Source organism: Gobio gobio (assembly GCF_949357685.1).
Source record: "Gobio gobio genome assembly, chromosome: 24".
Lineage (NCBI taxonomy): Eukaryota > Metazoa > Chordata > Actinopteri > Cypriniformes > Gobionidae > Gobio > Gobio gobio.
Window position 1 is genome coordinate 32531496 of NC_137120.1, and position 72089 is coordinate 32603584.

General features: G+C 40.9%; 3 protein-coding genes across 3 annotated transcripts; all 3 read right to left on the reverse strand.

Annotated features, from left to right (window-relative positions):
* Window positions 1–7071: 7071 nt before the first annotated feature.
* Window positions 7072–8774, reverse strand: LOC307120524 (mast cell protease 1A-like). The gene is made up of 5 exons (XM_079807610.1): window positions 8541–8774; window positions 8311–8461; window positions 8066–8204; window positions 7414–7662; window positions 7072–7328 (listed from the first exon to the last, which is right to left on the reverse strand). Exons 1-5 carry the CDS (start codon window positions 8629–8631, stop codon window positions 7182–7184), a joined length of 777 nt encoding a protein of 258 aa, XP_079663736.1. The 5' UTR covers window positions 8632–8774; the 3' UTR covers window positions 7072–7181.
* Window positions 8775–35723: 26949 nt separating this feature from the next.
* Window positions 35724–38052, reverse strand: LOC307120191 (granzyme K-like; the record flags this gene model as incomplete). The annotated part of the gene is made up of 5 exons (XM_079807077.1): window positions 37988–38052; window positions 37769–37919; window positions 37509–37644; window positions 36053–36142; window positions 35724–35831 (listed from the first exon to the last, which is right to left on the reverse strand). The coding sequence occupies exons 1-5, from the start codon at window positions 38046–38048 to the stop codon at window positions 35724–35726; spliced, it is 546 nt and encodes a 181-aa protein (XP_079663203.1). The 5' UTR covers window positions 38049–38052.
* Window positions 38053–60119: 22067 nt separating this feature from the next.
* Window positions 60120–61910, reverse strand: LOC307120525 (mast cell protease 1-like). The gene is made up of 5 exons (XM_079807611.1): window positions 61841–61910; window positions 61582–61732; window positions 61339–61477; window positions 60435–60692; window positions 60120–60336 (listed from the first exon to the last, which is right to left on the reverse strand). The coding sequence occupies exons 1-5, from the start codon at window positions 61899–61901 to the stop codon at window positions 60190–60192; spliced, it is 756 nt and encodes a 251-aa protein (XP_079663737.1). The 5' UTR covers window positions 61902–61910; the 3' UTR covers window positions 60120–60189.
* Window positions 61911–72089: the final 10179 nt, after the last annotated feature.

The following is a 72089-nucleotide window of genomic DNA, read 5'->3' on the forward strand; positions in this document are numbered from 1 at the left end:
CGCCCACTTTAGTTACCGTTGCTATGTCTGACAAGCGACGCCACTCTCACACCACACCAAGTTCTCACGTATTGAAAAATACATTGCGGATCAGAGAAAAGACTGCGTGCTGACAGACAAGTACTTTTGATATGAAACAAAGTCTCACCTTTCAAATGTAGTCAATTTTTAGAGACATTTAAACAATAAATACCATTTTGTGACTCTTTAATGTGTCTGATAGATTGCTGTAGACTCGAGGCTCAGTTAAAGCTGCTTGTGAACCAGGGCTGGACTGGGGCTAAAATAGGGCTCGGGCGTATGACGTCATTACTTTGCGTGGCGGCCATGTTGATGGCCTCATTTGCTGCTACTCGGACTACTGCGCACTGTTTATAGACGTGCTCCCTCTCAGTCGTGTGTCTTAATTTGGCGTTATTATTGGAAACCATGGTAAACCGTTGCTGCATTGTGGGGTGTAACACTAGATCACATAATCGCCATGGGAAAAAGTTCGAAAATGGATTAACTTTCCACCTCTTTCCTGCTTGGAGACGCAACCACGGAGACCAAGTATCCGAGGTAATAAAGAGTCGTCGGCTCGCTTGGATCGCGCTTGTAAGACAAACTGTTACCTGGGGATATGGTGTTGGCTGATCGCGGCTTTGACATAAAGGACAGTGTGGGACTTATGTGTGCCGAGGTAAAGATCCCTGCTTTCACAAACGAACGCTGTCAGCTGGATGCAAGAGATGTGGGGAGCACAAGAAAAAATGCCCACCTCCGAATTCACGTGGAAAGGGTGATTGTAACCGTCCGCAACAAGTACACTATTTTGTCAGATAAAGTAACGATTCACATGGTGTTGCCAATCAAGGACGAAGACATGACATTCCTCTATAAGATTGTGTATGTATGTTGTGCTCTAACAAACATGAGCCCTAGCGTTGAAATAAAATAAATGTGCATTAAATACAGCCATAAGTGTCTGTTGCATCCATACCCACAATCTTCAAAATAAATATACTTAAATCAATATAATGTGCAAAAGCAAGAAGTGTCACACAATCGCAATAACCGTATAATGTGCAAAAGCAAGAAGTGTCACACAATCGCAATAACTGTATAATGTGCAAAAGCAAGAAGTGTCACACAATCGCAATAACTGTATAATGTGCAAAAGCAAGAAGTGTCACACAATCAGATATTTTTCAGTGTTTATTTGCAAGTAGTGCAACCCGAGAACACAGAACGATGCAGAATGCTTCAAGGTAAAAGGTTAACGTTACATAGGCTTCATGATCTGCAGCTGCTGAACCCATCCATTTGTGAACTGCAAATTTCATATGAATCCAAACCGTTAATAGTTCCAATTTTGTCCATATACCGGTCCCTGGCGTCCCTATTTAACGTATCCCGGTAAATTCCACATCCTTTTCGGGATTTTAACATAGTTTTTCTTACTCCCAACTCTGCTTCTCCTCGTTCGATTTGCTGTATGTTTACATTCGCGAGGCCATCAACATGGCCGCCACGTCCCAGAATGCAACGCAGCGCCCGAGCCCTATTCGGCCCTGGCAAACCCAGCCCATCCGGCCCATGAGTTCCTCTTGAATGTTTTAACTGGGGTTAGGGCCTTAAATTCAGCGGTTCTTCAGAGGTGCTATATAGCACCTTAGTCAAAGAACCAGTGAAGAACCGCTGAAGAACCACTGAAGCACCAAAATTGGTGCTATATAGCACTAAAAAAAGGTTCCCCTATGATTACGAGCCAAGAACCATTTTTGGTGCCATATAGAACCTTTTTTTTTTTAGAGTGTAATGACATTTTAACTGAGTTTAACTGTAGGTCAGTTTCATTTAACTGTATGGGCATGGTAGTCACAGGTAAAATCATGCTCCTCATTACCATAGGTATATGGTTTCGAAAATAAATAAATAAATAATAATAAACTATTGAATTTGGTTGTGCTAGAGTGACAAGTTTGTAGTTGTGTGTATTGCTGTTTTCCAATTTACCTCGTGATGTATTTACATGGTCGCAGCTGTTTTCAGCTGATTCACCACAGAACTTTTAATGTTCCCATATCACATGATTGCATAAAACAACATTCGGAGTCAAAGAGCCGGTTCATCACTTCATAGAGCAGCAGAAACGCAGCGCACGTTCGTCGGCGGCAGCGCTGTTGCGCGGATATTCGCCTTTTGCAGTTTCATGCGGCCAGATGTTTAAACAGCGCCTAATATGGACACAGTCTATGGAGGAGGGAAGGTCTCTCTCGCGTTGGCCTGTCAATTCAGAAGACAAACCAATGGGCCGCTGTCCCTGCATGATGGGCCAGTCCGTGGCAAAAAATTAAATAAATAAATAACCTTGTATCGGCCCCAAAGTGCGTCGGCCCACCGGGAAAATGCCCGGTATGCCAGATTACCAGTCCAGCCCTGTTGTGAACCGATCATCTCTTCCTTCTAGTTAATTTATATCATTAAAATAAACATGAATGAACATAAAAGGAATGTTGTTTTAAAGTGCTAAGACGTCAGTACACTTTGTTTTTCAAATTTAATTCCTCCTATGTTAATCTACTAACTTTCCTGACTGCTTTGTTGGACAAAACGGCGGATTATGATTAGTCAGATCGCCTGTCAATCAAACTCCCTCCACATATATACAGTATGGGCACACTTTGAGTACTACTAATAAAAGTGGTGGAGATCAGGCAAGACTATAAGAAGACTCAGGCAAAAGGTGCTATAACTGTAAAAACGCTTTAAAACCATATATTTCCTATGGTAAACTGCCTGTATAGGCTGTAAATTGACTTTTTCATCTATGATGGCAGTTGTTAAATGCTTGCTAAATAAAACTTAATGTCTTTTGATGCTTGTGTGCTTAAAGGCCTTATCTGCTTGAACCCCGATAAATGCTGCTTGCAGCTTTAATTATTATTATCATCATCATCATCATAATGCATAAAATAACACTTTAAATCACTTTTTCTAACAAAAAATTATCTAAAACTTCATAATAAAAATTCTGAGATTTTTTAAATATATATTCAAATCCATCTAAAAAAAGCATTAAATGTGTTCAAAAGAACCTAGTGAATTCTAGTGAATTCACAAGCCTCTCCATTGAGACCTCTAGTGGTTACACACATGGTTGCATGTTTTCTTTAATAATTCCAAAAGAGGGCGCTAATCTTCCTTAAAAAAAAATGTATTTGGAAGGACTTTATTTTAACCTGAAATACTGTTTTTTTTTTTAAAAAAGGGGAAAAAAGTGTATTATTTTCAATGTCAAAAATAGACCATAATACCATATCTCAAAATACAAAATAAAATAGAAAAAATATTATTGAAGAAAAATAAATTGCATTGGTTTTACTGGGGTGGAGGAAGTTTAATTTTTAGGTGTCTGGTCACTTATGAACGGTGGCCCAGTAGTGCACAACACAACGAAATTTAAAAAGCATACATAAGTTCACAACACAACAAAATAAATCCACAACACAACGGAATGTAGCCACAACACAACGAAATCAAGCCACAACACAACAAAATAACCAAAACAGAACGGAAATGCTCGCGACCACTAGGGGACTCTCGGTAAAGTTAGTTCCCTTTCGAGAGAGTCACTCGTCTTGCGTTAGGGGGGTACTCCGTATTTCCTCGAGACTGAAGTCAATTTTATCCTTAAAATTTTCCATGTAAAACGCAGTGTAGCTGCACAGTACACCTAGCAGAGCACAGGTGCGTGCTGATTGGCTGTGCTGCTGCAACTGCAGGCCCAATTAGATGCCCTCTTTGTTCCCGCCCGCAAAGCTCACCTGAATTTGCATAGCGAGCCTATAAAAGGCCCTGCCTCGCCATAGGGACTCAGTTCAAATCTTCTTCAGCGACTCTTCACTTCGCTGATCTCCGGACCTGAAGTTGCCGTCGAAGAAGCACCTTAGCAGAACCTGAGCATCTTCTGTGGACGTTGGAGCCATCTGCCTTCAGACGCCGTGTTCCAGCTACGCTATCCGGCGTTCTATATCCTTTATATCTACCACGCGAGCGTTGTTTAAAATGTCTCGTTGCGCTTCGTGCAGAAGCCCTCTGTCAAGCGGGGACCTTCACATCATCTGCCCGGCGTGTCTCGGCCGAGACCACGCCCTGTCAGCACTCTACCAGGGCGGCTGCCCAGAGTGTGACAAAATGGCACTGCAGACCCTGCGGGCTCGGCTTGCCATTTTCGAGGAAAACCCCGCTTCGCCTGCTCTCTCGTCGGCTAAGCGCAAGAAGAAGCGTCGTGACCAGAGACAGCCGGAACAGCCATGTGCTCACACGCCGGACCCCTCTCCACGTGCAGCGCACCCTCCTGTTACGTTCACACAGGAGGAACAGCGGCCATCCATTCCTATGGCCTGTTCAGTCTCCTTTGGCGGACCCCGTCAGGATCAGGAGGTGGAGACCAGCGACGCTTCCCCACCAGCTTCATCCAGTGAGTGGTCGGAGTCTGCCTCGGAGCGCTCCTCTTCGACACAGGCCGCCACTAGCGTCAGGGCAAGCGTCGACGCGGAGCTGGAGCGCGTGCTCTCGAGGGCCATGGGAGACCTCGGGCTGGAGTGGTCCCACCCTCAGGAGCCTACGAAGAGCAGACTGGATGAGTGGTTCCTCCAAGGTCGTCGCCAGTCATGCCCTCAAAGACCCGCGCCCTTCTTCCCGGAAGTTCACGAAGAGCTTACCAAAGCGTGGAAGGCGCCATTTTCTGCCCGCACCAAGTCTTCCTTCTCCCCAGCGCTCTTCACTGTGGATGGCGCGAAGGAGAAGGGGTATTAGAGCTTCCCGCCACTGGAAGAGGCCATCGCTGCCCACCTTTGATTTATTTGTGTTTTGGCTTTTTCGTTGTGTTGTGGCTTGTTTTCGTTGTGTGGGGAACTTATGTTTGCTTTTTATATTTCGTTGTGTTGTGCACTACTGGGCCACCATACTTATGACCGGGAAGACAACCAATGCAACCCTCTGTAACGTACTGCTCTGAGACAGAAGATAGATGATCCAAATGCAGCTTTATTAAAGGGAAATCCACACTCGTAGTCAACAAACAGGCAAGGGGTAATAACAAGTAATCAGTCAAATTAGGCAAACAAGACAGGAGAGACAGGAAAACGCGTAATCCAAAACCAAGAGACAAGAAACCAGGGAGAATGCTTAGAAATGCAGTATATACAACAAACAAGACCTCGCAGTGAATGACAGAGTGAACATGGTTTATATAGGCTGGGGTAATGGGGTAATGAGGTGATGAGACACAGGTGCAAAAAATGAGTGATGATGAGTCCGGGCAGTCCGGGTTGGAGTGCCCTCTGGTGGTGATCACGGGCACTCACACTGGTGAATTGTGACACCCCCAAAAGAAGAGCACCAGAGTGTTAAGTAAATTCCTATGTACAGTGGACTAGCCTACACAAAAATTCAGATACACAAAGTTAGGAACATATGTGTTTTATATCAATATTCTAATTAATATTTACAAAATATGTATGCTGTATGTAAAACTATGTAAAAAAAAAAAAAAAGTATATTTAATTGGCTACTAAATCAAAAGAGTAAACACAATTACAAGCCAACTAGCCAAGTATACTTTGAATACTTTGGATGTGGTAAAACTTGACATCCATGGGGCTAGAAGCATGATTGTGATCATGAGCTCCAACCGCAACTGTCAGCTTCTCACCTCTGTCAAGACGAGGATGAAAATAAGGGCGGCAAATAAGGGCTGTTCAAAACTGAATTTCCTATAACATTATGTATTTACCATATTATTGTATTAACATGCTTTGTTATAACGCTTCCATTGCAAAGCCACAAACAATTAGCTCAACTTTAGCTTTAGTTTATCTAAAAATGCATTTAGGGTTCAAACAATAATTGCCATACTCCCTAGAAGTTGTGGTTGGTTACTATCATAGTATGTGTCATTCTGAAAGCAGTCACACCAAGTGAAAGCATGTAGGAACTTGAATGAGGTCTGGCTTCTGTGCTGTTCACTATACCCTCTTTCACAGATGCTGAGAGAGAAATTAGTGTAGGTTGGTTAAATGAGATATAGACCAAATGTTGCTTCAGATCAAGTCATTGAGCGTAGTGATAGCAATGCTAAAAATGTAATAAATTCACATTAAAAGTGCACATAATTTAGAATAAATAATCCAATAGAAGATATGGTGGCAGGGTGATTAGCAAAAGCACAGTGATGCTGTTCTGGGAAGGTTTCTCTGGAGTGCTGAAGTTCTCTGCAGTGTCGATGATGGTATTTAATGTAAAGTGAGCAGGTTCAGCCCATTAATAATGCTCATACTTCCTCTTTCACAGCATGTTTGAGTTCTTGATGGTAGTAGAGCAATCTGCCCATGTGTGATGTAATCCATGTCTAATATTTTTTGTAATGTATGTTCTGTTATATGTGAGAAATCAGGTGTGAGCTTACTAAAACATACTACCCATCTGTGGTTAGATCTCTGAGACTTTACAGAGATTTTACGAAGCTATATTATAATTCAAATCCTGTTTTTTTTTATTATTTATTTAATTATTATTATGACCTGATTTTTTTATTTATTTAGAAAATAAAATAAAATATTATTTTATTTTTATGAAGCAGCATAATAGGTTGTTGCCAAAATTTTATTTGTGACCCTGGACCACAAAACCAGTCATAAGTCGCACGGGTATATTTGTGGCACTATCCAACAATACATTGTATGGGTCAAAATGATAAATTTTTCTTTTATGCCAAAAATCTTTAGGATATTAAATAAAGATCATGTTCCATGAAGATATTTTGTAAATTTCCTACTGTAAATATATATAAAACTTGCTAAGGACTTGATTTGGACAACTTTAAAGGTGATTTTCTCAATATTTAGATTTTTTTTTTTGCACCCTCAGATTCCAGATTTTCAAATAGTTGTATCTCGGACAAATATTGTCCTATCCTAACAAACCATACATCAATGTAAATCTTTCATAGGATGCATACATCTCAATTTCAAATTGACCCTTATGGATTTTGTGGTCCAGGGTCACATTTGGTTGTGACAATGAGAACACTTGAAGCATAATTGATGCTTGCCATGTGATATGTTTATTTTAAGAAGGTTTATGGAAGAATAAAATAAAAACCTTTCTTAGGTTACATGTAGACACTTAACATTTCAGATTTGTTCACGGAACCATTGAAGATATGCTGAAATCTTAGTATACACATTAGGAAGCTCAGGTGAATTACAGCGAAGAGCGCTACCGAAAGATGTGACACCAACTGCAGTGTCTCCACAAACCAAAGGACCTCCTGAATCCCCCTGTTAAGAAACACAGATCAACACGTCACTAGTGAAACCAGTTTGTATGTTACCATAAAGACTGTGAATTATCTTTTGCACATACGTTGCAGGATCCACCACCGCCATATGCACAGATCATCTGTGTGGCCAAGTAATTGAAAATCCATCTACGCTGACACTCTGTCTGATTTTTTATGGTTGTGTTTGCCTCCATTAGAAGATAACTCGCTGGGCCATTAGTCTTCAGTCTTCCCCAGCCGGCAACAATACAGCGAGTACCTGCTTTAATGTCTCTGTCCTTTGGTAAAGATATCAGTCTAACTTTGTTGTTCAGTTCGACTTTTTTCTTTAGCTGTAATAAAACAAATAAAAACATTTTCAATAAACAATCTTTTATAAGACTGATTTTCATTGGATCATACTGTTGTTTTTTTTGGTTAATACAGAAGTCGTAAAGGCCAAGTAGATTTTTTTTTTTTTTTTTTTTTTTTTTTTCTGCTGTGTTTGACAGCCACAAAAAAATATTTAATAACTGTTCAGGTTTTCTGTCTTTTTTGCCCCATTATTGTTTCTACACAGAGCAATAAATTAAAAATATAGGAAACATTTAAAGAGGCACTTGGCCATTTCCAAAGAAATTATTTAAATCCCTTCAGTAATTTTTAAAGCAAGAAAATGCAATAGAGATTAGTGTTTTGTGTTACTGTCCAGACCAGATTATATTTTGAACAAATAAAAATATTACAGGTTGTTACCTTCAATAACATGATGTCATTCCGAATAGGCATGGATTTATATTCTGGATGTGGGATGTAGGACATCACTTCGATGCGATCTGAACACTTGCTTTTCCTTAAGTCATGAGCACCAACAACAACCGTCAGAATATCTCTTCTGTTAAAAGAGCATATTGGACATGTGAATTTATGTATAGTTGCACTGCAGTCATTAAAAGTAAATTTTAACTTAACATTGCAGTTCACACTAAACAAGCTCTTACCTGCCCCAGCAATGTGCAGCAGTCAAGACCAAGTCATTAGAAATCAGGAATCCACCGCAGATATGGTACCCATTGTTCTGAACAGAAACCATGTACGGTCTGGAGTGGGGTTTGGCTTCTGTGCCGTTCACAATACCCACATTCACATGAGCTGAAAAAGAGAGATAGTTCTGTCAGTCAACTTATTTAGGGCATACCTATTACATATTGTTCAAAATAATCAATCTCACCAGTGAATGTCAGGTATGGCAGCAGAGAGGTCAGCAGGAGCAGAGAGATGACGATGGTCATGATGAAAGAAGATATTAAGTGAGTTCTCATGATAAAATGCTGTATAAATATAATGGGTGGGTGGAGACACTGAGCCGCCCAAAAGTCACACACACACACACACACACACACACACACACACACACACACACACACACACACACACACACACACACACACACACACACACACACACACACACACACACACACACACACACACACACACACACACACACACACACACACGTGTGTGTATATATATATATATATATATATATATATATATATATATATATATATATATATATATATATATATATATATATATATATATATATATATATACTTTTTTTCTCACATTGAGGTGTCAGTGATACTGATAGTAAGAAGAGTTAACTCTTGTTATCGGCAACATCTGTTAAAAAATGACAAAATATAACGCATAAGATGTGGACGTGTGCATGTAACTGCATTAAGTGTTTTTGAGTGTTACAATATGAAAACAGTTTTGACCATGCCAGTATATTATTTTGGATTGGCGCCATTTAATTCCATTTTAAGAGTCTTGCTGTGAAACTGGAAATTAATTTTGTTCTAATGAACATTATTCCTTTAAAGCAACGGTGCCCAATCCTGTTCCTGGAGGTCCTACAGAGTTTAGCTCCAACCCCAATGAAACACAGCTGAACCAGCTAATCAAGGTCTTATTGGGCATACTAGAAATATACTGTATTTGGTGTTGTCATACTGATGAAGATGTTTTCTTAATTTGCTGGTGTTTTTTTTTTCTTTCAGTTGCAGCATTTGCAGTTGAGATTTGTGCTATTATCTCTATCTGTCACAATAATATAAAACTCTCCTGATATTCGAATACCAATTACAAAATATCTCCATAATATTTTGTTACCTTCTGGAGCTTGGATGGGTCCAGTTTGAGCAGATGTTTTATACCATCATCGCTGTCCAGGTCAGAGCTAATTTCCAAGGACATTCAGCATCTGGCTCATATTCACCATCTCAAACATATTGTTCAGATGTCACCATGTGATCTGATGTAAAATGTCTTTTGGACATGTGCCCCCATGTAATATTATAATTAGAAAATTGTTGTGACACATCGACTGGTTGACTTTCATTGAAAGAGTAAAGGAATAATTCAAGAAAAGCATCCCTGCTTTAAACTCAGGTCATAAATGAACATAACAATCAAAGTGTGTGAATACAGTACTGACTGGTACTGGTATATTTTACAAACCTAATACAAACACAAGTATTGAATAGTAGTTTTATTGAACACTGTATTTGAATAGTGATTTTCATACATATCGTTTCAAAGCAGCGTTTACAGAAAAATGCATGTTTCTACATTACAATTTAGAGAAATGGGTTATCAGAGGTGACTGTCAAAGTCAAAGCCCATCTTTGTAGTGAATGTCAAAGTGTCAAAGTGACTGTCAAATGTCCATATGTCAAAAATGTAAAGTGCTAAGATCATACAAATTATGCAGTTAGGTAATATCATGTATTAATTTATGCAGAAACATTGATCTCATTAAAGCCATTATTGCAAGAAAATTTGGCAGTGGTGCATGTTGATTCAGAGTTGGCATCATCTAAAGTCTTTGTAGGGGTTGGCGTAATCTCTTCACAGGTGTTGGGTCATCTGAAATCTTCGTAAGAGTCTGAACCCAAACTGGAGCTGGTTTAATCTAAGCAAATGGAATAATTAGCATATCTACTTTTTAAAACATTTCAAGCAAAAGATAATCATGTATATTTCATCTGATATAACTGGAGAACTATACCATAGAAATCTAGACGCACCCTGCTAAGCACCCTCAAACGCAAGCAAAAGCACCCTCAGTTGATACTGTAATAATACATTGGTCAAACATATTGGAAAGATTTGCACATTTGTTATCGCATTCTGGAGAGCGCCAAATGCATATATTTACAACGTGTTTTTGCAGAGGTGAGTAATGTAGCCAACAGAAATGGTTGTTGATCTCTTGCACGCGATCAGAATCTCACCACTCAAAACGACAGAGTTTTTATTCAGTGCTGAGTTAATGCAGGCTCGCAAAACTCAAGGCTATTATACATCTAAATATAAATACTAGATTCACTCTGCACAAGACAGAAAAATCCCAGAATAGAGGTTTTTCCTCTGTAGAGGACATTATATTTTAGTGAATTTCTCTGACAACACAGTTTTAAGTCTGGATATTCTTATGAAATATGAGATTCTTATGAAAATATTCCTTTTTAGTACTCCCATTATTACACGTCTTTTTACATTATTGTCTCAAAAACACATAATGCAAATTAGATATAGTGTATAGATTCATTGCATATAATGGGAATGGCATTTATGGCCATGTTTATCATTAATTATTCTGTAAGGCCTGTATCTTTTATAACATAGCTAAGAATCGTCTTTATACAAAGTTTGGGTAAAAAAAGCTTGAGGCATAAAAAAATATTTTTTTTGCTCCAAACAATATAATGACCTAAAAAAAAATCTAAATTCTCAAAACCTTTTTTTTCTGGTTCTCAGGAAGATGACATGTTCAAATACTAGTAATGCATTAAAGCAATGCAAAGGCAGACTAATAGATGAATAGAGAAACATTTGTAGCAAAAGTTGTAGCAAAACCAATTATTGGTATAACTGGAACTTGTAAATAATCGTAAATTTATCACTGTATGGTGGAGCCGTTGATTAGCCTACATCTACACTTTACTAGAGCACCCTCAGTAATTTCAAAAGCACTCCCAATGATTTGATTATGTAACCGGGCCTGACGCACCCTAGCGGCAGCAAATGTAATTTGCAGCCAGGGTCGTCTAGCAATGCTACGTTGACTTGCGGGCTTGAAAAACCAAACTCTAGTCAGGCCAATCACATCGCATATGGAGTTGGTGGGCGGGCTTAACATAATGACAGCAGAGTTGCGATGGTTCCGCATGCTGCTTGAAAACAAAGAAGTTGGCGAACAGCAGTCTTTCGAATTGGCTTTGGCCGTGACTCTAGAAGACTTGGAGTTAAGCTTTTCTTTGAGAAAAGAACAAAGAACGGCACTGAAGTCATTCTTAAAAAAGGAAGATGTGTTCAGAGTTTTGCCAACCGGGTACGAAATCAACTAGCTCCACTTCACCTTCTTCGTTACTCTGGTTGGTTGTAGTGTTATCCTATTGCGTGCAGAGGGAATTTGAAAGACAACTTTTTATCCCGACCCTCAGATTGGCTTGTCAGGCTAGGAGAACTATGTTATGAGGTGCATTATGTGAATGCTTGACTAAAGAGATGTGTCTTTAATCTATTTTTAAACTAAGAGACTGAGTCTGAGCCATGAACTTTATCAGGAAGGCCATTCCCAAGTTTAGCAGTGAAATGCGAAAATGCTCTGTTTTGGAAGTTTTTCCCAAAAACAACAGTCTACATGCACATAATTTGTCATTGTGAAAATACAGACTCATACTAAATAATTAAAGAACTACAATAGTTTGAAAGTTTAGATATTTGGTACATCGGGATAGTGACACCCCTTTATGTCGAAGGAGACAATGCCCACTGCCGTTGAATTGCACACCAACCGACCTGAATCTCCCTACAAAGATGGGCATAAAAGTGTTCTATTTTAGTGTTCTTCTGTTCTATAAGACCATGTGACAACTTGCCCCAGTCTAGTATGTTTATTACCAGGCACACTCCACTGTTCTGTTTATATCAGGGGTGTCCAAAGTCCGGCCCGCGGGCCAAATGCGCCCGTGGATGAATTTCAAATGGCCCGCTGCGTGTCTATTAAAATATATTATATGTGGCCGGCCACGCAATGTTCCCTCTAATTTCTTTTCTCGCTGAGCAAAACTTTTCTCTAATGGGAGGACATTTTGGTCACCTGAGCAAAAACATTCTTTACCTGTACAGCGTATGTAAACGCACACACAAAAAAAGTAGTTTCATCATGCAGTAATAACTTTTACCTTTAATGTGCGATTTCTATTTATTTAACCATTGATGTAACTAAGTGATATATAAAAAAATAAATACAAAAAACAGCTAATTCAGAAGTCACTAAATTAAGCACATGTTACAGTACTGTTAACTGTAGTCTTCTTTACCAAGAAATACTATTAAAATCTCCCCTAGGACAGTTCAATTCTTTATAATATAATATAACATGAAAAAATTAAGCGGTTACACTGAGATGGTTCTTAATGTGTTTTTGTACAGTCATCTATTGGCGACAGGCAGCAATAAACCATCTATATTAAATGTTTGTTTATTGCTTATGAATTTCCAAGATTTTCAATATCAGGGTTTTTTTCAAACGTTTTAATGGCAAGGACCCCTAAACAATCCCCTTGTGAGATCAATTATTTATTAGGCTTACACTATAATACAATTATAATAGCCTATAATATAATATAAAAAAATAATAGAAGTATTTAAACTGATAGTATATTATATCAGTTTAAATGCTTCAATTATTTAAAAAAAAAAAACCATCAGCTAAATATGTTCAAGGGAACATGTGAAATCTTTTATAGTTATCTAAACATCACTGAAAACCAAACCACACACACATCTATTTAAACTGATGTGTGTTACTTTGGTGTTTAGAGTTTGCACGCTACACTTGTGGTGGGTGTAACAGTAAATGCATGATCCCTTTCGAAAGGGAACTTGCGCTGCATCGGAATGACGCTACGGGGAAACGCCTCGGCATGACAGGTGTCTGAAACTACTATCGAATCACAGCAATCCTATTGACCGGCGACAGCCCATGATGTCATCAATGTGCGACCCGGAAGTATATAAGGGCGCCTTGCCAACACATACACATCTTTTCGTCTTCAGGGACTGTTCTGTCTGAAGTGCTATACGAGTTAAGGTAATACAAACTCATTATTTAATACACACGAGTGTGTATTTACTGCCTGGGATCAAGAGCATGCACAGTCAGTTCATATGAAGTTGTTTGTGTGTAAGTGTGCGCGGTTTTCAATCTGAGATCGCTCCGCTCTAGTCTGGCTTTCTTCTTGAGGGAAGAGAGTTTGGCATCTGGGACTGGTGATGCTGTCCTGGCACACATCCTGGATTTTCTCAGATGGAGCTCGCCGATCGTCGCGAGAGGTTATATTCCTCTCGGACGATCTGGCAGCTAACGAGACTTATCAGCAAGTGCTCTTAGGGATGGCTGGCGAGAGTGGTATGAATCCTCTCAGTCACCCTGACCGTGTATGCTGAGCTGATGAATGTTATGGAACGTGCTGCAGGCAGGCTGCGGCTGCCATGTTGACGCATTAGAGGAGAGATCACTCGTGATAGATTGCACGATCGATTTCTCCTTGGCCATAAACCATCGGCTTAGATGAGCCTTCCATTCCTTCCTGATCTTCTTACAGAGATCGAGAGGGCATGGAAGAATCCATATTCAGCCCAATATTCATTGACATCAGCGTTTTAACTTGTATATGGAATATGGATATGTGTTGATGCTACCGATTGACGAGGAACGTTTGCAAACTTTTCTCGCATTTGGTTAGGCATCAACACTGAGAGCTCAAACTCTGCCATCTACCTTTCTAAATCACGTTGTGCTTTAATGGCAGGGCATACACAGCAGCAGGTCAGGCTGGTGCTGCTTTTCACACCATGGCGGTGTTTCAGGCGTACCAGGCAGATCTGCTGGGGGATCTTGATCAGGGGTAGGTTTTTAACCCCTGATGCGGTGGTCGAACTCCGCCGCAACACAGGTCTAGCTCTCCGTGCCACCAAGCAAAGCAGATGTCGCGATCGGTTGATCGCTGGCGGCGATGGCGAGAGACATCCGGTTTTGCCTTGCAAACTTTTATCGAAAGCGCGTTCGGCGGTGTTACGTCCCTCAGCTCTTCCCCTTGTTTTTAATTACAGATGAGCCACACCTGAGCAAAGCCTACTTGCGCTATAAAAGGCTTCTCGGTCCGCTCCTGAGGGCGCACACAGAGACTGAGAACAGAGACATTGCAGAGCTGAGCTTGCTGTCCTTTGAGTGACTGCTGTCTAGCTGTCCACCCGGCAGAAGAAAACGTTCCGCTTTTGTGGTTGTTGATCTTAGTGTTAGCCAACCTATTATTTGATACCCATTATGTTAAATAAACATACCCCTTGCTGCTGAGATCCGGATCCGCGCCCAGGCAGGTGGGATGGCCTGGCCCGTCATGACCTGAGGGCTGGAGACAGGGCCAGAGTGCCAGTATTGCTTTTCGTGCGCCTCCTCATAGGAGTAGGTCGCAAAAGAGGCGAGACTCCCTGAGGAAGAAGGATCCCTCATAGTTTTCTTCATAGAGCGTTTCTCCAGGTGCTTCTTACATCAGGCCTGGGGCTGGGTTGAAGGATATTCGGCGGCCCGCCTTGGCTTGATCAGTGAGAGCGCCCCTTTCAGGCATGCAAGGGCGGTAGAACACCACGGTCATTTGAGAACTGTGTGGTGAGACTTCGCTCTAAACAGCGCAGGCGTTTTCTTGTTTGTTTTATCACGCGCTCTGTTTGCTCCCCTCTGGTATATGATCTCATGACGCTACTAAATATTCGATCAGCTATGTCCGATTGTTTATTTAGCGATCCCAGAGATGATTGGCATCTGCACCCGCATTTTGTGCCAGTCGCATTGAGGAAAATGTGTTACCTGCCGGGATGTCTGTGCTTGTGGAGGAAACGGCGAAGGAAGCGTGGGAAGCGTGCTGGAGTCCTTGTGAGATCGAAGAGGACCGGGAAGTTTCCAGTCATCGGACCAGCTTCTTCGATGGCGGACGCCGTGGTTGTGAACGTGAGATGTTCATACATTGTGCCTGTCTTTCCGTCTTCGGCGCTGATGTCTCAGTCTTCGTGGAGGGCGTACGTGAGGCGACAGTCTGCAGATCGAGGAATTAATCATCTGAATCTTCGCTATTTACATGACGGGAGTCCGGTAACTTTTTATGATTCCTCTCTGCGATCCTCCTCTTCAAATAATACTTTCACTCCAGTGACAATAGCCTTGATAAACGCGAGATCTCTGGCAAATAAGACCTTTCTCTTGAACGATCTTTTTCTGTCTCATGAAATAGATTTTCTATTTGTTACTGAGACTTGGCTTAATGCTGGTGAAATGACCTCTCTGTCGGAACTTTCTCCTCCTGGCTGCAGTTTTTTTTAGTACCCCTAGGTCTGTTGGCCGTGGCGGGGGTCTTGCAGTTGTTTTTAAGGACAAGTGTAGACTTTCACCTTCTGCGTCTTTTAGCACTTTTGAATCTCAGTTAATTACGCTGAATTCTTTTAAATCTGTGCTATGTGTTTTGATTTATAGACCCCCAAATTCTCACGGGGATTTTATACAGGAGTTTTCTGAATTTCTATCTGGTATTGTACTTTTTTCAATATTTTAATTTTGAGGAATTTTAATATACATGTGTGCTGCCCTTCAAAGCCCCTGGTTAAAGAATTCTTTAATTTATTAGAGTCGTTTGATTTTTTGCAATGTGTTTCGGGTCCAACTCATGAACGTGGTCATACACTTGACCTTGTATTATCTTTGGGATTCTCTATTGATAGCGTGAAGATTGTTGATACTGTTTTCTCTGACCATAAGACTGTTATTTTAAATACTAAACTTTCCTTGTGTTGCATTGGGTAATACTGTTTCAGCCTCAATCCCCTTGTGAGATCAATTATTTATTAGGCTTACACTATAATATATACTATAGAGTGTAGGAAGGCTGAACGCAAATGGGTTAAAGATAAATTACAAGTCTCTTATAACATCTTGAAGACCCGTTTGAACGAGTATCAAAGAGCTGTTAAATTGGCTAGATCAAATTATTTCTCTGTCATCATCTCCAGAAACTGTAATAATTCTAGAGTACTTTTTTCTACAGTAAATGCTGTTCTTCATCCTACTGCTACTCCTGCACTCAGTCCTTCTGCTGACATGTGTGAAGAGTTTTTAAAAAAATGTATTGGTAAGGTTGATGGAATTAAATTTCATCTGTTGGCAATGATTTTATTGTTTCTGTTGCCCCTCAGAACCAATTGACCAGTTTCATGCCCGTTTCTTTGCAGCAGCTTAAGGATATAACTGCTCATATGAAGCCCACTAGGTCTCCTGGTGCTCCCCTTCTTCTCTGTTTAAGCAGGTAATTGATTCAATTGGCCCAAGTATTCTGTCTATTATGAATATTAGTTTGTCATCTGGTGTTGTTCCAGTTAGTTTTAAGCACGCGGTTATTCAGCCCCTTTTAAAAAAAAACGTGCCATATGACATGAGTAGTTTTCGTCCGATCTCAAAATTGCCATTTATTTCTAAGATACTAGAAAAAATTGTGAACGTACAGCTTAATGACTTTTTAATTAGGAATAATATTTACGATAGATTCCAATCAGGTTTTAGAGCTGGTCATAGTACAGAATCTGCTCTTTTGAGAGTGTCTAATGATATCCTTCGAGCTGTTGATTCTGGGAATCGTGTTGTCTTGCTGATGTTAGATCTTGCAGCTGCATTTGATACAGTTGATCATAGCATTCTCATTGATCGTCTTAGGGATCAGATTGGTATTCAGGGCTTAGCCCTGAAATGGTTCTCTTCCTATTTGAAAGATAGGACTTTTTCAGTTTGCGTAGGGGATTATTTTTCTTCCGTTGCTCCCCTTGTCTGTGGGGTTCCACAGGGCTCAATACTGGGACCAATTTTTTTTTTCCTTTATATGCTCCCTCTAGGTTCTATCTTTGAGAAATTTGGGATTCAGTATCATCTTTATGCGGATGATTCTCAAATTTATTTACCACTGAAACATGGGCATGAATGTGCCATTCAGTCTCTTCATGCATGTTTGGCAGAAGTTAAGTCCTGGCTTGCGAAAAACTTTCTCCAATTAAATGAGGATAAGACCGAGATTATTTTATTTGGAAATAAGGGGTGTGTGGATGATTGCCTGGGGTTGTTTCCTGGGAAAAAAACTGTCTAGCGTAAGAAACCTTGGTGTCATTTTTGACTCTGAGCTGAAATTTGAGCAGCAAATCAACGCTGTCGTTAAGAATAGCTTCTTTCATCTTAGATTGATATCTAAATTGAAATCTATCCTTACTTTTAATGATATGGAGAAGGTTGTTCATGCCTTTGTGTCATCGCGTTTGGATTATTGTAATGTGTTGTGGGTGTGAGTCAGGCTTCCCTTTCCCGTTTGCAGCTTGCTCAGAATTCAGCTGCCAGACTTTTAACTGGCACTAAGAAGAGAGAACATATTACTCCAGTTTTAATGAAACTGCATTGGTTACCCATACGATATAGAATTCAGTACAAAGCGCTGTTGTATGTTTTTAAGTCTCTGCATGGTCTAGCCCCTGAGTATGTTACTGATTTAATCAGCCGCTGTCAATCCAGCAGGTCTATGCGCTCAAATGATCAGTTGCTTCTTGGGGTTCCACGAACACGTTTAAAATGTAAAGGTGACCGGGCTTTCTCTGTTGCAGCTCCTAGGCTTTGGAATAACCTTCCTCTGTCTGTAAAAACCTGTCCTTCATTGGGTGTTTTTCAGAGTGCGCTTAAAACTTATTTGTTTTCCTTAGCATTTGACAATGCTTCATAAATTGTGTATGTTATATGTTTATATTGTTTTTGTGTTTTTTTTACTTTTTCTTTTATACCTCCTGTACCGCACTTTGGTTCCACTTGTGGTGTTGAAAGTGCTTTATAAATAAATAAAGTTGAAGTTGAAGTTGAAGGTGAGAGTGGTCTATTTTGTGTGATAACACTAAAATATGTATTTCTTACAGACCTTTGTTCCTTGTATAGAGTGTGGGTTTACGCAACCATTAGGAAGGAGGAGTTAACTGAAGTTTCCCCTGTAGGTGGCTTAATACAGCGCCAGGCTCTGCGCTGTGGAGTTGAGTGTGTGTTGGCTTTCCCCTTTAAGGAAACGCAGGGCAGGCCACCGCTCATGTTGTTCATATGTATATAAACTTAGGCTTCCTCTCATGGTGAGAGTTGTGTTGAGGCCGCTGGTCATTTCTACTGAAATGTTAGCGGAGTACTAAGTCGTAGGACGTCCTTCTGGGAGAATCTACCGCTTGGGTTTTTTTTATTATGTGTCTTCGGTTCCCGAGTGTGTTTACTAGAGACTGATGCTGGAGCTTCAGTTGGGTATGTTTGCTTAGTTGGCCTAGGCTGTAGGGATGTTGGAGGTGCTTTGCGTAGGCACGGTCACCTCTGGCTGTTCACTACGTGAATTTTAGCCCATATACCATCCCTGTGTTATCAGCCTCCTCTCACGTGAGAGTTGCTCGGTCAGAGCCAGCCCATTTTCTAATGTCTGGGTGCATAGCAGTTGTGACCAGGTAGGTAGCCTTCAGAGGCCTCCTGTGGGCGGCCCCAGTTTGTTTGAATTGGTGTGATATGCTTCCCAGAGACATTGGCTTTGTGAAGACTTATTACCAGCTAGTAGGCTCTATGAAAGAGCACATGATCGCATACAGAAAGGCCGTAAAAACTGCTAGATCTGCTTATTTCTCGACTCTCTTGGAATAAAACAAACACAACCCTAGGTATTTATTCGATACAGTGGCTAAATTAACCAAAAATAAAGCTTCAACTTCTGATGTTTGTAAACAGCACAGCAGTAATGACTTTATGAACTTCTTTACATGTAAGATTTATAATATTAGGAAGAAAATTTTAACCATGCAGCCGTCTATGACAGTATCACATCAGACAGAGCATTGTAGTGTCACTGAGGAAAAATTACACTCATTCACTGCTATAGGAGAAGAAGAATTGGCTAAACTCGTTAAAACATCAAAATCAACAACATGTATGCTCGACCCTATACCGACTAGGCTATTAATAGAGATGCTACCAGAGGTCATAGATCCTCTTCTTAATATCATTAATTCATCTTTGTCATTAGGATATGTACGAAAAACTTTTAAGTTCACTATTATTAAACCACTTATTAAAAAAACGCAACTTGATCCTACAGAATTAGTCAATTATCTCAAATCTACCCTTTCTGACAAAAATACTTGAAAAGGCAGTTTCTTCACAATTATGTTCCTTTTTAGAAAGAAATGGTATCTGTGAGGATTTCCAGTCAGGATTTTGACCGTATCATAGTACTGAGACTGCTCTCATCAGAGTTACAAATGATTTACTCTTATCATCCGATCGTGGCTGTATCTCTCTATTAGTGTTACTCGATCTTAGCGCTGCATTTGATACTATCGACCACAAAATTATTTTTAATAGATTCGAAAATGATGTAGGTATTAGTGGAATTGCTTTGTCATGGTTTAAATCATACCTATGTGACCGTTATCAGTTTGTAGCAGTAAATGAAGAGTCACCGATCAGTTCAGTATGGAGTACCGCAGGGCTCAGTGCTAGGACCGCTGCTCTTCACCCTGTACATGCTACCACTGGGAGATATCATTAGGAAGCATGGCGTTAGTTTTCATTGTTATGCTGACGATACTCAGCTCTATATTTCTTCACGCCCTGAAGAAACTTACCAATTCACAAGATTAACGGAATGCATAGCTGATATAAAACATTGGATGACCATTAATTTCCTGCAACTCAATTCAGAAAAAACTGAATTTTTAATTATTGGACAAAAAAGCTCCACAAGTAGTAACATAGAATACTGTCTAACACTTGATGGCTGCTCTGTCAAGTCCTCGTCGTCAGTGAGGAACCTGGGTGTGCTCTTTGATACCAATCTTTCGTTTGAAAGCCACGTTTCTAGCATCTGTTTTTTTTCCCCCCACTAATCTATTTCACACTCCAGTACTGTAGGTGGCAGCAATGCACCTTTAAATTGGATGCCAGCTGCACTGGCCGTGGCCGCCAAGTAAGAAGAAGTGGAAGTGTAGGTGGAAGAGTAGGAAGAAACCAACAGCAAAGACGTTAGATAGAATAGTGTTTCCCAACCGGGGTGCCAGTCAAATTTTTCAAATACTTCTCTCTTTGTAAACTTTGTTCAATGCATGCGAGTGCTGCCGTATGTTCGAATATGACCAGTCATTTTCGCCGTCATCCCCCGGGTGTAGTGCCAGAAGACGCGAATGAGAAGTCGCGCACGCTGTGAGAAAATGTGTCTCTGTGCACGCACGAGAGCGCGCACACGTCTCACAGCGCGCAAATATTGAGTTCTCTTTCAAGTCTTGCTCTTGAACGGACAAACTCACACAAAAAGTATGTCAACATGTCCATCTTGATGAGTATTCTAGCAGACATAGTCTGTATATGCCTTAAGTAAACTTTATACAGTCGAGAAAGACGACGCATATCCATGCATTAGGTCTTAAAGGGGCAGTAGCCTTTACTGCTGTCTGTTTAATGTCAACAACAAAAGACAAGGACATAACTCACTGCTCTTGATTGAATAGCTTTTGTAAGTTTAATAGGATTAATCTTTAATTTATACAGTCAAATATGCAATGTTATTTTACATTTGATCAATTTCTGTACCTTAAAACTAATGTTAGACATACCTGAAAAACCTGAAAAGCATAGTTTATTTTATTAGTATCTTTGCTCAATAGTATTTATTTGTGCTGTTGCTTGTATTTAAATTATTTGTTCTTATTATTTTCTTTATTTTTATTTGACAGTAGTCCTTTTTTCCCTGAACACAGCAAATACTGTACCATACCGAAACCGTGAACCTAAAACTGTGATACAAACCGAACCGTGAGCAATCTGTACCGTTACACCCTTAGCGTAACGTATGCGAGGGGGTGCCACAAAATGTAGAATTTTCAAAGGGTGCCATGACTGAAAAAAGGTTGGGAAACACTGAGATAGAAGAAGCATAGAAACAAACAAACAATATGCATAACTCGGCCGCGGGTAAAAAAATGAAAGAAAAGGGTGGGGCTGAGAAGGCGAGAGAAAAAAATAGCGGAATTTAGATACTGAAGCAGCTAAATGTCGCAAACTAACTGAAATATTTAGCAGCACAGCCAGCAGAAGCACCTCATAGTTAAATAGTAGCAGTAGTGAAGAAGTGAGCCAGACAGCTATGCAGCAACATGCCACCAGTGATGATGATGAGGGACAGAAAGATGAGCTGGTAAGTAAGTATGGAACATGAGAGGAGAAAGACAGTTACTTGCTAGGGATGATGTTAGGAAGTGATCTTCAGGTTGTTACATTTTTAATGATTACAGTACACTCAAAATAAAGAGGCTCGTAATCATAGGGGAACCTTTTTCAGTGCTATATAGCACCAATTTTGGTGCTTCAGTGGTTCTTCAGCGGTTCTTCAGAGGTGCAATATAGCACCTTAGTCAAAGAACCTCTGAAGAACCGCTGAAGAACCAATGAAGAACCAAATTTGGTGCTATATAGCACTGGAAAAGGTTCCCCTATGATAACGAGCCAAGAACCATTTTTGGTGCCATATAGAACCTTTTTTTTTTTTAGACTGTAGTTAAAACAGCTAAACTTCTACATTTTAGCTGTAAAATGCCACATGCAGTAGCTAATGTTGTTGTTGTCGAGTTTCCAAGCGCTGATTGCTTTGGGCCGGGCCTAGTCAAAGTCCAGGGCCATTTTTTAGTCCCAGTCCGTCCCTGGCTGCAGGCGGTCGATCCTTTTCCTATGTAGCACCTAAACTCTGGAATAGTCTTCCTAACATTGTACGGGAAGCAGACACACTCTGTCAGTTTAAATCTAGACTAAAAACACATCTCTTTACTATGGCATACACATAAAACTCTTATTCAATTAAATGATTGTTAGGCTGCATTAACTAGGTCAGCCGGAACCGGGAACACTTCCCATAACACCTGATGTACTCATTACATCATCAGAAGAATGGCATCTACGCTAATGATAGTCTCTCTGTTTTATCCCGAGGTTTACTGCAGTCAGCCGGATCCAGGCCGTATCCAGATCAGATGGTGGACCTGCGCCCAGACATGACCAACACAGGACCCTGAAGTGTCTGCAGAGACCGTGTTAATTAGACTCCCCTGAAATTGCATCGTCGACACAACATCCTATTATATTACATCCTATAATATTACAATTTAATAATCCTTAAATCGATATGTCATCCTCAATAAACCCGTCTCAGGCGTGTTGCCTCCGATCCTTCGAATATTCCGATCTATTATGACCTCTGACCTGTAAAGTTTCCAGAATAATAATCATACGCTGTTTGTTAATTGGCCAGAGGAGAACTGGCACCCCGACTGAGCCTGGTTTCTCCCAAGGTTTATTTTTCTCCATTAGGTCACCTGATGGGGTTTTGGTTTCCTTGCCACTGTTGCCTCTGGCTTGGCGTGCTCAGTTGGGGACACTCAATTTTTCAACTAAATATCGAAACAAATCTAATTATTAAACTAAATGAACCATATAAACTAAATTACTGCTCTATTTACTGATCTAAAGCCCACACTGTCACTATATGATAATTTAAATTAAATTTAAAGAAATTTTTTCTCCAGAATGGCTAGACGGCTGAATAAAATTATGCTGCATTATTTTCCTGTTTAACACTGTAAAGCTGCTTTGAAACAATCTGCATTGTTAAAAGCGCTCTATAAATAAAGTTGACTTGACTTGACTTGACGAAGCCTCCCTGAGGACGAGTCCCCATTAGTGCAATGGGTAGTTATTAGTCAGCCAGTAGTCTAACTGTCAAGGTTTTCATAGCAGTCAGTTGTAGACTTTCTTCCAGATGGCAGGCCTCACCAGGCCTCCCTGGAGGCGAGTTCCAGAGTTGGATACTCAGGTAGCTAGCATGGCTTGCTATCAAGTAGTAGGCCTCATCAGACCTCCTTGAAGGCGAGTGCCGATGTGTGGCATCGGGACGGCTAGCCTGACTGGCTATCAGGTGGTAGGCCTCACCAGGCCTCCATGAAGACGAGCCCCCAGGGTCTTTTTGGTTACTCTGACAATTTGCATAATTGCTATCAGTTAGTAGGCCTCTCTAAGCCGCTTTGGAGGAGTGCTCTGAGTCTCAGTCACTTGACGGTTGGCATTTTTGATGCTAGCAGGTGGTAGGCCTAACCAGGTCTCCCTAGAAGGCTTGCTATCAGATAGAAGGCCTCGCTAGGCTTCTTTTTGAAGGTGAGCTCCCGAGGTAGGGTGCTCGGGCAGCTAGCATGACTTGCTATTGGGGTAGGCCTCACCAGGCCTCCCTGAAGGCAAGTACCAATGTTTGGCATCGGGATAACTAGCCTGGTTGGCTATCAGGTTATAGGCCCCATCAGGCCTCCCTGAAGGTCGGCTGTCAGGTGGAAGGTCTCACCAGGCCTCCCTGAAGGCAGGTACTGATGTATGGCATCGGGATAATTAGCCTGGTTGGCTATCAGGTCATAGGCCCCATCAGGCCTCCCTGGAGGCCGGCTGTCAGGTAGAAGGCCTCACCAGGCCTCCCTAAAGGCATGCTATCAGTTGGAAGGCCTCACCAGGCCTCCCTGAAAGTAAGTACCAATGTTGGTATCTAGTTAAATAGCCTGGCAGGCTGTTAGGTGGTAGGCCTCACCAGGCCTCCCTGAAGGCTTGCTATCAGTTGGAAGGCCTCACCAGGCCTCCTTGAAGGTGAGTACCGATGTGTGGCATTGGGGTATTTAGCCTAGCAGGCTATCAGGTGGTAGGCCTCATCAGGCCTCCCTGAAGCCTTGCTGTCAGGTAGGAGGCCTCACCAGGCTTCCCTGAAGGCAAGTATAGATGTTTTTCACAACTGGACAGCTAGCCTGCTGGCTATTAGGTTGTAAGCCTCATCAGGCCTCCCTGAATGCCTGCTGTCAGTTGGAATACCTCAGCCAGGCCTCCCTGAAGGCGAGTACCGATGTACAGCATCTGGGTATGTAGCCTAGCAGGCTATCAGGTGGAAAGCCTTACTAGGCCTCCCTGAGGGTGAGCTCCCAGGTTGTGGTCACTGGGACAGTTAGCATGAATTGCTATCAGACAGTAGGCCCACACTGGGCCTCCCTAGAGGTGATCTCAGCTGCTTGGGATTAGCATGCATCGCTGGCAGGTAGTAGGCCTCACCAGGCCTCCCTGAAGGTGAGCTTGAACTCTCTAGAAGCTGGCATAAATTGTTATCAGGTGGTAGGCCTCTCAAGGCCTCCCTGAAAAACACTTGGCCTCCTTGAGGGCAAAGTTCCCAAGTTTAGGCACTTCTCTGTTAACAGTTCGCTACGCTGAGTGTTGCTCTCTCGGATAACCCATCTCTGAGATCCGAGCTAAGAAGGACTGCCAGTTTTTGAGTCCCTTAGTCTGGATGCCTCTCTGAGGCACCGTCTGGAGGATCTGTTTCTGAACAGACAGGGTTGGCCAAACCAAAGTGTCCAAACACTTATGGCACTAGGTCAGGCCTCCCTGGTGGCATTTAGGAGAATTTGTTCCCCGGGGAGTGACTTGGCTGGTGTTCCTTCGGGTCCCCTAACCACATTCCCTTAAAAGGACCCCTTCTGTTGAAGTAGTTGGTCCCGGCCCTTTGAGCAGTCTGGATAGGACCTCATGCAGTTGCATTAAGGTCCCGTTTTAGGCGAATAGCTTGGGCTATGACCGTAGGGGATGCTGACAGCCCAGTGTGACCTGGGGGGGGGGGGGTGGCTCAGGTTTTTCAGTTGAATTTACTTGTGCTGACAGTTGTCACTGCCAGTGGGCAGAAACTCCCCTCAGCATGGTGCCGTTGGTATATCGTTCCCCGTAGCGTCATTCCGACGCAGCGCGAGTTCCCTTTCAAAAGGGAACGTCTGGGTTACGTATGTAACCTCTGTTCCCTGAGAACAGGGAACGAGACGTTGCGTTGCCTCCTATGCCGAACAGTCCCTTCAGACGAGAAGGTGTGTATGTGTTGGCAAGGCGCCCTTATATACTTCCGGGTCGCACATTGATGACATCATGGGCTGTCGCCGGTCAATAGGATTGCCGTGATTCGATAGTAGTTTCAGACACCTGTAACTCCGAGGCATTTCCCCGTAGCGTCATTCCGACGCAGCCTCTCGTTCCCTGTTCTCAGGGAACAGAGGTTACATACGTAACCCAGACGTTTTGTTACCGTGCTGTGTCCATCATCTGTTATTTCCACCACTTAATCAAGGCACTCTTCTTTAAAACATGATGAGGTTTTATTCCATGTCTTTGCGTTTCTCGTTGCCTCTCATTGAGCTATTTGGACCGCAAACACGACTCACTGCTGCGTGCTCACACGTGACATCATTGTCTTTCTATGAAACCTGTAAACCGCATCCACCGGTTCTAACACAATAGCAATACTAACTCTATAGTGGTAGAACAGAGCACTGCAATTATTTCTCATTTAAACTACAATCAAATGGATTTCTCCCCACATTTCACGTCTGTGTCTATCGTTTGCGCTGCATTTTATTATTTCTGCGCGGCCGCAGCATCCAAAGTGGAACGAAACATCGCTACTTGTGCTCTGCGCAACTCGCAAGCTCTGGCTCTGAACAAATGTGTTTACCTGCTGAGTGTCTCGATCACACGCCCAATAAAACAGCCCGTGAGAAGTGTTCGAGTTCGGCGCAGAGGTCTCCGGTACGAGCTGCGAATCTCTCTGTGATTTGATTTATTTTAAATCCAGTTAAACGGTAGCCTAGAAATCTAGACGCATCCTAGTGGCAGAAAATTTATTTTGCCTTGAGTGTAGTCTAGCAACTCTCGGTAGACCTGAGAGCTGGAAAAACCAAACTCTGGTCAGGCCAATCACAGCGTGTGTAGAGTCGGTGGGCGGGCTTAACATAATGACACTACCTGTAACCGTGGTAATTTGTCAGAAATGTAGGTTAATATCTAATTTTATTTCATTTGAAGTGTAGACATGTATTAAATGAGTAATAAATGCCAAATTGCAGACTATTTTTGTCATAAACTTCGTAATCAAACAGAACAAAAAAAACAAAAAGTTTTGTGCATTTGTATTTATATGTTTATAGACTAAATACCTTAAAGCCATTCTAGATATAGAATTTTTTTTTTTTTTTTACTTTTTGCCTTGGTTGCACTGCAAAAAATGCTGTCGTTTAGTATTTTTTGTCTTTTTTTCTATACGTATAATATGTAATGTGTACTTTTTCCTTATTAAAGGCATCTTGATTTAAGATTTTTTTTATATTTGGACTGGAAAAAAGACAGAAATACCAAGTAAGAAAATATTTTTTTTGTAGTGTGGTTTTACCTGTGGTGATCTAAATACTGTAGAGCACTTATTACATTTAAATAAGAATAAAGTTCTAACTCTGTAATAATACTCCACCCCTGTAATTTGGACACCCCTGGTTTATATCCTCCTACACAGATGATGTTTGGTGGGAGTTTTGCTGTCAACAGTTGTGGATGTCAAAAGTTGATACATTCAAGGACAATCACTGGGTATTGTGTTTAACACTCTGGTGTTATTTACATTTGCATTTAAATAATTCTAGGGAAGCCGTTCTGGGAGGAAAATTGAAGAATCCCAAATGAACACCATTTGGGATTCTTCAATTATCCTCTCAGAATGGCTTCCTTAGAATTATTTAAATGCAAATACTTTATTATTATATTTGCACTTGTTTGGTCATGTCGTTCTTGAGAAAATTTCATCACAACCCAACAAGAGCTGATTTACCTGTAGACGCATGATGTCATTGCCCATCTCTGAATCTTTTTAGCATGAATTTGCATACCATTTTGTATCTGTCTATATTTTTCAGAGAAATATTACGAGGTCTTGAGATTCTTCAGATTTCTTGAGCTAAGCTCACAAGAGGAAAGATTGTCACTGAATAATGAATTTGGTCTGTAAGGCTATCTTTCCACAAGTGAAAGAAAATCATATGGGGGTCATTCCATGAAATCAGTGCATTTTCAACTTTGAAAAATTAAAACAAAATAAGTTTAATAGATTTCTTTTTTTTTTTTTTAAATATCCATGAAATTAAGATATTGACAAGAAATTGTTTTGTGCCATCTCAGGCTATGAAATTTGTATCTACCTCATGTTCTGATATTTTTGTCATCCTTATTACAGACACAAAATGTTACTTTATACTATAGTTTTAATTATAACTGACATGATCCCAGCCTGTGTTTCCCTGTCTTGTGTGAGGACTTTTGTTATTCCCTGTCTTGTGCCATGTTTTGTAGTTCTTTGTAGTTTTTAGTCTCCCCAGGTGTGTGTTGTTTGCCCCTGTGTATTTTAACCCCTGTGTTTCCTGTGTTCTTTGTCAGGTCTTGTCCTACATGGATGTACGTTTGGTGTGACTCATTCTGCTATCTGTTAATTTTGTTATTAAACTAGTTTGCATTTGAGGAAAAAAAAGGGAGTGCTAGATCCAAATGCAAAGAGTTTGCAAAGACATCTTAAACAGAAAGTCTAATGACTGTGCAAAGACATGAGATTCACAACTAGAGTGTTTCTCACAGTGTAGGGTGTCTGACCACATCCGATGAGATCAACCCCCCACAGGAAACCATGTCTGAAACCATCTTTCCACTGAAAAGTGTTTGCTGTTTGTCACGTCAGACAAATTGATCACAATGGCAAATTATAAAATAATCTCCAAAAATGTTAATGGAAATAAAGTGTTTGTTCATCAAGATTTTGCTTCACTCAGTTGTTTGTCTGATTGAATGAAACGACACCCACTGCAACCTTGTTGCACACCAGGGGTCCTCCAGAATCACCCTGAGAAGTGGAGAAAGTGGCCTGAGCTGTGAAGAAAATTGAACTGCTACACTATTTGTGATTAGTCCAGAATATACTTTGTACCTGTAAGGACTCATGTGTGGTTTATTAAAGCACAGCAAGTTCAGAGTACAGATGAATAACCAGGGCAGTAAACATGGCCATAACAGGCAGAGGATTAGGGCAGGCGGCAAACAGCAATAGAAATAGTCCAGGCAAACACAAGTGGTAGGCAGGCAGCAACGATTCATACAGAGATAATCTAAGGCAGAGTCAAACATGGGCAGAACAACACAGGAAATAATAACACCTAGAAATGTTGCCGGGGCACACAAGACCTCACAAAGAGTGAACACACACAGGTGATATGGAACAGGTGTGCAGTAAGCAGTCCATGGCCTTATTTATAGACGTTGCGTATGGACAAAACAGGCCCTGAAAGAGGCGGATGCGACTTCCAACGCATAATTTGTGATTTATAAAAACAAACTTGACAGGAAAATTTGCACACCTGCACGCAAACTCTGACCCATGAGTACAAACAATTTTACTAGGGTGAGAAAAGTAATGAAGTAAGAACAATTTAAACTCTGTTTTCATTTTCATATACACATTTACATTAATGTTCCAGTTTCATTAATGGCGATATGCACGGAAATTACATATAGTCGTTACTCAGAATTTAAACAAAAATTTTAATGACAGCAAGGATTAAATATAGCCTAGGCTAATTCCAATAATTTCTCTTTAAACTAAACTGCAGATCTCATGTTATGACAAAATATGTTTTAGCGAGAATGATGATCCTGCAGGATTCGGTGGTCGCTTGGTCCATTATCCGATTTGAACAGTTCCAGTGATAATAGCTTACTGTACAACCGCAGCTGCACGGACACGGAGTGTAAAGACATCTTCACAAAATTATGAAAAATACCACTGTATTTGAAGGCTACAAGAAAAAGTTCAGATTTGCACTTTTCCTTTTTAAAATACTTTGTCAGTGACGCGCTGAGTCAGACAATTGTATTTACACTGCAATAAATAAGTAGGCCTGTTTCCATTAAAAATAGCCTATACATCCTAAAAGATATGTTCACATTATCAGCAAAACTGCATGAATTTTGTTTTATTTGAATTGTTTAAAATTAACAAAATATTTTGAATTAAAATAGGATTTGGCCTGTGGAAATGAATGAATCAAATTTATTAAAGAAAAAAATTATCTGAGAAGTATTTTATGCAATTTTGTTTTTATGGATATTTTGATATATTTATTCTAAAACATAAAAATGATATTGGATGATTTTCAGCAATGTAATGTGTAAGGCACAAATGGCAATTATAATCCGTATCTAATATTTTTTCAATATCTTGTACCTTTGTCAGTGTTCAACAGTGTCACGTGGATGGGAATATGCATGGAAATTATATGCAGATGAGGTTATGCATAGTAAAACTAGGCTTTGAACGCTTCATATATGTTGATTTCGGGTAGGAGACGGGATGGAGATGCATGTATATACGCACAATCTTCTGGGCTGGGATTTATAAAGGGATTTTTGCGCAGGTTCTGGTGTATTCATGGTTTTATAAATCTGAATTGTTTAGTGCGTACGCAAAATCTAGTTTTTGTGTGTATGTACACTTTTAGGATGAAATCTACGTAAAGTTTTATAAATGAGGCCCCAGTGGGCTCTAGGGAAGCATAGTCCTGAAGGAATTGAAAATAATCAAAGATATTTGATATTTGAAATCCAACAAAGAAATTTGCTTTACTGTTACCAACCCACATTCCTTATCAGAAGGGCCATTTGGAAGACAAAAGAAAGGCCTGTATGCCAAATGGGTGCCACACCTTTACAGTGGGGGAAGTTTGGTCTGATTGGTCAGTTTAAATTAATACATTTGGTTTCAGTCACATGGTCAATGAATAGATAAAAGAAGATTGGAACTGTTGCTCTTTCTCTCTTTTTCTCTGGCTCTTGAGGTCATTGGGCTTATCTTCTTTGCTCTCTCTCTCCCTCTCTCTCTCTCTCTCTCTCTCTCTATCCCTCAGGTAACATTTTATTCATGCTGTGTAAGATTAATGGGTAACACTTTACAATAACAGTACATGAATAATCATGTATTAATACATGAATTAATAGTTAATTCAACATGAACTCATGATTAGTGAAGATATGAACTAATCATAAACAAATGAGGAGCTATCATGAACTAAGACAGGAGTCATACGGATTCATGCATGAATAACAGCAGCATTAATACATGTTAGTACATGTTTGATAATTAATGCATTAATTAACATGTATGGTTAAACTAAATCAAACAGGCTCCTTAAGAATAAATAAGAAGTACTCTGACTTTGAATTAAACATGTGATTTAATACTGTCATAATTTAAACTGTAATAGCCTATTATAATCTGCCATTGTGAATTTTAGCCATTTTTGTGAGCCATTAATTACACAGATTTGTCTAATCAAACTTGGAAAGTAGACTAATAACGATCACTAATCATTTTAATTTTATATAAACCGTTTTCAGATTTTTATAGTTCAACTAGGCTACGTTTATGCTGCCTTCACGTGCTCTCGGAATTATCGTAAATACGAGTTTCCTAGGTCAACATTGCACATGAACGCCCTCACATTTTGAATCTTGAATGCAATGCGCTCATAATCACGACTTCAGAAGTCGGAATAATCAAATTTCCGATAGCACGTGAAGGCAGCATTAGTCACAGCTAGTTTTCTTCCCAGAACTACAGTATGTAGGGTTTGTTTCTGGTGGGATACTCATTAGTGGTGCTCTCAGTGCTCCTAGCGTGTTAGTTGTGTTCCTTCTGTATTGCTGGCATTTTCATCAAATAATTATGTCGACTGCTTTGGTTAACCGAAATAATAATTTAAGACATGTTTGTATGATTGTTGTATTGGGATATTTCTGGAGGTGTGTACTTTAATTAACTGTATTTTTTAATTGTTTAAATGTAACTTATATGCTTCGATTAGCATTAGCCGGTGGATGCGCCCTGTTTTACATGTAAACATGCCTTATGTGTGTCTTTACAGGTATGTTTGGGCTTTCTTTTAAGTCCATATATGCTTAATTATATAAATATAAATAAAAGAACTAACCTACAAATACTTTTTATCTTTGTTTGTTTTTTGTACCAAGGGTGTAAAGGAATAAGGATTCTTAGTGTATATGTTTATTCATTTTAATGAATATTTTATTAGTGCATCATTGTATCATGACTTTACTTCAGGGGGCACAGCATTACTATCTCATGGTTAACTTACAATTACATCAACTAATGGCTTGTTTCTGTATGACTATGTCATGACTTTACTTGAGGGGGCACATCATGATTAATTCATTATTAACTAACCATACACTAACATCAACTCATGGCTTGTTAATGCATCATTGTGTCATGACTTTACTTGAGGGGGCACATCATGATTAATTCACTGTTAACTACTTATCAAATTCAGCTCATGATTTATCATAAACTTACTATCAAATACACATGTAACTAGTATAACAAGTATTCAGCCCAGTTAAGAGAATGGAGGTACAGTATCATCACGGCCTGTGTCTGGGTGGAGAGAGAACTGTACGGATCCCAGCAGACGATCCCTCACTTCCTGACTTTACTGCATGTTTCCTGTTTGGTTATTTTTTGGGAACTGATTTCTCAGGAACTGTTATAAGTCACAGTAGGTTTAGTTTGATGGGAAAGAGAATATCACAAAATAGACAGACCTTTTGAGATAAAATATAGCAGATTTAGTATTTTCTATGTTTGATAAGGGTGATCAGTGAAAGTAATGAAAAACTATTCCTGTGGCTTTCAGTAATATTTATGATGAAGCTTCTGATAAAAATGGTTTAAATTATGACAATAATACATTTTAAAATGTATTTCAAAGTCAAAATATTTGTTATTCATTCGTAGAAAGCCTGTTTGATTTAGTTTACATGTACATGTTAATTAATGCATTAATTATCAAACATGTACTAACATGTATTAATGCTGCTGTTATTCATGCATGAATCCTTATGACTCCTGTCTTAGTTCATGATAGCTCCTCATTTGTTCATGATTAGTTCATATCTTCACTAATCATGAGTTCATGTTGAATTAACTATTAATTCATGTATTAATACATGATTATTCATGTACTGTTATTGTAAAGTGTTACCGATAAATGGTATAAGTTTATCATCTCATACATCCATTTTGAAACTGTTTTAAGTGTAACCATAACCAGATTTTGTCATTAAATCCTTTCTATTACAAATACTGTGCTAACTAGTTTTGATTTGGTATTGACTTTGAAGGGCTCCCTATTGCAATACAATATAGTCACATTATAGCAACGCTCTCCCACATATTTTGCTATTCTAACTGCACTTATTTCCCTTGTTGGTATAAGTTGCAGTGGGTGGAAATAGACGAGAAATGTACAGTTTTCTTCCATCTTTCTGGTAACGTTTCTTTAGTCATTCGGTAACCCTCCAGCCTGAACCCCTGGAGGAGTCCACTCTTACAGTCCAATGTTAAAGGGTAAGTTCACCCAAAAATGAAAATAATGTAATTTATTACTCACCGTTTTGCCGTTCCACACCCATGAGACCTTCGTTCATCTTCGGAGCACAAATTAAGATATTTTTGTTGAAATCCGATGGCTCAGTGAGGCCTGCATAGGCAGCAATGAAATTTCCTCTCTCAAGATCCATTAATGTACTAAAAACATATTTAAATCAGTTCATGTGAGTACAGAGGTTCAATATTAATATTATAAAGTGATGAGAATATTTTTTGTGCGCCAAAAAAACGAAATAACGACTTATATAGTAATAACCGATTTTAAAACACGGCTTCATGAAGATTCGAACCGTTATGAATCATTGAGTCGAATCATGATTTGGATCATGTGTCAAACCGGCAAACTGCTGAAATCGCGCTCCAAACCATTGAATCGATATGCTCCAACGCTTCATGAAGCAGTGTTTTGAAATCGTTTATCACTATATAAGTTGTTATTTAGTTTTTTTGGCGCACAAAAAATATTATCGTCGCTTTATAATATTAATGTTGGACCACTGTACTCACATGAACTGATTTAATATGTTTTTAGTACATTAATGGATCTTAAGAGAGGAAATTTCATTGCTCACTATGCAGGCCACTCCCCCATACACTGCATTTGGTCCTTGTCTTTCTTTAGTTGACTTTATTGCTCATTTTGACCTTTACGTGCAGCTACTAATATCTGAGTAATTCAATCATTACTGAGTAATTCATGCGGCTACTGAGTAATTCAATCAATAATGCTGAGAAATTACAAAATTAATGTTAACAGAGAAATCACATGACCAATGACAAACGAGGTCTCGGTTTGTGTAAATTACGTCATCGTTCGGTCTGAGTGTTGCTTCGGGTTCGAAACTCGCGCCACCTTGTGGTTGTTGTGGTTCATATGTGTAAGGGCTAAATATTATTACATTATGCTATTATACTACAGTATAGCCTACTACATTATTACTTTTAGGTTAGATAGTTTTTCTCTAATAGAGCTTTGCTATTATTAGGTGTCCTTTGACATCTGCTGGATAGCACGGTTGATCACCATATAAATAAATAATTAAGTAACAGTGTGTCTTTGTGACAGTTGTCTTTGTGCAAGTAAAGTCAGACAGAGAAAGATATATATTTTATTTTATACCCAGGCAATGGACAAATGTCTCTTCAGGTCATTGGCTCAGGATTAATGGATTTGTCTGTTATTTCTTTGCTTAGTAGCTAGGTGTCACTTGTGAGCAATGATGAATGAAGCTTCGGGTAATGAACCTTTTGGTGAAGCAATGGGCTGCGAGGTCTCAGTGGTTCAGGAAGCCTCATTTTGCCATCACTAGAAATGGGCTTTTATTAATAATAAAATAAACCAACAACAGCAAAAAAACTACCCTGAGGGGGAAAAACAAGACTTGACTTTGGCTTGGCTTGGCTTGGCTTGGCTTGGCTTGACTTGACTTGACTTGAATAATCAGGAAACAAGGTGGGCGGGGTTAGACAATAGACACAAGCCTATAGCACAAAGAAACAATTGACAAGCCATGTGCTCACACCAAATGTGACATGAACATGCAGCTAATGAGAACTCATAAGCTGCATGTTCACACAAAACATGACAACATGAAAGCACGCAGCCAGTGAAAAACACCAGCCACGTGCTACACAGCACAAGACAAAACACACACGGAAAGAAGAGTGCACGCTCACATGACAAGACAGAGGCTAACGACAGAAAACAAACACGCAGAGCATGAATGTCCGAATCCCAACACAAAACTGAAAGTCAAGTCAACTTTATTTATATAGCGCTTTTAACAATGCAGATTGTTTCAAAGCAGCTTCACAGTGTTAAACAGGAAAATAATGCAACAGAATTTTATTCAGCCGTACAGCCGCTCCAGAGAAAACGGTGACATCATCAGCTCATTTCAATTATCATACAGTGACAGTGTGGGCTTTAGATCAGTAAATTAGTTTATATGGTTAATTTAGTTTAATAATTAGATTTATTTGGATATTTAGTTGAAAAATTTAGTGTCCCCAACTGAGAAAGCCAAGCCAGAGGCACCAGTGGCAAGGAAACCAAAACCCCATCAGGTGACCTAATGGAAAAAAATAAACTTTGGGAGAAACCAGACTCAGTCGGGGTGCCAGTTCTCCTCTGGCCAATTAACAAGCAGCGTATGATTATTATTATGGCAACTTTACAGGTCAGAGGTCATAATAGATCGGAATATTCGAAAGATCGGAGACAGCACGCCGGAGACGGGCTTATTGAGGATGATGTGTCGATTAAATAATTATTAAATAGGAATAATCGAAATATCGTAGTCATCACGTCGAAACCCAAACTAGACCGAAGTGCAGGGATCTGAACACCACGCTCTGCACACAAAACTCACAAGGACAGAAGAGCATGCAGCTCGAGCAGGCTCAAATCTGCGTGCTCACACGATACAAGACAAACAATACAGGAGTGTCAGGGCTCTGTCACAAACCAAGAGTAAACTAGACCAGAGTTGACAGAACCCTGACAACGATATGCTACTATGTTTGCAGCCAATATTTTTTAAATGACTGCATGAGACTGCTGTTTTACTCCAGTTCTACAATCAGATCTCTAATGCTTTATTCAGACTTAACTCTTATGTTTGGCATATCTGATCTCTTTTTCCTTACTTTTTGTTTTGTAATTTGAACCCTTCAAAAACACCAGTTACACCAGATATCAGACATCAGTGTCTGAATGATTGCATTCCATCATTCCTGAATGCAGAAGAGTCAGTCCTTTACAGATTGGATGTGAATTAAGCAGGATTCGGACATTTAGGATATTTTTCTCTTCCTCAAACTTTCTAGTACATTGTTAAGAACACAATTGTTTTATTGCAGAGTCATAGCTGAGTCATTTACCCGAAGTAGCTTGATGTCATTTAGCAGACTTTTAGATTCATACACAGGGTGGATGTGGTAGAACTTGACATCATGCGGCTAGGAGCATGATTGTGATCATGAGCTCCAACCACAACTGTCAGCTTCTCATCTCTGTCAAGACAAGGACGAAAACAAGCATTTTAATGGTAAATAAGAACTGTTCAAAACTTTTTATATTGTAGGCCTGCATTTACTACCATATTGTATTAACTAAATATTTTAGTTAATTTAACCACAAATATTTAGCTCAATTTTAGCTTATTTTAACAGCTACCCACTTGGTATGTGTCATTCTGAAAGTAGTCACACCAAGTGAAGACCCTTTTGCAGCTGTACTCTGTAAAGCAGTGTGCAGCCTTCATGACACACTGTTTAGACACAAGGAAGCCACCACATATGTGTTCACTAAAAACTCACTATAAACACTTTCACAGATGCTTAGAGAGAAATTAGATTAGGTTGGTTAAATGGTTCACTAAATGTTCCTCCATGATCAAGTTATTGAGCATAGTGATAGCAATACTAAAAATGCATAAAATAAACATTAAATGTGCACATTTATTGTAAATGTAGAAGACATAATGCAATAGAATTTTCCATTAGACTAACCAAGAAGTAGTGTTGTAGTACTAGAGTCTGGTCCTCTGATAGTTTACCAAACTGATAGTTTACTAGTCAAATACTTGTAGCATTTTTTTAGTTTATGAAAGTACACTTGATGTACTTTCATACTGTTTCATAAACGGTTCCTAAATTATATGTGGTTGTGACAATGAGAACAATGAGTATATTTGATACTTTTATTAAAAGAAGGTTTATGGAAGACTTTAAGAAAAACATTTCTTTCTTTTTTAGTTTATAGGAAGTCACTAAATATTTCCCATTTCTTTGCAGATCCATTGGAGATATGCTGAAATCTTTGTATAGACTTCAGGAAGCTCAGGTGAATTACAGCGAAGAGGGCTACCGAAAGACGTGACACCGACTGCAGTGTCTCCACAAACCAAAGGACCTCCTGAATCCCCCTTTTAAGAAACACAGATCAACACGTCACTAGTGAAACCAGTTTGTACATTACCATAAAGACTGTGAATTATCTTTTGTACATACATCACAGGTTCCACCACCGCCAGATGCACAGATCATCTGTGAGATTTTGAAGTACTTAAATCCCCATCTATATAGACACAGTGCCTGATTTCTTGTAGTCGTGTTTGCCTCCATTAGATGATCACTCAGTTGGCCATCAATCTTCAGGCTTCCCCAGCCTGCAACACTGCAGTGAGTACCTGCTTTGACTATTTCTCCTTCCTTTGGTAATGGTATCAATCCAACTTTGTTGTTTAGTTTGACTTTTTTCTCTAGCTGGAATTACAAAATTCCATGACAGCCATTTTAAATAAAACAATTTATTATAAGACTGAAGTTCATTGGATTATACAGTTGTTTTTGAGGTTTGAACAGAAGTCGCAAAGGCTAAGTTGAGTTATCTTTTCATTTATTTTTATTCACCTCTTTATTTTCTGCTGAGTATAACAGCCCATTATTGTTTCTACACAGAGCAATTAATAATGTAGGAAACACTCAAAGATGCACTTGGCCATTTCTATAAAAAAGATGTAAATCCCTGAAGTAATTTTTAAAGCAAATAATTGTAATAGAGATTAGTGGTTTGTGCTACTGTTTCCTGACCAGATATTCTTTTGAAAAACTAAAAGTATTACAGTTTGTCACCTTCAAAAGCATGATGTCATTCCGAATAGGCCTGGATATATATTTTGGATGCTGGGTGTAGGACTTCACTCTGATGCGATCTGAACTCTTACTCTTCCAGTCATGAGCACCAACAACAACCGTCAGAATTTCTCTTCTGTTGAAAGAGCATATTGGAAATTATCATTTATATAACAAGATACACTGTATGGTTGCGCCGCAGTCGTTCGCAGTCAAGAGTAATTTTAAATCAACATTGCAGTTCACACTAAAGCTCTTACCCTTTCCTGCAGTGTGCAGCAGTCAAGACAAACTGATCAGAAATGAGAGATCCACCGCAGGTATGTCGCCCATTCAATTGAATAGAAACCATGTACGGTCTGGAGTGGGCATTGGCTTCCTTGCCGTTCACTATACCCACATTCGCATGAGCTGAGAGAGAAATAGTGCTCAACACTCTTAAAAATCATTGTAATATGCTATTAAATAATCATTCTCACCAGTGAAGGTCAGGTGTGGCATCAGAGAGGCCAGCAGGAGAAGAGAGATTATGATGGTCATGATGAAGAAGATGATCAGTGAGCTCTCCTGACAAAACACTGTATAAATATAAGGGTGGGTGGAGACACTGAGCTGCCTGTAAGTCTTTTTTCCGTAAGTCTTCTTTAGTTTGTGGATGAGTAAATATTGTTCTTGTTAATCTTTGTGGTCTCATTTTCAGGCCACAGATGGTTTGGTCTAGATCTAGAAGTATTAAGCAGGTCAGCATTCTGTACATTTTGTTACATGAATATTTTACAATTCAGAACCTTAAATATCAGTATAAATGAATGGGAAACCACCATAATAACCCAGGTGGTTAAAGTTTTTCAATGATAATACTATATGAAGAGAAATATGTTTGGACACTTTCTCATTGTAAAATGTTACCCTAGGAAAGTGAGGTTAGTTTTGAGAAAAAGACTACTTGATGTGATATTGTGGCGCTTTACTTCCAAAGATGATGGAGATAGACAGGGTAGTTCCAAAAAGCAGCAAGGTTTATTGAATAAAGACAAACAGAGATCCATAGATCCCAGCCGGCAACACTATAGAGTATCTGCTTCACTCTCAGAAAACAAAATGTATAACTGTACCTTTAAAGGTACACACGTGGTCCTTAGGGTACAATTATACCATTGTTTTCCTCTACTTAAAGCAGGGGCTACTTAAAGTTCAGTCCTAGTGAGTCGCTGTGCCTGCAGAGTTTGTCTCCAACCCTGAAAGACATCTATAGAAGCTCTTATTGAGAATTAACAGAGGTTTAGATGTTGATGTTTCATTGAAAATGTTTGGTCATATTTATGGTGATCAGTGTTTCATTTAGTTGGACAGTTTGACTCTTGGCTTTTTATGTGAGTTTGTATTTTTTGTTACAGTGTTAACTGTTCACAAAGCACATAATCTGTTCAAATCGAAAGAAACCATAAACAATAATTGTCATAAAGAAAAATGTTTGATTAAAATCATCACTGACTAAAAATATTAATAAACAATATTCACCAACAATACTTTCTTGCCACAGATCAGCCATTCTCAATTCTGATTTTTAAAAACATTCTAGGGGGGAAAAGTTTAGACACACAGAAATCAAGAATCAGCACATGAATCTCAACAATGGCGACATACTTAATGCTGCAATGCATGCTGGGAGCCATGAGTTTTATACTATGGTGGCTTAGTAAGGTTGGAGCTAAACTCTGCAGGACATCAGCTCTCTAGGACCGAACTTGCCTACCCCTGACTTGGAGGTACAAAAATGTACCCTTAAAGGGATAGTTCACCCAAAAATGAAAATTGTCATCATTTACTCACCCTCAAGTTGTTCCAAACCTGTATGAGTTTCTTTGTTCTGCTGAACACAAAAGAAGATATTTTGAAGAATGTTTCTAACCAAGCATATAGAGAGCAACCATTGACTACCAAAGTAGGGAATAAAATACTATGGTAGTCAATGGTTGCTCTATCTGCTTGTCAGGATCCCCATGCGGGAGATTAAACAAAACAGAGCGTCCGCAACACTTTTCACTGAAATGTTACGGAGCGCTACTGCCTCCGGGTATCGTGTTGCATAGTCCACTATCACTAATGTAATGCGATGCCCCTGTGCAGATCGTTCTAATGGCCCGATGAGGTCCATCCCAATTCATTCGAAGGAGACCTGCATCAACGGAAGAGGGCGCAATGGCGCTTTTGGAGTGGCTTGTGGATTTACCAGCTGACATTCATGACAAGACATGAAAAGCATTTCCCGGGCGGCTTTTTGGCACTAATAACTGGGTTGTATTTTCTTTTGTCTGAGTGTCTTGTGTCACTCTATACAATCGGTCCTTTATAATAGCAAAATATGGAAAAGAGAGCGGTCAGTCAGGCTGGACAAACTGGCCGTCGATAGAACGGACCTATTCAAAAGCATGTTTCAATGACTCATCCTGAGACTGCTCCAGCGGAAAGTCATCGCGGTCTGAGAGAATCAGTCTCTCAATCGCGCTCATTTCCCCAGATTCAGTGCTCAGTGGTCCCGGTTCAGCCTCTCCCACCTGCACAGCCAAAGCCGGATATGTACCCCTCTTAACCTGTCAGCCTGCACCCCCGCTTTTGAAAAAATCCTAAGAAATGGCATAATCAGACTAAAACCGCTACAGTTAATGAATCCTTTGCACTAAAATCATAAGTATGGCGTCATTTGAAAGCAGACACTTGGCAGTTTACTGTAAATTCAATATTATAATTATTTTCATAATCAAAAATAGCTATAATAAGCTTCAAAATTTTGTAAAGTTAATAGAAATATATTTGTATGAAATATCTTTATGAAAATAAAATTTAAGTTGGCATTTTAGCAATCTAGAAGTGCACTACAGCTGAAGCCACATGTCTGACCATGTTATATTTCAAATCTGAAGATGATAAGTCTAAAACTCTGAATTTTATGAAATGTTTTTCAAGGTCATGTCATATGATTTTATTTTGAGATTTCTCTAAAATGTTAACTGATGTTTATTGCCAACTCTTCTGAGCTACCATTCAGTTTATTGTCTCTATTGTTTTGAGGTGCAAACTGCCCATTCAGTTTCAGTCTCCCCAGAACACTTTCACACCTCTCTGGCCAGGTTATGGCTAGTTATCTTATTCTTTTGTCTTCATTGTAATCACTGACGACTCTCTATTCAAACTGTTCTATTCAAACCTCATTTATGATCAAACTTCTCACTTCACCTTCTATAAAGTGCCTCAAATGCCGTTGTTGACAATAGAAACATTTCAGTTGGTTTTTCATTTCAGTCTATTCAAAATTATTAATAAAAATAACGTATTTGCCCAGGTGGCAGGTGCATTGGCTAGATAGCATGTGAGCTTAGCACACAATCAAAATACAATAAAGATTAAAACCATGTTTGTTCTCCAAAATTACTTTATATCACAAGTGGGATGTTTTAAATAACATTCTGTGGTCTCATTTGGCTTCGGATCAAAAAATCCGACAGAAAATATATCATTTTACAATATTCTGCATATTGATAAAAGCTATGTCGAATAGCATTGCATTATAAATATAATCTATTATGAATACACCATGAACATGGTATTAAGAACACAGACAAACCATACATCGTCGCGATTGTGTGTTTATTATCTTCAAATATCTCTATTCGCATCTTTAGCGATTTCAGGAAGCTTTTATTATGGACTTCTATTATGGCACATGGTATCTTCTTCGTCTGTCTGTACCATATATGGACTACATGTGCACAGAGCGCCCTCCGGCTGCCAGTATGAATTGAAAACAACACATAAGAGTCTACATTGCTCATTATTAGGCTACATCTGCGCATTTTGAGTAAGTATTGAATAAAAAATACTCCTCTGTTTAGAAATTTGACACAGACATATGCAGAGGTGTCAAAAGTATTCGCATTCATTACTCAGGTAGAAGTATAGATACGGGGGTTTAAAAAGACTTCTGTAGAAGTTGAAGTATCAACTCAAGCTTTTTACTCAAGTAAAAGTGTAAAAGTAACTGGTTTCAAAACTACTTAAAGTATAAAAGTAAAAGTAATGTAAGGGGAAAAAATGCCATTAAAGGGGTAGTTCACCCAAAAATGAAAATTCTGTCATAATTTACTCAAATTGTTCCAAACCTGTATGAGTTTCTTTGTTCTGAAGATTGAAGAATTTTTGTAACTAGCAGATTATATGCAACCATTGACTGCCATAGCATTTTCCCCCTACTATGGCAGTCAATGGTTGCTCTATCTGCTTGGTTACAAACATTCTTCAAAATATCTTCAGAACAAAAACTCACACAGGTTTGGAACAACTTGAGGGTGAGTAAATGATGACAGAATTTTCATTTTTGGGTGAAGTATCCCTTTAAGGACAAAAGATTAGGCCGCGCCACAGTGCATACCCCACCTCCTCAAAAAAACATTTTTCTGAAGGCCATAATGACTATAATGTTATATTAAAAAGTTAATGTTGAACATTTTTAGATGCACTTGGCTACGCGTTTCAGCCGCATATATTCCCATTGAAAATGAACGCATTTTAGGACAATGCAAATACATTAAAGAAACATATTGTGTACTACTGAGCATTAACGTGTTTCATGGAGTGGAAGATTTGATGACTAATTGCCTATAAATATTGTAAAGATGCAAAAAGTCAAAATTCAGAGGCACGTCATCAATAACCATTTTTTGAATGTGTGATCAGTGTGGCCAGATTGGGTCAACAATTTCCAGCCCAAAAACCTCACCAAATGTACATTTATATATTTTTTAAAAAATGGTTATTGATAACATGCCTGGTTATTGATAACAAGTTTGCACCTCTTACAATACTTATAGGCAACTAGTCACTCCAAGAAAAAAACCCAAAACTTTAACTGCCAAAATAATGTGAAATTATTTTATTGCCATACCAATCAATGTTGATAAGTAAGTTACCATTTTATCTCCTTGTAACAGTCTTCAGCCTGCTACGAGTTAAGTGCAGCTGTAGTAGCGATCCTCCCTGGTAGGGGGCAGTATTAACTTTAGGTAAGCCTGGATAAATGGATAGAAGAAGAATTGATTAAGAGTTGGTTTGTGTGCCCATGTGCATGGTAGCAGTGTTTGAGCTGATCTACTGCATTTGAGGAACCCTTGTTGAGAAGCAATTTTGCTTCATTCTCAACTGTGAGTATCGTTATTTGTTTTACCTTTATTTAATTATGAAAGAGGTAGATTGATTAATAATTCTGTATAAAACAAAACTAATGGGTACAATTTCCTGTGGTTGACAGGTATTATGTTAAATAGATATTAATTTGTTTTGTTTTTTTTGTAGAAGGGTTTTTGGCTATGGGATGTTTGATGCCTATGATCATGTTGAGGATGGAATTGGAATCTTCGTTGATGCTGTTGACAAGGACTTAAGTTGACCAAATTGTCTTCTCTTCTATGGATTTGCATTGAGGACTGCTTTGACGTTCTACAATACGGACTACCATTGTGATTCAAGGACATCAGTAACTTCAGTCGATATCTCCTCTGAACTCCTTCAGTGTTTAACACAGATAAGACTGGTTTCTTTGACTCTTACACATCAAGTGTTGGTACATGCAAAGACTTGATACATAGTTTGATCAAGATGGATTAATGTTTGATCTCAGATGCACAAGTGGGGTATGAAGGATACTAGCACTGTTGGGGTTGTAGTATAATGAGTTGGTTGTTAAATGCACACCATAAATGAAAGAAATTCAGGTAAAAGGAACAAACAACCAGAAGTTGTGTGGCTGCCTTATTTTATCAAGTAGAATTAATCATCGTTATGTGGGAAACCCACCCAAAAATCAGATATGTAACTATCTTTGATTTAAAGATAATTATGAGATGTTACATTATGGCGCCCGAACAGGGACACATTTACGTATGATTGTTTTTTTCTGCTGATAAAATATGGCAAGCCGAAGATCGAGTGATGGGGATGAGCAGGATCACAAACTAGATTTTTCTTCTGATGCATTCCTTAGTAGAAGAGAGCCTGTTAAAGAACTAATTGATACATTTAGCACTCTTTATGTAGATTCAGAAGAAGAAAATGAAGGGGTTATGGCTGAGAATGAAGTTGGACAGCAGATGGATGAACATTCAGCACCTGAAACTGAGAAAGAAAAAGAAGAGACAACCACCGAAGAGCAAGTTCAAAAATCAGGGGCAACAGTAATAGAACAGTTGATTGAGCGAGTCTCTAAGTTGGAGACTCGTGTGGAAGAGTGTGTCCAACAGTTGCAAGAAAGCGTGACCTTTGTTGAGTGTAAAGCTATTGAAGAAAGAGTTTTTTACCGCATGGAACGAGAATGTGAGAGAGTACAGAAAAAAATGGAGCTTGAACTTCAAGATTTGGGCAAATCTATGGTGGACTGTTTGAAAAGGCGAGATGCTCAAATTGACCACAAGTTAAAAGATTGTGCACCTGTTATGTCTACTCCTAAACCTCCAAAATCAAATCTTTCTGCTCCTGTTTCCAGAACTGCAGGTGGAAGCCAGACTTACCATGTACCAAGCAGCCAAATGTCATGTGTAGAAGGTGTGTCAATGATGTCCTTTCATCCACCAGTGAAAATAGAATTTCCAAGTTTTAGCAATAGTGAACTTCAAGATTTGGGCAAATCTATGGTGGACTGTTTGAAAAGGCGAGATGCTCAAATTGACCACAAGTTAAAAGATTGTGCACCTGTTATGTCTACTCCTAAACCTCCAAAATCAAATCTTTCTGCTCCTGTTTCCAGAACTGCAGGTGGAAGCCAGACTTACCATGTACCAAGCAGCCAAATGTCATGTGTAGAAGGTGTGTCAATGATGTCCTTTCATCCACCAGTGAAAATAGAATTTCCAAGTTTTAGCAATAGTGAAGAGGAAGATCCTGTTACTTTCATAGAAAGATGTGAAGAATATGTTGCCATCCGGCCTCTCAATGATGGTGAAATTATTGCGTCTTTGACATCTGTGTTAAAGGGTACTGCAAAAGATTGGTGGCTAGCAGAAAAGAAGAACGTTCAGACATGGCAACGGTTCAAAGAGATATTTTTGCGTTCATTCTTAAGTGAGGACTACGAAGAAGAAGCTGCTAGAAGATTGTTGGAAAGAAGGCAGGGTACTAAAGAGAGTATTAGAGATTTTGCTTATCATTATAGAGCCCTGTGCCTTCGTAGAAACAAGGACATGTCAGAGAGGGAAATTGTACATGCTATCTTATGAAACTGTAACCCACGACTGGCGAGTTTACTCAGAGGAACTGTAAAAGGGGTAGATGATTTAGTAAGATTTGGTACCCAAATTGAAAAAGATTTTGAAGAATCTAGAAGATACTGGAGCCAAGTTAATTCAGAGACACAACAACGGAGAGCGAATGTTTCTAGAGAAGTTGTACCTAGGTCTGCTCCAGCTAACACGAGAACTATGCAGTCTACAAAGAGTGCTGTTCAACCTGAAATTATCAGACTTCCAATCATTTTACGTGGCAGATACTTCCAAGCGATGATTGATACTGGCAGTACTTTATCGCTCATAAAAGAATCTTGCTGGAAGCAATTGCAATGTCAAGAACCGTGTAAACCAAGTAATGGTCAATCCTTCTTGCTAGCCAATGGTCAGAGGCAGGATGCCATTGGTAAGCTGGAATGGGAATGTGACCTGCAAGGGAGGAAAAGAGATCTTACATTGTATGTAATGCGGGATGTTGATCTAACAGTACCCATTATCCTTGGTATGGATTTTCTGCTTTCTTCAGAGATCGTGCTTGATTTCAGAAGATCTCAGTATCAACTGCCAGCCTTAGATGATGATGAGAACATGGTAACTTTTCCATTGTTGTCACAAGAATCCTGTACTACTGTACATTTCTACCTTGCTCTTGTCTCCTCTAGTGGCATCAGAGGAAACTGTACAGTCGATCCATGACATTGTTCAGAAAGCTGATATGAATCATCATGGCAAAGAGGTACTGAGGGAGCTGATGTTGAACTGGCCCACAGTCTGCACCAATGAAATAGGGCAGTCAAGTGTAGTTAAACATCGGATAATCACCACTGACGAAGTGCCTGTGAGGAAAAGACCCTATAAGGTGTCAAGAGAAAAACAGCAATTCATAGATGCAGAAATTCAAGGGTTACTGGATAAGAAGATCATCCATCCCTCAATTTCTCCATATGCAGCACCAGTAGTGGTGGTACCTAAAAAAGATGGAGAATCAAGGCTGTGTGTAGATTATAGAGGCGTAAATGCAAAAACGCACCTCGATGCTTATCCTATACCACAAATACAGGACATTCTGGAATCAATGCATGGAACAACGGTGTTTAGCACTCTTGACCTTAAGACTGGTTACTGGCAAATGGAGATGGAACCAGAAAGCATACACAAGACCGCTTTTGTTACCTCTGCAGGGCTATTTGAATTCCTCCGTCTTCCCTTTGGCCTTAAAAATGCCGCAGCTTCATTCCAAAGAATGATGGAGCGTGTTCTCAGAGATCTAAGAGGAAAATGCTGTCTGATATACATAGATGATGTGGTGATGTTCTCAGAAAATGAAGAAAAGCATATGCAGCATCTTAAACAGGTGTTCAGCCGTCTTTCCAATGCTGGTCTTACTCTTAACCTGAAAAAATGTAATTTTTTCCAGAAATCCCTTACATTCTTGGGACATATAATATCTGGAGAAGGAGTTAAGACAGATCCATCAAAAGTGTCTGCAGTAGGTGACTTTCCGGTGCCTCAATCTCTTAAGGAGCTACAACGTTTTATCGGGTTGGCCGGATGGTATCACCGATTTATACCCAAGTTTTCGGAAAAGGCTGCTGCACTTCATGCGCTGAAACAAAAGAATGCTACTTGGGTTTGGACAGAAGAATGCCAGACAGCATTTGACACCATTAAGCGAGACCTGACGAATGCTCCGGTACTAATTCCACCTGACCTGTCAAGGTCATTCAGAGTACAAACAGATGCCAGTGAGGTTGGCTTAGGAGCAGTACTGACTCAAGAGGTAGAGGGAGAAGAGCATGTGGTGGCATACGCATCTCGTTTGTTGCGAGGACCTGAAAGAGTATATTCTGTTTCAGAAAAGGAATGTCTCGCAGTGATCTGGGCAGTGGAGAAATGGAGAACCTATTTAGAAGGTCGACCTTTTGAGGTGATTACGGACCACTCTGCGTTAACTTGGGTATTCCAACACCCCAAACTGTCTTCAAGATTGACACGGTGGACCATCCGTTTGCAAGGTTTTCAGTTTACTGTTAAGTATAGAAAGGGTCAGTCCAATGTTGTTCCGGATGTACTATCAAGAAGCATGGAACCATTGGAAGCTTCAGGAAGGTTGACAGTTCTTAAAGCCATAAAGTCCCCAGTTAAGCCAGCAATGTTACCGGTAAACCTGTCTGAACTAGCCACTGCTCAGAGTGAGGATTTGGAAGTGCAAGAACTGAGTGAGAAGGCAGATGCTCCGGTGGATGCGGATAACACACGTGTAAGATATGTGTGGGAAAATGGGTTGTTATTCCGCAGTGTCCCTAGTAACCAGGATGGAGAGAAATTACAATTAGTCATCCCAGCATCCCTCCGAAAGGAGTTTTTGCAGTACGCACATGATAATCCATTGAGTGGGCATCTCGGAAGAATGAAGACATTGCGTCGGCTAATGGAAGTTGCCTATTGGCCTAGTATACGTGCTGATGTATGGAAGTACTGCAAGTTTTGTCATGTATGTCAGAAGTACAAACCTAACTTGTCGAAGCTGTCTGGATATTTACAGTCAACACCTGTGGTTGAGCCGGGGTACATGCTGGGTGTAGATTTGATGGGACCTTTTCCGAAGAGTGGTAAGCAGAATGAACACCTGCTAGTAGTGGTTGACTATTGCTCCAAGTGGGTGGAGTTGTTTCCTTTACGGACGGCCAAGGCTCCCCAAATAGCACGCATTTTAGTGGAGGAAATATTCACGAGGTGGGGAACTCCTGCTTACCTTGTATCAGATCGAGGAGCACAATTCACCTCCCATCTTATTAACTTAATGTGTAAGCAATGGGGAGTGGTGCAGAAATTAACAACTGCGTATCACCCACAAACAAACCTTACGGAAAGGGTAAATCGTACCCTCAAAACAATGATGGCTTCATATGTAGGAGAGCACCACAGACAATGGGATATGTGGTTAGCTGAATTTAGGTTTGCAATTAATACGGCATGGCATGAAAGTACGGGCTACACACCTGCCGAAGTTGCTTTGGGACGCAAACTTAAGGGTCCATTAGAAAGAACCATTAGGCGACCACCTGATCCAAGTAGCCCTACCTATGAAGTGATAGATAGACAACAAAGTCTTATCCAGGTGGTAAGGGAGAATGTAGAACGAGCTCAGACCAAGCAAAAACCCTATTATGACAAAAGAAGAAAACATACTCGATTTCAAGTAGGAGACCTAGTTAGGGTTCGAGCTCATCCTTTGTCCAAAGCAGATGGGTTTATGTCTAAACTGTCTGCCAAATGGAAGGGGCCAGCAAAAGTCGAAAAATGTTTGGGTCCAGTAAATTATGCGGTTTCATTTCATGAGGAACCTGGAAAGGTGGATACCTAACATGTTCAGAATTTGAAAGTCTGTCATGGGTATTTCGAGACTTCCTGTGATGGAGGGGGTATGTAACAGTCTTCAGCCTGCTACGAGTTAAGTGCAGCTGTAGTAGCGATCCTCCCTGGTAGGGGGCAGTATTAACTTTAGGTAAGCCTGGATAAATGGATAGAAGAAGAATTGATTAAGAGTTGGTTTGTGTGCCCATGTGCATGGTAGCAGTGTTTGAGCTGATCTACTGCATTTGAGGAACCCTTGTTGAGAAGCAATTTTGCTTCATTCTCAACTGTGAGTATCGTTATTTGTTTTACCTTTATTTAATTATGAAAGAGGTAGATTGATTAATAATTCTGTATAAAACAAAACTAATGGGTACAATTTCCTGTGGTTGACAGGTATTATGTTAAATAGATATTAATTTGTTTAGTTTTTTTTGTAGAAGGGTTTTTGGCTATGGGATGTTTGATGCCTATGATCATGTTGAGGATGGAATTGGAATCTTCGTTGATGCTGTTGACAAGGACTTAAGTTGACCAAATTGTCTTCTCTTCTATGGATTTGCATTGAGGACTGCTTTGACGTTCTACAATACGGACTACCATTGTGATTCAAGGACATCAGTAACTTCAGTCGATATCTCCTCTGAACTCCTTCAGTGTTTAACACAGATAAGACTGGTTTCTTTGACTCTTACACATCAAGTGTTGGTACATGCAAAGACTTGATACATAGTTTGATCAAGATGGATTAATGTTTGATCTCAGATGCACAAGTGGGGTATGAAGGATACTAGCACTGTTGGGGTTGTAGTATAATGAGTTGGTTGTTAAATGCACACCATAAATGAAAGAAATTCAGGTAAAAGGAACAAACAACCAGAAGTTGTGTGGCTGCCTTATTTTATCAAGTAGAATTAATCATCGTTATGTGGGAAACCCACCCAAAAATCAGATATGTAACTATCTTTGATTTAAAGATAATTATGAGATGTTACATCCTTAAAGCATAACATTGATGATTAAAAAAAAAAAAAAATTCCCAGTAAAACGGTTCAAATATGACTATATGTCCAGGTAGAAACTGTCAAAACCGCAATCCCTTAGAAAAACACACGATTTTCAATGTCAACAGTAAGAAGCCAATTTACGTGCAAAAAGTGCCCAATATAGAGATTGGAAAAAGCTATGTAATTAACAGGCATTTCACACGTTAATGCACACACCAATGTCAAAATGCGTAATTCATTTATACTGTACAATAATCCGTCAACAAATACATAACAATGCGCTTACCCTTGTGTTGCACTTTGCTTTGACAAAACTACAGTATGTCTTTTGTGAAGTACATGGCACATGCACATTTAGCACAGTCAAAACGGATTAGTCGTTGATTTTAACATCTTTCAGCATCTGTCGGGGTTGCTAGTTGCAGATGTCCTAAGTGTGTGTATGATGATGGACAGGAGTCACGGTTATATTTATAAAGAGTCTTCGAGTCACAGGTGTAATTCACGTTTGAGAGTTGAGTCACTCTCCCACTCTTTACTGTAGATACAACTTACTGTGTATTTATGCCACTGGCATAGCGATCACTGATTCACTGGAATATACAGCTACGAGTCATCGCGCTAAAAACCCGGCTAAAGTCATGAATGAGGCTGAGCACGTCTGCCTGCTGATTGCTGATTGGCTGAAAGTACGTGCTCGTCGGCGAGAACCCGCCCTATCTGGCAACATGGTGTGTGATTTGTGCAGGTGCAGGCGTGATTGATAGCCTACAACCCAATAGGGTGTCGGAATGGTTTGTGTTTATCCTTCTCATCCAACCACAATCAAATTCACTCTGTCCGGATGGCGCGATTTATCTGGATAGTTTTTTTTATTTTATGACAAGCCGGAATGAAAACATGCCGAAATGGAATAGGAGTAACGAGGCTATTTTTAAAATGTAAGGAGTAGAAAGTACAGATAATTGCTTGAAAATGTAAGGAGTAGAAGTAAAAAGTAGGCTGAAAAATAATTACTCCAGTAAAGTATAGATACTCAAAATTTCTACTTAAGTAAGGTAACGAAGTATTTGTACTTCGTTACTTGACACCTCTGGATATATGAGAATCTATCAATATTTCTCCTCATCTGCACACTTTTGAACTAAAAGCCCTGAGGGATGTTGATTTGTCGCGAGTCTTCGTGAGGAGAATAGAGGAGTTTTTTTTTATGAATGAGATCAGCTGAGGCTCATATTACAATCAAACGGTACCGACACGGTTTTCATATTCATAACTCCTGACACATATTTACAAATTACTGTCACTATAAGACTTAGGTAATACTTATAAGACAGAGGTAAAAAATGGAATCTTGACTCTTAGATCTTTTAAATGATGTATAGTTTGTCACTTGTAATTACTTACATCTGACAGTCATTTGAGCTAATTTAAACAAATAAAGCTTGAGGACGAATGCGCCCTCAATCCGGTTAAGAGGTTAATACTCACAGGTATCTGGTACCAGCCAGTCTGACTGGGGGCAGCCTGTGGGACATCCGGGACCCGGATCATTGTTGCCACCTCCATCATTGGGCATCTGTCGAGGAAATGGTCTGGGTCCCCGCAATGCCAACAGGCCGGCCCAGACCTACCCCCCACCCCTGTGGTGGTAAGTGGGCCCAGTGATGGCCGTGGAGAGAGTGGGGCAGAGGAAGGGGATTGGCCCCGCCGGAGCTTAGCTCCGCCCCCCTGGGGAGCTCGCAAAGGAGCTGGACTCGGCAGGAGTCCCGGAGCTGTTAGGCCATCACGAAGGGTGATTTCACCCAGCTCTAGCTTCGGCCGACCCGCTGCAGGATGGCCTTCCTCAGGTCGGTGAAGACCAGGAGGTTCTTGAGTTGTGGTCTGTGACTCCCCCGACAGCAGGAGAATCAACCTCATTGACCATTGATTCCGAGCCCATCCTGCCGCCTTGGCTGTCTTCTACGACATTTTAAGGTCGTCCTGCTGCCCCATCTTGTTCAGCGGCAGGTGGGTGGTCGTATTCGGGATCGCTGGGACCTCTGTCCGAACCTCCCGGTCCATCCAGCTCCGGAACCTCTCGCGGTCCTCCTGCTGGCCCTGCACGATGGCCTAGAAGCGGCGCTCTTGGTCACTCCTCAGAACGAGTTTGATATTAATAAGGAAGGAAGAAGGCAGGGTCGGCTTAGTGGAGACTCAGGTGACTTTCACACACTCTCTTAACACAGCACACGCTCACAAGCGTTTTACAAATAAATCAAACTTCTCAAAGACAGTCCAGTTGCTCTCCAGAGCTCTCCTTTCCTTGTGTGTGTCCCCGAGTCTCCTGTCAGTCTCTCTCCCGGAAGCTCTCTTCCTGGACGCTTATATCCAGTCTCTCCACACCCATTACTGGAACAAGACACAGGTGTTCATTATTTGCACCTGACCCACTTACGGCGTACTTGTCTGCTGACAAGTCAGGTCTCCCTCCCGTCACAGACCTCGCTAAACCACGCCCCCTGGCACAGACGGCTTGGGTTTGAATATCCTTAACCACTTCCCTCCAACCGTTATGGTGTGTTCACACCAGACGTGAATGAAGTGTTTTGCACGAGTGATTTACATGTTAAGTCAATGCAAAGACGCGAATAGACATTCGGCGGTGCAAATGACACGATTTGCTCGAATAACATGCTGCAAATTGAGCGTTTGAGGCGTGATTTGCGCAAGTTGAAAAATCTGCACATTGGCGGATATTCACGCCGCGTTAACCAATCAGGAGCTTGCTCTAGTAGTGACAACAATGAGGACAAAATCATATGTGGATACCCAGAGCGGTAAGTACTTTATAGAAACAGGAATAAAAAGGATCTTGCTTGGAAAAAAGTGAGTGAGGAGGTCGGACAATCTGGTAAGTTGTAAAAAAAAACGCTCTTTACTCAATTTGAGCTATACATAACCTATTGAGACTACAAGCTAGTTAAAGCCGGCAAATTGAGCTTATTCACCATATTTTAAAACAATCCATGTCAGCCATTTCGCAACCAGACAAGCCGGCTGGCAGAAGCCCCTCCCATGACGCAAATTCGCGTCTGTTGTGTAGTGAATGTCACACACGAATGAAGCGAATTTCACATGCGAATGAAGCGAGTAAACTCAAAATGTTCAAGCGTCCAACTACACGCGAATAGCGCGATTTATTCGCGTCATTCACGTTTGGTGTGAACGCACCATTAGTCTGCTATTGTTACAAACAGAGGAACACAGAGAACAGGTGATGGAAGTAAACAGCGTTTATTGAATAAACCAGGTAGTGAGCGAATCAGGTGAGTGTCAGAAGTGAGAGTTCAGATGATGGTAGATGATAGTTGGGTAATACTGTACTCTTGATTGCAGATGGGGATGGAGAACCAGACGATGGAGACGTTGGAGACAGGAGACACGAGACAAGACATGAGACGAGATGAGACGAGACGAGACGAGACGAGACGAGACGACACACTGGAGACGAGGAGATACGTTGGGAGCAGTATAGCTGAAGAATCCTTGAGTTAAGCAGTAGCACGAGCTTGTTGCGAACGAGACCGGACAGTGATGGAGTGTGATCGTGGTGCTTAAATGCAGGCAGTGATTGTGGCGATGATGAGGTGCAGGTGCGTGTGATCAGTACTCTGGTGAAGGTGTGCACTGTTACTGGGAGAGGGTGGAGCCTGGTGCTTGTGACAGCTATGAGCGAGAGATTAAGAGGAGGAGCGCTGAAGTTAAACCCTCTATTCAATATTCAATTCAATTCAATTCAAATTTATTTGTATAGCGCTTTTCACAATACACATTGTTTCAAAGCAGCTTTACAGAAAGTGCATTTCATAGATGTACAGTAAAAATGTTAGAAAGACAATGTTAAAGAATAATGTTCAAAAAAGTTAATCAATTGTGTATTAATTTAGGCCATAACAACGCTGGCGTTGAGTCGTCTCTTCACAGGCGTGGAGTCGTCTCATCACAGGTGTCGGGGCATCCGAAGTCTCCATGAGAGGCTGGATACAAACTGGAGCTGATGAACTATTTACCTCGGGACTAGTGTCCCAAGATAACAACAGAAAAGCAGATGGGAAATGATTAGCGTAGCTGCTGTTCAGAATATTATATTAATGCTTTTGATCCGATTTAACTGTAGTATAAAAAGATAATTATAATGTGAATGCTTGACTAAAGAGATGCGTCTTTAATCTAGTTTTAAACTGGGACAGCGAGTCTGAACCTCGAACAATATCAGGAAGACTATTCCAGAGTTTCGGAGCTAAATGTGAAAATGCCCTCCCTCCTTTAGTGGACTTAGATATCCTAGGAATGACCAGAAGCCTAGAGTTTAGTGATCTTAAAGAGCGCGATGGATTGTAGGGCGATAGAAGATCCGTTAGATACACTGGAGCTAAACCATTTAGGGCCTTATAGGTCAGTAGCAATACTTTGTAATTGATACGGAACTTCACAGGTAACCAGTGTAGAGATGATAAAATTGGTGTTATATGATCATATTTTCTTGACCTAGTAAGAACTCTAGCAGCTGCGTTTTGGACTAACTGTAGCTTGTTTATTGAGGATGCAGGACAACCAGCTAATAAAGCATTACAGTAATCTAATCTCGAGGTCATGAATGCATGAACTAACTTTTCTGCTTCAGAAATAGATAGCATGTTACGTAGCTTAGCAATGTTTCTAAGATGGAAAAATGCCGTTCTTGTAACATATGAAATATGATTTTCGAATGTCAGGTTGCGGTCTAATATAACACCCAGGTCTTTTACTGTAGTGGATAAAGTGACAGGACATCCTTCCAAGGTAAAATTGTATTGCGAGATGTTTTGTGGGCAGTTTTTTGGACCAATAAGTAACACCTCCGTTTTATCTGAATTTAATAGCAGAAAATTACACGTCATCCAGTATTTAATATCTTCAACACACGCTGTCAGTTTAGATAATTTAGTGTTTTCATCTGGTCGTGATGAAATATACAGTGTTGGGGAAAGTTACGTTGAAAAGTAATGCATTACAATATTGCGTTACTCCCTTAAAAAGTAACTAATTGAGTTACTTAGTTACTTTTTAAGAAAAGTAATGCGTTACTTTACTTTTGCGTTACTTTTTCTCACCTGGGATGGGCTTGCTTTTTTTATTTTATTTTTTAATAGCAAAAAATGTAATTTTTTTGTGCAAATGTAAAGACCTTTTCATACCAAAATTTAAATAATAGGCCTCAGGCTGAGGAAAAAATGTGCTGCCATTCTGGATAATGGAAAAATAGGACGCAGGAGAAAGTTTTACCAATAAAAACTAAAATCTAGTAATATTTGCTCATGGCTTAACTGAATCATCAAAGGTCAGTAGCACGACATTGGTCAATAAAGGTAGATTTAAATGCATAAAAATATTAGTTTTATTTAACATTTATATATTTGTGGTTTGCATGGTACTCTGATTTTGCATTTGACTGATTTTATTAATTTTGAGGAGTACAGAATCTTCATTGTGCAAGTGAGATAAATAAATGCTCACATTTAGTCTAGAACTACAATAACACATTTACACACAACGCCTCTGCACTTACTCTCACTTTTCTCAACATGGGGACAGGAGAGCTGTCAGTCAAATAAATGTGAAAAAGTAACTTGCGTTACTTTTTTGAATAAGTAACTCAGATATTTTGTTGTAAATTTGAAAAGTAATGCATTACTTTACTAGTTACTTGAAAAAGTAATATTATTACGTAACTCAAGTTACTTGTAATGCATTACCCCCAACACTGGAAATATATATTTGAGTGTCATCAGCATAACAGTGGAAATTAATTCCATGTTTTCTTATAATATTACCAAGTGGCAGCATATATATTGAGAATAGCAGAGGGCCTAGCACGGATCCTTGCGGCACCCCATAGTCTACTGACGTCATCTTTGATTTTTCCCCATTTAGACAGACAAAATGGTAGCGGTCTGATAAGTACGATCTAAACCAGTTTAATGCCTGTCCCTGAACACCAGTGTAATTTTGAAGTCGATCTAAGAGTAGTTTATGATCTATAGTATCAAACGCAGCACTAAGATCGAGTAGAACTAGTATTGAGATACAGCCTTGGTCAGAAGCTAGAAGCAAATAATTTGTGATTTTAACGAGTGCAGTTTCTGTGCTATGATGCGGCCTGAATCCTGATTGAAATTTTTCATAGATATCATTTTCTTGCAAGAAAGCGCACAATTGAGCGGACACAACTTTTTCTAGTATTTTAGACATAAATGGAAGATTTGAAATTGGTCTGTAATTTGCTAGGTTATTATGATCTAATTGTGGCTTCTTAATGAGAGGTTTTATGACTGCCAACTTGAATATTCTTGGAACATGACCTAAAGATATAGATGAGTTAATAATATTGAGAAGAGGCTCTTCCACTACAGGTAACAACTCTTTCAGTAGTTTAGTCGGTATTGGATCTAATAAACATGTTATTGGTTTAGATGCAATGATAAGTTTATTTAGCTCTTCCTGTCCTATAGTTGTAAAGCGGTGTAGTAGTTCTTGACGGGCGATAGTTGCGGTTGAATCATAAGACATCATTAAAGCTACACTATGTAACTTTTCCGTCCACTAGAGGTCGCCTGTTCAAAACAAAGGCGTAGTTTGATGACGCCACGTTTGAGCGCAGAATCTCGGGACATGTGGTCTTCACCTCACAGCCGGTGGGAAACAGTCAGGATAGGACTCGGGCAGAAATCATGTTCATGGATGCGATTATTAACATTACTGTAGTGAAGCAGAGCAGGAGCGAGTGTTGTGGAGCTGAGCAAGGCCGCAGGAGCGATTGAAGAGCGGGACTGTTATTATGGCATAGTCGCCGGCGGGACTTTTATTATGACACAGTTGCCGGCGGCACTTCCTCTTCTCCAGTGCTGATTGTGAGGTAACGCAGCTCTGTTTATTGTATTAGATATATCTGAGTGTGTTGAAAAGGAAGTTATGACGTTCGCTCAGCGGCTGCTATGACACTTGTTCACAATGCAGTGAGAGTAAAGTGTTTCACTGAATAAAACCGGAGACCGAGGGTGACGCAGATATGACGCAATCGACAGGCGACTCCCTCACACGCATAGCTCACACGTCCCGGCTCCTTGGTTAAAATAGCAATTTTCTCACGATTAACAAATAGTTGAAAACATTTGGGATATTCTAAGTACTCAACTGAACAAAATATATAACACTGGCCTAGTGATTTCTGGATGTTTTACTGCAAAAATCCTACATAGTTCACCTTTAAAGATTGTACATTTACAATTTTGTTTCTGATGCTTTCTATTTTCTCAGTGAAGAAATTCATAAAATCATTACTACTAAACTGTAACGTAATATTTTGCTCAGGCGATGTTTGTTTATTTGTTAGTCTAGCCACGGTGTTAAATAAAAACCTTGGGTTATTTTGATTATTTTCTATTATTTTGCGGAGATGCTCAGCCCTGGCTGCTTTTAGGGCCTTTTTATAACGTGACATACTATCTTTCCACGCGATTCTAAAGACCTCTAAATTTGTTTGTTTCCATTTACGCTCTAAGTTACGAGTTTCTCTCTTGATAACATGTGTAGCACTGTTGTACCATGGTGCTTTAGGTTTCTCTCTAACCTTTTTTAATCTAATTGGTGCAACAATTTCTAATGTGCTAGATAAAATCGTGCTCATACTGCTAGCCATTTCCTCTAGTTCATCTGTTTGTTTGGGTTCACTGAGCAGCTGAGACAGATCAGGTAAGCTATTTGAGAATCTATCTATAGTGGTTGGAAGGATTGTTCTGCCTGGTCGATAACGTGGCGCAACATGACAGATTTCAGCAGTACGCAGTATGCAAGTTACCATGTAATGGTCAGTGACATCATCACTTTGCGGTATAATATCTATGTCGGTTGGGTTGGTTCCATGTGATATAATTAAATCTAGTGTGTGATTAAGACGATGAGTGGGACCAGTGACGTTTTGCTTAACCCCAAAGGAGTTTAATAGATCTGTAAATGCAGCCCCTAATGCATCATTTGTGTTATCTACGTGTATGTTAAAATCTCCAACAATTAATGCTTTATCGACGTTGACCAATAGATCTGAGAGAAAGTCTGCAAACTCTTAAGAAATCAGCATAGGTCCCTGGAGGTCTATACACAGTAGCCAAGGCTAGAGATAATACGGATTTCTTTCTTACATTTAATAGCGTAACATTTAGCACTAGTACTTCAAACGAATTAAACCTGTGACCTGTTTTATGAGTAACATTAAGAATATCTCTATAGATTGTTGCAACACCGCCGCCACGACCAATCAGACGGGGCTCATGCTTATAACAGTATCCTGGCGGGGTAGACTCATTTAGACCGAAATAATCATTTGGCTTAAGCCAGGTTTCAGTAAGGCAAAGTACATCGAAACTATTATCTGTGACCATTTCATTTACAATAACCGCCTTAGGTGTGAGCGATCTAATGTTTAGAAGACCTAGTTTTAGAAATTGTTTTTGTTCACTAATATTGAGATTTTCTGGTTTAATCACAATTAGATTTTTCCTAGATCCTACAGTAGATTTAATGTTTGACCTCACTAAACGAGGAATAGACACAGTTTCTATGTAATGTTCTACAAAGTTATGTTCAGACAAAGTTTCTATATAATGGTCTACATTGGTACTTATGTCAATTAAGTTTGGACAGCATTGTTTTTGTTCACTAATATTGAGATTTTCTGGTTTAATCACAATTAGATTTTTCCTAGATCTTACAGTAGATTTAATGTTTGACCTCACTAAACGAGGAATAGACACAGTTTCTATATAATGTTCTACACAGTTATGTTCAGACACAGTTTCTATATAATGTTCTACATTGGTACTTATGTCAGTTAGGTTAGGACAGCAAAGACTGTGATCTGGACTTTGACTTACTAGTCATATGGTGGTGTGTAACGCCCTGGAGATGTTGTCCGACAGAAGAGCCGCTCCGATTCTGCTGGGGTGAAGGCCATCAGGACGGAAGAGCCTAGGTCGCTCCCAAAACAGATTCCAATTATTTACAAAGAGCAGCTTCTGTTCATTACACCATGACATTAACCATTCATTTAGAGCAAATAATCTACTGAACTTTTCATGTCCTAGTCGGTACGTGGGAAGGGGTCCAGACACGATGATCGATGCTTCAGGCGATGTTCTGCGCACCGTCTCGATCAGGCTCCTGTAGTCCCTCTTCAGAACCTCCGTCTGCCGCAGCCTGGTGTCGTTCGAAATAAGTTCCACGTGTGCAATGCTAGCGGGCTACCGATGTAAATAAGCTACCACGCGTGCAATGCTAGCGGGCTACGGTTAGTAGCGGAAGTTCGGATATAAGTAGTGATATCAAAGCAATCCGATTGTTTTTTATAGAGAATCGTATCGGAGATATATTCACACGCTGTAAATAATAGAAAATAATCGTTTGTAAGCGAGTGATAAGGAGAAAATCAAAGATTATGAATCAATTCGACGGAGCTCTAACATCAACAACGCGCTCACAACCCGCGCAAGTTATCCTCGTGTTAGCTTATACTTATATTAATATTCTGTTTCACTTGGAAATACGTCACAGCACTGAAATAAAATAGTTGCAACTTCCGGTTCACTGGGATTTTAAGCATGTGTAGATTTAAATTAAATAGTAACACTTTACAAGGAGACCATTTTTAACATTAACTAAGTTAATAAAATTATTGTTCATTGTTAATTTCAACATTTGCTAATACATTTTAAAGTTGTCACTTTGTTAATGCACTATGAATTAACATGAATGGTCAAGGTATAATTAATATATTAATACTTTAAATATTTAAAACTTACAATAAGCATTTTGCCATTTTTTTTATTCAACGATGCATTTACTTGTACTTTTAATTTCAATACTTACACGTTTAATATGAAAAAAAAAAGCTTTTCATACTAAGTACAATAAATATCACATACTTTAGATTAGATTAGATTCAACTTTATTGTCATTACACAAGTACAAGTACAAGGCATCGAAATGCAGTTTAGGTCTAACCAGAAGTGCAATAGCAGCAAGTGCAGGATATACAACGTTTGCATAAGTGCAGGACATGGATATGTACTGAGTATATATAAATATATCTATAAATAGAGAGATGGTTATTACTATAAACAGAATTTACAGGTGAATATGTACAGTGAATAATATACAGATGGTTAATACTATAAACAGGATTTACAGGTGGATATGTACTATGAATATAATATAATATAATATACAGATGGCTATTACTATAAACAGAATTTTACAGATAGAGGTATACAATGATATGTTAGGCTAAAATGAGGAATATGGCAGTGGATTAAGGTAGTGCAATAAATTATGGACAGAAGCTATCCAAAAAAAAGTGTAAAAGTGCAGTGGAAGTGATTGAATATTACTGTTAGAAGTACGGTGCAAAATCAAAATTGCAGAATCTGGAGAGACCCAGAGCCTCGCGAACTACTCGCGCCGCCATCTTGGAACTACTTTAAAACCTTTACTCAAGTAATATTCTGAGCAGTGACTTTAATTTCTACCAAAGTCATTTTCTGGTAAGATTGGCAGCAGCTATTTGCACTTCTGGTAAGATACATTTACTCAAGTGTGGCTTTCGAGTAGGCCTAATTAATTAATTTTAATATAAAATAAAAAATATATTTTATAGACTTTGTGTTTGAGCTGAATAAGCCGAATTTATTATGCCATATTTGTCATTTATTTCTTATCTTGACCAACAGTTTTGAAGTTTTCAGGCTTTCCCCATTCAAATAAATTTGAGCCATACTTGCATGACTGGAAATTGAGAGTGTAACTAATATGGCCAACAAGTGAACTAAAGTGAAATGACTTTTGTGCCCCCCATGTAATACTAATTAATTATATATGTTTGTGACAATGAAGACACTTTGAATGATTGATACTTGCCATGTGATACTTTATTGAAAGAAGTTATAAGGAAGAAAACTTAGCTCAATTCACATTTCAGATTATGTTGCCAATCCATTTAAGATAAGGTGAAATCTTAGTATACACATTAGGATATTTAGGTGAATTACAGAGCTCTTTATATCCAAATGATGTGACGCCAACAGCAGTTTTTCCACAAACCAAAGGACCTCCTGAATCAAACTGTGAAGAAACAGAGATCAACACGTCACTAAAGTGCCATATCAGTTGAAACTCACATAACAAAGTAACAAAGTGTGTGAATCATCTTTTGTACGTACAAGGCAGGATCCACCATGGCCAGTTGTGCACATCATCTGTGAGACTGAATAGTGGTCAACCTCTCTCCATCTATAGCTACATTCTGTGTTATTCATTATATTCACGTTTGCCTCCATTAGACGATCACTCACTGGGCCTTCAGTCGCAAGTCTTCCCCAGCCGGCAACACTACAGACAGTATCTGTCCCCACGTCTTCTCCTTTCTTTGGTAATGATATCCATCCAACAATGCTGTTTAGATGGACTTTTTCCTGTAGCTGTAATTCAAAAACACAACCGTTATTTACATAACCATCATTATTAAGACTGAACTGCAGTTGATTATACTGCTGTTTGTGAGGTTAGTACAAAATCCAAAGTGAAGTTTCCTGCATATTTCCTTAAAGTGCTCCTTTAAGCTTTTTTTCAAATATGAACTTTCAAGTAGTGTTTGTGAATATAAAAGGTCTGCAAAGTTTTAAAGATCAAAGTACAAGACAAATAAAGTTTACGTCTCCTAAAATAAGACTGAATATTCTAACAAACCATTTTCAAATTCTTTATAGAAATGACGTGATGTGCAGTCGTGTAAATTATGAGAAAATAAAAGTGTTTTTTGACATTGGATGCATGTAAACCTATTGTAGGAGACCTCCAAAACAAAATTAGGAACCCTTAAATTAGTATAACAGGGGCACTTGAGGAAAAGAAAAGCCTAGTTCCTACTTAATTAATGTTTATGCTATGTATAGCAACCACAATGACAAAAAACCAGCTACACATGTAATAGACTTAATTATTACTCAATGTTTGTACCGCTTCATTTAGTTCTTAAAGCAAGACATTGCAATAGAAATTCAAACATTGTGTTTCAGCTTTGCGATTGACATTATTTGAACAATTAAATGTATTACAGGTTGTTACCCTCAAAAGCATGATGTCATTCTGATTATAATTGTGAAAATAGCTTGGATGTGGGATGTAGGACTTCACTCCGATACGATCCGACAACTCACTGATCCTTAAGTCATGAGCTCCCACCACAACAGTCAGAATCTCATCTCTGTTGAAAGAGAATGTCATGATGGTCATTCAAGTCATTTGATACACTGTATGATTGCACTGCAGTCGTTGTGTCCGTCAAAAGTGTTCTAAACAAACTCTTACCGGTTCCAGCAGTGTGCGGCAGTCAAGACATACTGATCAGAAATGAGCGCTCCACCACAGATATGTCGCCCATTCGACTGAATAGAAACCATGTAAGGTCTGGAGTGGGGTTTGGCTTCGTTGCCGTTCACTATTCCCACATTCACATGAGCTGAGAGAGAGAGAGAGAGAGAAAGAGAGTGGGCTCAACTTATTCAGCACATACAAATTAATCATTCTTAAAAATCATCATAATACATTGTTATATAATCATTCTCACCAGTGAAGGTCTGGTGTGGCAGCAGAGAGGCCAGCAGGAGCAGAGAGATGATGATGGTCATGATGAAGATGACATTGAGATTCTCATGGCAAAATACTGTATAAATATACTGTAAAAGTGGGCGGAGTCACTGAGTTGCCCCCAAATCTTTTTTCTTCTTCTTGCAGAATGAGCAACACATTGATGAAAAGATACTGTTCTAGTTAATCCTTCCGCTCTTGCATGAAGATTAAAGATAGTTTAGATCAGTGTTACTCATTTGCCCAGCTTAATTTGCGGCCAGCATGACAGTAAATAGGGTGAAATGATCATGCAGTCAATTCATGTGTTTCAAAAAAACAAGCAGGGCTATAACATAACCCATTAAAAACTCAAAGTGTCTGCTCTATTACTAATAATTTATATTTAAAAAAATACCCCAAAACAGCTGCATTACAAGATGGAAATCTAGACTAGAAAGGATATTTAAACTTGCTCTGCACTTACATCCATGACTCACTGCAGCTTGCCTCTCGCAGCTCAAAATGCTTACGCTGCGGCAGACGAGCATAACTGGTGTGCAATGTCGTCAGATGTAGCATAAGCATTTTGAACTGCGAGAGGCGTGGGCGCCCCTAAGTTGAATATGGAAGACAATCATCCGGAAGCTAGATAATTTACTTCATAAAGTTTTAAATATGGATAGTTTTCTAACACAAACGCATCGATTCGCTTCAGAAGGCCTTTATTAACCCCCCTGAGCCGTGTGGAGCAGTTATGATGGATATAGCTGTACTTTTATGGACTGCCATTATAAAGCTTCGAAGAGCCAGGACAAATCCAATTGTGTTCGTCTGAAAGAAGAAAGTCATATAGGGGAGAGCGGGGCACAACCTACGCTTTTTGACTGTCTCAGTTTGTGTAAATTTACTTGGGGTTCAGAGTATTTTTTTTCTCACATTAATTCCCCACGTCTAGTACAAATATGTGGTTCCCTTTCAGTCGGTCACGTTCGACGTACGTCGGAACTGACCGACGAATTGGGATCTGTTTTCAGAGACCGACCTACTTCGAGTAATTAAAAACGAGCCAATAAACATTGGCATGCGATCACGCATTCCACGCACCGCCCCGCGTTGCGGGTATAAATAAGGAAGTGGAAGTGCCGCATACCGCTTTCAACTTCGGAGCCGAGCATTTCAGTATTTCCTGGTGTTCCTAGGAAGAGTTTTCTGAACGAGCGAGAAGAAAAGGTCTTACCTGTTCCTGTTCCAGTGTCGGTGTGACGGTGCCTTGCAGCGGTGGTCGCGAACTCCGGAGAAGACAAACAGCTGTTTCCACAGCTCGCTGGGCGTTTTTTCCTTGAGTGCTCACAGCAGGCTTGCACCTTTGAACTGCTGTGAGCCACGGCCATTTCCCCTGTGTGCCTCGGCACTGACGGAGCGGTTTTCTTTCTCTTCTCTCACTAAAAGAGCAACACGGTTTGACCCTGCGTCTTTTTCAAGATGTCATTCAAACCGTGTGTTTCTGGATGCCGTCGGTTTCTGTCCCCAGTTGACGGACACGATCGCTGTCTCTCGTGTTTGGTCGTTCAGCACGCAGAGGCGGCTTTCGTGGATGAGTCATGTTCGCACTGCGCGAACATGACCATCGCAGTGCTACGGTCTAGGCTCCAATACCTCAAAAGGGGTGGAGTCCCATTGCGCATCCCCCGATCTAGTGGTCCTCCCGCTGCAAAGCAGAGGGCTGCTACTTTGGCTGATGCCTTTGGTGGAGATCTGAGGGTGACGGTCAGGGCACCCCCGCCCAGTCAACAGGCTGCTCGGGCCCCTCCCCCCTCCGCTGCGCCGGTGCAGTTCCCGGAAGATTGCGGTGGTCCTTCCCATGGGGGGCCGTCCGTTTCTTTCGGGGCTCCTGCTGAGGACATGTTGTCGATAGCTGCATCGGGGGACGAGCTAATGGACTCTGGAGATGAGGATTCGGCTGCGTTGCCCCCTTCGGGTGTGGCACCGTTGCCCGAGTCTGATCCAGAGCTCACGGCTATGCTTTCCCGGGCCGCCGCGAGTGTCGGGCTCGAGTGGAACCCTCCACCGTGTCCCGAACCCTCGCGGCTGGAGGATTGGTATCTCGGGACGACCCGTGCTGGTTCTCAGGGCCCCGCCCCAGTGCCTTTCTTTCCGGAAGTGCATCAGGAGCTCACGAAGTCGTGGACGGCGCCCTACAGCGCTCGTTCACAATCAGCGAGTTCCTCCGTCCTCACTACCCTCGATGGAGGCGCGGCTAAGGGTTACGTGGAGGTCCCTCCAGTGGAACGGTCGGTTGCGATGCAACTGTGTCCTAACACCGGCTCCGACTGGCGGGGCCATCCGCGTCTCCCCTCCCGGGCATGTAGGTTCTCGTCCAGCATAACGGGCAAGACCTACACAGCCTGTGGAGAAGCCGCGTCTTCTCTGCATGCCATGGCGCTCCTGCAGGTATACCAGGCCAAAGCGCTCAAGGAATTGCACAAGGGTAGTTCCGACCCAGGGGTTATGCAGGAACTGCGTACCGCAACGGACCTCGCCCTCCGGGCGACGAAAGTTGCCGCACGCACCCTGGGTCGGGCGATGTCCACTCTGGTGGTCCAGGAACGCCACCTATGGCTGAACCTGGCAGATATGCGTGAGACCGACAAAGTGCGGTTCCTCAACGCCCCTGTCTGTCAGGCCAGCCTCTTCGGCGACACCATCGAGAGCTTCGCCCCGCAGTTCTCGGTGGCACAGAAGCAGACGGAGGCCATCAAGAACATCCTGCCCCGGCGACCTGCTGCTGCCTCCACCCAGTCGCCGGCTGCACCTCCGCCTGCTCGTCGCCGAGGGCGTCCCCCTGCGGCCGTCCTGCCCCTGCTAAACCCAAGCAGCAGCCTTCACCATCGGGGAAGCAGGGTGCCGGCCGTAAGGGTACCGCCCAACCTGTTTCGGGGCCTGCTAAGTCGGCAGGCAAGCGCAAGGGCAAGCGGCCCTGACACGGGGAGCCCAGGGAGAAGAGAAGCTGCTCCAGAGGAGGACCGGGGGGGGGAATGTCCACACTGGTACACACAACATCCTGCCACTGGCCCTCCGGGGTCCAGCGGTACCCGCATTCTCAATAAAAGAGCAGTTTCCTCCCTCCCTGAGCTCCGAGAGGGACAGGTTGGCAGTGCGTGACGCCCCCGGGCCTTGCCACTCCTTTCCTTCCCTCTCACCCCTCACCAGGGGGCAGCAGAGTGGGCACCGAGGACGCCCCCGGGCCTTCTCACCCACTCTCTGCCCCACCTGGAGTATTCAGACAACACTCCGGGCCGCCTCCGGGCCTCCCGAGTCGGGTCTGAATACTCCACCTCGCTGCCTCACCCCGGGTACGTTTGTGGTGCCGTTGATCCCGCTTGTTCGGTCTCTGGGGGCCTGGCTAGGTCTCCCCAGGCCGTCTCGCTGGCTCATCCGTACCATCAGACTCGGCTATGCGATTCAATTCGCACGCCGGCCTCCCAAGTACAGGGGCATCCTCTTCACCTCTGTGCGGAGCAGCGATGCCCATGTCTTGCGGTCCGAGATCGATGTCCTGCTGGCGAAGGGCGCGGTCGAGCCGGTTCCTCCTGCCGATATGAGGTCGGGGTTCTACAGCCCCTACTTCATTGTACCCAAGAAAGGGGGTGGGTTAAGACCAATCTTGGACCTGCGCATTCTGAATCGGGCCATGCACAAGCTTCCGTTCAAAATGTTAACGCAGAAACGCATTTTCCAATGCATCCGTCCCCAAGATTGGTTCGCAGCGATCGACCTGAAGGACGCGTACTTTCATGTCTCTATTCTTCCTCGACACAGACCGTTCCTGCGCTTTGGGTTCGAGGGGAGGGCATATCAGTACAAAGTCTTGCCCTTCGGGCTGTCCCTGTCGCCTCGCGTCTTCACGAAGGTCGTCGAGGCAGCCATTGTTCCGCTCAGAGAACGCGGCGTTCGCTTACTCAACTATCTCGACGACTGGCTCATACTCGCCCAGTCTCGGGAGCAGTTGTGCGAACACAGGGACATGGTGCTCAGTCACCTCAGCCTGTTGGGACTTCGGGTCAACCGAGAGAAGAGCAAACTCTGCCCCGCGCAGGGGATCTCTTATCTCGGTATGGAGCTGGATTCGGCACTCCGGAGCGCGTCCGGTCAGTGTTGAACTGCTTGAATACGTTCAAAGGCAGGACAGCGGTCACACTGAAATTATTTCAGAGGCTCCTGGGGCATATGGCATCTGCAGCCGCGGTAACGCCGCTCGGATTGCTTCATATGAGACCGCTTCAACGCTGGTTGCACGACCGAGTCCCGAGATGGGCGTGGCAGAGCGGTCAGTACCGGGTCCTAGTTACTCCTTACTGTCGCCAAACCTTCAGTCCGTGGTCAGACCCCTCGTTTCTCCGGGCCGGAGTGTCCCTAGAACAGGTGTCGAGGCATGCTGTGGTCTTCACGGATGCCTCATCCACGGGCTGGGGGGCCACGTACAACGGGCATGAAGTTTCGGGTCTGTGGACGGGGCCCCAACTGCGTTGGCATATCAATTGCCTAGAGTTACTGGCGGTACGTCTTGCCCTGGCCCGGTTCAAGAAACCGCTTCGGGGCAAGCACGTACTGGTCCGTTCGGACAGCACTGCGGTCGTTGCGTACATCAACCGTCAGGGTGGTCTGCGCTCCCGTTGCATGCTCCGGCTCGCCCGCCATCTCCTCCTGTGGAGTCAGAAGTTTGTGAGGTCACTTCGTGCCATTCACATCCCAGGTGCGCTGAACCAGACAGCCGACGAGCTCTCTCGCCAGTCGACACCTCTGGGCGAATGGCGACTCCACCCCCGGAGCGTCCAGCTGATATGGGACCACTTCGGAGTTGCACAGGTAGACCTGTTCGCTTCTCCGGACTCGACCCATTGCCAGTGGTACTACTCCCTGACCGGAGGTACCTTAGGCATAGATGCACTGGCGCACAGCTGGCCCCGGGACCTACGCAAGTATGCGTTCCCCCCAGTGAGCCTTCTCGCACAGACACTGTGCAAGGTCAGGGAGGACGAGGAGCAGGTCTTGTTAGTTGCGCCCTACTGGCCCAACCGGACCTGGTTCCCAGAACTCACACTCCTCACGACAGCCCCTCCCTGGCCGATCCCCCTGAGGAAGGACCTGCTTTCTCAGGGGCGGGGCACTCTATGGCACCCACGTCCAGACCTCTGGAATCTCCATGTCTGGTCCCTGGACGGGACACGGAGGTTCTAGGTGGCCTACCACAAGCAGTGGTAGACACCATCGCTTCAGCTAGAGCCCCCTCTACGAGGCGCCTCTACTCTCTGAAGTGGAACCTGTTCGTCGAGTGGTGCTCTTCCCGCCGGGAAGACCCCCAAAATTGTTCGAATAACATTGTGCTTTCCTTCCTGCAGGATGGGTTGGATCGAAGGCTGTCTCCCTCCACCCTCAAAGTGTACGCTGCAGCAATAGCGGCGTATCACGATGCAGTAGATGGTAAATCCTTAGGTAAGCACGACTTAATCGTCAGGTTCCTCAGAGGTGCGAGGAGACTAAATCCTCCTCGTTCTACCTCGATACCCTCTTGGGGCTTAGCCCTGGTGCTCAGAGCACTTCAGGGTCCCCCATTTGAGCCTTTGCAGTCTGTTGAGCTAAAAATCCTAAAATCCTAAAAATGAAAGACTCGAATGACACTATAATTTATAAATAATTCAGAACATTTGGGTTATTACATTTGATCTAATGCACCAGTTCAGCTGGGAATCTAGAGGCATTACTTGCGTTTGTCTCGTGTGTAGTCTGACAAGGGGGGTTCCCTTTTCCTGGCTGGACAGGGGTTTTCCTGGATCTTTGATTCGCTGAAGGTCTGGTCGTGTCTTGGATCGACGTCTTGGGAAGCCAATCACGTGGCGTGTTGGCGGTTGGATGGAAGTCTTGTGGGCGTTGTTTGAAGTTGAAGCGCGCTTTTGGAGACTCGTTGAGAAACTTTTGCGGCAAAACTTAACAGAACTCGAGACTTAACGGAAAGAAAATAAACTTTAAATAAAAGAAAGGAAAGTGAGAGAAAAGCAGATGGCCTGAATGAAATCGTTGTTTAACCCATTTTCTCTGATCTTGGTCTGCCACGATCGTCAGATTGTCTCCTGGGAGCTCTCCGTTCAGAACTCAATCTGGTCAAACTGCTAGGACTCAACTCATCTCTGAACTGCGAACAGGCTCAACTGCTGCGAACTGCTGTGAACAGAACTATGAACTGACTTGAACTGGATACTTCGTTCGTGTTCTGAGATTAAACTCAAATATTTGCCCATCCCCTGGATGGGTTCTGGCCAATTAGGGCTCAGGGGTGACTGTGTGTCCACCCCTCCCATAAAATTGGGTTATCTATAGTAATTTAGTTTCCTGCTCTTAAGCAGAGAGTAAATTTAGACCTAATTTCTTACTAAAAGGACATGATCAATTCTATAAGGATTTCATTCAGCTCATCTGTTGGATTATATCCATACGAACACAACAATATCAAACATGGTGCCTTTTCATCCGCTCATTCAATAGTTACATAATTGCATGAATTGGGAGTAATATACATGCATAATAGTCACGTGTATTCAGTTGTAAACACACTAACAAGTTATGTCGAAGGCTATTTGAATGAAAGTCCAATAATCAGTAATTTCATGCACTCCATAAGCTAACAGTTTCAGTGAGTTTGCTTGGAGTTTTAGCTGTGTCACGTGGAGTTCATTTACCGGTCATTGAAAAGACAGAGATCTTGTTTGTTTCTTTGTCTTGTGATCACAAAGAGTCCTCTGTCCTCTTTAACTAAGTTTTGGTCACAAGTCCATAGGAAATCGATTAACTATTAACTAAACTAGTAGCTCTGGGCAGAATGGAGCCTCCATCTCTCTTGTGATCGATGGTCGAATTCCTGGGGTCTGGAGCTGAATTGGGCTTTGTGGAGGGGATATTAATTTGATCGAATCATTTGGAAGATTCATTAAACGATGTGTCTGCGTCCACAATTCCTACAGACGCTACAGTTCAGTTTTATATCTTCCAAAGATTTTTTAATTTTGGTGCTATTTTTTTTTTCTAAATAATGTTGATATGACAACTAGTAGATACACTAAGTTTTGTCATCCTGGAATGTGTGGAAATTGTTAAACCATGTGTGTTACAACTAACCCCGCGTTAGGTTGTGCCCCGCGCTCCCCTACACCTAGGATGACTTGAGGGTGAGTAACACTGCATGAAAAGTGGGATTTTCGACCCCGTAAACGCCTGTATACTCCTGGAAATCTCCCTAATTTTCGGCAGTTTTCGACAATTTAGAGGCAGCGAACGTCGCGTTCGTCTGTGCCACAAATTGTCGTAAACGAACCATGACGTAGGTGGAGAGCCCCCGCTGAGAGACCGCAAGGAGGTGCGACGCCTCTAATTTGCATATGAATAGCAGCGAAACCAGAGAGTCAACGGCCAGACTTGAATTTACTCACTCACTATTGGCTGAAGCCACTACATTTAAAAAAGAAAAATCCCTCGTGATTGGTTGGCAGATCACTGCAAACCAATCATTATTGGTCCCCCTGGCTCATTATAAATGTAAACCCCAATAATAATAATAAATATATAATTTATGTTGTAATAATTTGTTTCATATTAATGTTATTGTGCTATGAAGTATTCATACCATCAAGGAATATATGGGAAAATTATACGGACCGTGCCGTTTATTCAAACAAGGGGCTTCATTTATAAGCATACAGCTGTTCATTCAAAGAAAGGGCTTAATTTATAAAACACAGCGGTTTACTCAAAGAAAGAGCTTTATTGTTAAACACACAACTATGTACAGTGCAGCAGTAATGTCTCGTAATGTAATGTAAAGTCGTCGAGCTCCAGGCTGCGAGAGCGCGGTGGCCGCACAATCCATCCAGACACCCCGTCAACAAAGCCGTCTTTCTCGTCAAACATGAGTTTGTAAGACCGCATGAATTCGCTCCAAGGATCGGCAGCGAACCGCGGTGAAGGCCGCACGCATTCAGTGTCTCAGCTGGAAGAATGGATTTGATTATAATATTCTTTATCTGACTCCATTTATCAAAGTGGTCGCATTTAGAAGAGAATCCCAACCGATTGTTTGGTCATCTATATTTGGTAGTTAATCATACATTTAATCGTTCCGTTTTAACCCTTTGTTGCAATTATACCGTTCCACATTGGAGATAGTTAATAATTACAGATTAATTCAGAAAGGATCAAAATGTAACAATTTATTAACAATCAAGTAAATGTAAAATGTCAATTACATGATAGACATAAATCTCTTCTAAAAGGAAACACAAATACTGGTTATGGTTACACTTAAAATAGTTTCAAATAAATGTAAAACATAAACCCTTAATTATGCTCTGTAGGCCTCTGCCTAGAATGTTACCTGTGAGAGAAAGAGAGAGAGAGAGAGAGAGAGGGAGAGAGCTAAAGAACAGCTCTCTCCAGAGAAAGCCAGAGAAACCAAAAAGCGAGCCCTCTCAAGAGAAGGCAGAGAATTAAAAGAGAGCGAGCTACAGAATGCAATCCTTCTTTTATCCTCTTCCTGATGTCACCAAATTCAAAACTTACTCTTGTAAAACTGACCAATCAGACCAACCCGTGAGACATTTGAAAATAACCAATCAGACCAAACCTTCCCCCATTGTATCACAGGTGTGAAAACCTTTTGACCAGCCAGCCTTTTGTTCTTCAAACCCCAACTGGCCCCTCTGATGGCGTTAAGGTGGAGGGGGTTGAGTCAATTTCAATATCTTGATCACGACGATGGCAGTTAACAGCAAAGCAGATGATTTTGTCATATTTCAAATATCTTTGATTATTTTCCACCTTACAGTTCCCCGTTTGGCACCATTGGCCACAACCATTGAGTCCAAAGGTGGCATTGTCCACAAAGATATGCTTTCTGTTGTGTGTAGATGTTATTCTTCAGACTTCTCGTCCAGACTTGTTGCAAAAGCAGCTGATCAGTTTTCAGCCTTTGTTGTCCTTGTAGCCCTGCATGAGAACTTCATCATTGATATGCAAAAACGTCCATTGAAAACTTCACACCTCAAGAACAGTCGCTCTTTTGAGGCAGGACACAGGAGCGAACTTTTGCTGCAGGTATTCTGTGGTTAAAAGATCATTTAGCACAACAAAGAACAAAAGCATACATGGTATTTTTCAGTGGTCAGAAGTCTGATGTGGTCATATCAAAATGGTCTCCGGCAATAAGCCCTTAAATCGAAATACTTAATAAAGTGGTCAAGGTTTGAGAATAAAAGAAGATTCCACAAGCTCGTACATTGTTTCTGGGAACATTGAAATAAAATGCATTATAACAAAACAAATCATTGTTGATTTTAAGTCCCCCTTTTCATGAGGAGTATTAGCAAAATATTCAGTGTAACCAAGACTCGGAAATCAAACTCAAAGTTCATGTAACTTTCCACTATTTTGGTGGTAGTGGAATTTGAGCATTTTGGTTTGAATTTCTCAAAGGAAATGTAGCAAAAGTCAGTGCAATTGATACATTAAAAAAGATGGTACGCATCAATAAACCATAAAAGAAAAACAACAAATCAATCACATTTATGAAAGCATACATATATATAATAACCACTGTGTTTGTTCAGGAATCTTCCAATGTAATTAATGTAGATCTAAATATGATTAGTCATACAATAATGGGTATTCCTGGTAACAGGTGTGTGTGTGTGTGTGTGTGTGTGTGTGTGTGTGTGTGTGTGTGTGTGTGTGTGTGTGTGTGTGTGTGTGTGTGTGTGTGTGTGTGTGTGTGTGTGTGTGTGTGTGTGTGTGTGTGTGTGTGTGTGTGTGTGTGTGTGTGTAGCTATCTGGATCTGTTGGTGTGAAAAGATGAACAATAGATCTTTAGTGAAGTAACACTTTTAGACTCTGTCATCTTTGTCGTTTATGATGTGTAGTGTTCAGCCTGAATAGATTTGGTCTATTCCAGGTGATGTTGTCGTGAGTGTAGGGTGTGTTCTGTGTTAATGTTTTGGAGATGGGTGGAATCTAATCAATATCAATCTGTGTTGCATAATTTAATTCCAGTTTTTTCACTGGGAGGTCATGTAGACATATTGTGAGGTGTGATTGACCCCATCAAATATGTATAAAGATATTCGCACCCATCTCTCACATCTCAAGTTTTGAGATGCAGGGGGAGGGGGGCCTTTTGGCCGTCCGTCCTCCAAGGAATTGCAATT

Coding starts and splice junctions, on each gene's coding strand:
- LOC307120524 (XM_079807610.1), bottom strand. CDS start 8,631: ATGAGAACTCACTTAATATCTTCTTTCATCATGACCATCGTCATCTCT. Junction 8,205..8,310: donor GCTGCACATTGCTGGGGCAG/GTAAGAGCTTGT, acceptor CTCTTTTAACAG/AAGAGATATTCTGACGGTTG. Junction 7,329..7,413: donor GCGGTGGTGGATCCTGCAAC/GTATGTGCAAAA, acceptor GTTTCTTAACAG/GGGGATTCAGGAGGTCCTTT.
- LOC307120525 (XM_079807611.1), bottom strand. CDS start 61,901: ATGACCATCATCATCTCTCTGCTCCTGCTGGCCTCTCTGCTGCCACAC. Junction 60,693..61,338: donor ATGACATCATGCTTTTGAGG/GTAACAACCTGT, acceptor TTTGAATTACAG/CTACAGGAAAAAGTCCATCT. Junction 60,337..60,434: donor GCCATGGTGGATCCTGCCTT/GTACGTACAAAA, acceptor GTTTCTTCACAG/TTTGATTCAGGAGGTCCTTT.